Source organism: Amborella trichopoda, chromosome 3, assembly GCF_054954075.1.
Source record: "Amborella trichopoda isolate Santa Cruz 75 chromosome 3, AtrichopodaSantaCruz75HAP2 v2.0, whole genome shotgun sequence".
Taxonomy (NCBI): Eukaryota; Viridiplantae; Streptophyta; class Magnoliopsida; order Amborellales; family Amborellaceae; genus Amborella; species Amborella trichopoda.
The window spans coordinates 15,927,751-15,999,839 of NC_142338.1; the positions used below are offsets into that span (position 1 = coordinate 15,927,751).

The 72,089-nt window shown below is 41.4% G+C and overlaps 3 long non-coding RNA genes across 4 annotated transcripts; 2 read left to right on the top strand and 1 right to left on the bottom strand.

Moving 5' to 3' along the window:
• The first annotated feature begins 5,310 nt into the window (after positions 1-5,310).
• On the top strand, positions 5,311-16,147 carry LOC148782771 (uncharacterized). Its single transcript, XR_016050799.1, has 3 exons — positions 5,311-6,181; positions 6,285-7,284; positions 15,799-16,147. It is a non-coding gene; the product is annotated as an uncharacterized LOC148782771 (long non-coding RNA).
• A 40,324-nt stretch (positions 16,148-56,471) lies between these two features.
• LOC148782772 (uncharacterized) lies at positions 56,472-68,896 on the top strand. Its single transcript, XR_016050802.1, has 2 exons — positions 56,472-56,849; positions 68,268-68,896. It is a non-coding gene; the product is annotated as an uncharacterized LOC148782772 (long non-coding RNA).
• LOC110006962 (uncharacterized) lies at positions 58,839-65,228 on the bottom strand. Of its 2 annotated transcripts, XR_016050800.1 has the most exons (4): positions 64,672-65,228; positions 63,734-64,001; positions 60,376-60,524; positions 58,839-59,358 (listed from the first exon to the last, which is right to left on the bottom strand). It is a non-coding gene; the product is annotated as an uncharacterized LOC110006962 (long non-coding RNA). The 2 variants fall into 2 exon arrangements; XR_016050801.1 differs by lacking the exon at positions 60,376-60,524 and having other exon boundaries at positions 64,672-65,177.
• Positions 68,897-72,089: the final 3,193 nt, after the last annotated feature.

Genomic DNA, 72,089 nt, shown 5'->3' on the forward strand with positions numbered 1-72,089 from the left:
TTATATTTTATTTTTATTTTTTTTGAAATTTCAAGATTATTACATTCTTCCCCCCTTAAAGAAATTTAATCCTCATAAATTTGTGTACCTGATTACTGAAAAAGATAGGGATATTTTTCTCTGATATCGTCTTCTCATTCCCAAGTCAACTCTTCTTTTGAATGGTACTGCCATAATATACGGACCAAATGAATCTCCTTATTACGCAACACTTGCACCCTTCTACCTAGTATCAAAATTGGCTGCTCAATGAAGGATAGGTCCTTCCTGATCGGTAAAAGTTCATATTTCAAGATATGGGATGAGTCGGGCTGATATTTTCGTAGTGAAGATACATGGAAGACATTATGGACATTTGCCAATTCGGGTGGTAAGGCAAGTCTATAAGCGACACCTCCGATTCTTTTCAGGATTTCAAATGGTCCGATGTAATGTGGGCTCGGCTTTCTTTTCTTGCCGAATCTCATAATGCCTTTTATTGGTGAGATTTTTAGGAAAACTCGATCACCTTCTTCAAATTCAAGATCTCTCTTTCGGTTATCGGCATAACTCTTTTGCCGACTCTGAGCTGTCCTGAGCCTTTCACGAATTAATGCTATCTTATTTGAGATTACCTGGACAATTTCTAGCCTCAAAAGCTTTCTTTCACCAACCTCGTCTGAACAGATGGGTGACCTACATTTCCTTCCATACAAGGCTTCATATGGTGCCATCTGAATACTGGCTTGGAAGCTATTATTATAAGCAAACTCAATCAGGGGTAAATGGTCATCTCAGCTTCCTGTAAAGTCAATGACACAGGCCCTCAACATATCTTCCAAAGTTTGGATGGTCCTCTCCGATTGTCCATCAGTTTGGGGGTGAAAGGCAGTACTAAAGGTGAGTCTCGTCCCCATGGCTGACTGTAGCCTAGCCCAAAATTTAGAAGTAAACCGAGTATCCCTGTCTGATATAATACTGACCGAAACTCCATGCAACCGCACTATTTTCTTAATGTACAACTGGGCCAATCGATCCAAAGTGTATGTCGCGCGAATCGGCAGAAAATGAGCAGCTTTGGTCAACCTGTCCACAATGACCCAAATGCTATCATGTCCTGAGTTTGTTCTAGGCAAGCCAGAGACAAAATCTATAGAGATGTGCTCCCACTTCCATTCTGGCATGGGTAAAGGCTGCAACAACCCAGCGGGCCTTTGATGTTCAGCTTTTACTCGCTGGCATGTTAAGCACTTAGACACAAATAGTGCTACCTCTTTTTTCATATTATTCCACCAAAAGGTTTTCTTCAGGTCCTGATACATTTTAATACTTTCGGGATGTATCGTATAACGAGAGTGATGTGCTTCTTTCAATATAGTTTTCTTTACACTCTCATCATTTGAGACACAAATCCGACCTTTAAATCTTAGCAAATCCTCACCACATATAGAGAATTCATCTCTTTTTCCTTGCTTCACCTCTTCTACAATTGTTATAAGCTGAGGGTCTTTCTTTTGTGCCGATCGGATCTGGTGGATTAATTTAGGTTTTGCCTTAATGTTAGCAATCATACTTACCACACCATTAATAGGCGGAACGGGCTTCCAATCTACTATTTTCTCTAACAATCTCATTTCTCGGATCATTAGATGAGCTAAGACTCCCGTAGATTTTCTACTTAGAGCGTCAGCCACAACGTTAGTTTTTTCTGAATGATAATGGATTGTACAATCATAATCTTTTAATAAATCCATCCATCTTATCTGCTGCATATTTAAATCCTTTTGAGAGAAGAGGTATTTCAAGCTCTTATGATCCGTGTATATTTCGAATTGTTCACCATATAGATAATGCCTCCATATTTTCAAAGCGAATACTATTGCAGCTAGCTCCAAGTCATGAATTGGATATTTTTTCTCATATTCTTTCAATTGTCTGGATGCATATGCCACTACTTTTCCCTATTGCATTAATACACAGCCCATGCCTTTATGTGAAGCATCACTATAAATCACAAGTCCCCCACTCCCCTCAGGAATAGCTAAAATAGGTGCTAAAGTTAATCGAACTTTTAGGTATTGAAAACTCTCCTCACATTCACTTCTCTACTCAAACTTGACATTTTTCTATGTCAATCGAGTCAATGGGATTGCGATTCGAGAAAATCCCTCTACAAATTTTCTGTAATATCCTGCCAATCCCAAAAAGCTTCGAACTTCAGTCACATTACTTGGTTGTTTCCAATTAACAACAGCTTCAACCTTTGAAGGATCAACTGATAGACCTTCCTTTGATATGACATGTCCTAAAAATGTCACTTGTTCAAGCAGAAATTCACATTTACTAAGTTTGGCATATAATTTCTTTTCTCTTAATATTTGCAATACCATTCTTACATGCTGCTCATGTTCTTTCTGATTCTTGAAATAAATTAAAATATCATCGATGAATACCACAATAAATTTATCCAAAAAAGGCTTAAAGATCTGATTCATCAAATCCATAAATGCAGCTGGTGCATTGGTTAATCCAAAAGGCATGACTAAAAGTTCATAAGGGCCATACCTTGTTCTGAAAGCTGTATTGGGAACATCTTTACTTTTAATCTTAAGCTGATGGTATCCAGATCTAAGATCAATTTTTTAAAATACTTGTGATCCTTGTAATTGATCAAATAAATCATCAATTCTAGGTAATGGATACTTATTTTTCACTGTCACTTGGTTCAACTGTCTATAATTGATACACAATCTCATGGTCATATCTTTCTTTTTAACAAACATTACCGGAGTACCCCAAGGTGACACACTGAGCCTGATAAAACCTTTATCTAACAATTCTTCCAATTGTTGTTTAAGTTCTTTAAGTTCTATAGGTGCCATTCTGTAAGGTGCCTTAGAAATTGGGACTACCTCTGGCAATAATTCAATAGATAATTCAATTTCCTTGTCAGGAGGTAATCCTAGCAATTCTTCAGGGAAAATGTCGGGAAATTCTCGGATAACCGGAGTGGTATCCAAATTTATTTCTTCCTTCCTATCTTCTTTGATCTAGGCAAGAAAGCCGTGACACCCTTTTCGAATGAAGCGATTAGCTTGAATACAGGAGATTAAATATGATGGGGAGTCTTCTTTGGTACCATTGAAGTAAAATATTGGTTGATTCAGAATACTAAAGGTAACCATTTTCTTGCAACAATCAATACTTGCATGGTATGCAGAACGCCAATCCATGCCTAAGATTGTATCAAAATCTTGAATTTCTAGGAGTATTAAATCAACCAACAGTTCCTTTACTTCTATTTATTACACAGGATTTGTACACTATATTGATGTCACTTGAATTTCCCATCGGTGTGGCTACCTCTAGAATGTATTCTAATTGTTCTGATTCTACCTTTAAGTGGCATGCAAAATGTGGTGACATAAATGAATGAGTAGATCTAGGATCAATCAAAACATGAGCTACTTTTTAGAAGATAATAAGAGTACCATGGATCACTGATTTTGAGGCCTGAGCGTCTTGCTCGGTGATCATAAATACTCTTCCCTTCATCTGAGGATTTTGAGCTATCTCTCCTTGCTTTGGAAGCTGTTGCATCTGTAAGCTAGGACATTGTCTAATCTGGTGTCCCAATTTCCCACATTTAAAACAGGCTCCGGTATTCCAATAACAAGGGCTTGATTCATGGTTTTTCCCACATTTTCTACATGGTTCTATTAGGCTCTGAAGTGGTAAGGGCCTTGGCTTCTTGTTTTCCCTTTCAAACTGTTGTCGATTAGATGATGTGGGTCTAACATGGCTTTTCTGATTTTTCGTCTTTTGGTAATCTTCAAAATCTTTTTCAACAATTTGGGCTCGATCCACTATTTCAGCATAAGTTCTCAATTTTAAGACTGATATTCTGCTTCTAATAGCTGGCCTGAGACTCCTTTCAAATTTTTTCACTTTTCTTGCCTCATCGTTAATCATATGTGGTGCAAACCTGACCAATTCAGTAAACTTGGCCTCGTACTGTGCTACTGTCCGGTTTCCTTAGATTAATTCCAGAAATTCCATTTCTTTTTGGTCTCGAATAAAATATGAGAAATACTTTTCATTAAATGCCTCTAGAAATACTTCCCAAGTCAATTGTTTATTTTCTTTGACCAATACTCCTTTTGTCATTCGCCACCAGTGTTGTGCTTCACCTTCCAACATAAAAACTGCCAAGGCCACTTTCTTATCATCAGAACATTCCATTACCTCGAATATTTTCTCCAATTGCATAATCCATCCCTCGGCTTCCAGTGGGTTTACAGCACCCTTAAAAGAAGGTGGGTTTAATTTCTTAAATTGTTCGATATCACTCATACCATTTCTCGTAACTGACTGCTTGGGTGGATTGTTGTTTTCCATATGGTGTTGCATTAGAGCAACCATATTTTTCAAGACTTTGTGAATTCCTTTCCTATTAGCTTCAGCTATTTTGGATCTTAACTTTGTCCCAGTCTGTACACGCAATAAATGTGATTTTAAGTACATTCTTTTTAAATTTCCTAAGAATCTTAAATATATTGCTTTGATATCATAATTGTCACATCTCAGGAATATCTGTATTGTAAATTCTTGGGGTGTGACATGGGGTGAATAGTTTAAAATATCCAAGTGGTCTGCATGAGATTATTTCAACCTATCAATAATTTCTCCAATCAAGATCGGGGTGTCTACAGGGTGTAGGGGTTAGGTTGCTTTTCCCCTGCTCGTTTCTTTGGAATTTATAAAATATTTCATGGGGCATGGGGCTTTTTAGGTCCTATACCTTTCTTATTTTTCCTTTCTTTCTTTGTTTTTCATTTTTTTTCTTCGTTTTCTTATGTCAACCCTCCCCTTTTTCTTCTCATCCGAGCGTGCAGCATGTGGGGCTGCGAGATGCATGGCGAGCCGTGCACCCCTCGTGCCCTTTTTTTTACCTTCTTTTTTATTTTTTTATTTTTCATCTATCTTGGAGTGTGGCACCATCCATGAAAAACCTCGCACATTGCACTTTGCCCCTTCAACTTGCCTTAAGGATCACCTTTATGACAAATTTTTTAAAATACTACATATTTTCCCTAGGACAACTTGTCTTGGGCGCATACATAAAAATTGCCAAATTGACCCTATTTCAGGGCTGAGGTGGATGTCTTCCCTAGGGTGATCCTAGGAGTGCGTTTTTCCCATTCTCTTTTTTCTTTAATCACATTTTATTTTCTTGAAGGGAATTAGTCCTGGGTTAATTATTGAGTCTATCTTTTTGTTCTGACCATGCTGGAGCCCTTCTAGATTATGGCGTTAATTCTTTTCTTTTCTACCTCTTTTGTGATTTTTTTTCCTTCAAGGCTAAGGGGATGGGCCGAGCTTCTATCTCCAGCTCAGGTTCAGACCTTAGTTAGGCTAGGGTTATGGGAGGTGTGCAGAGTTAGGCCCTTCATCATAGACCACTTCTTACTTACTGATTTCTGTCTTTGATGGAGGTTGGAGAAGAACTCTACCCGTTTCCCCACTGGTGAGATCGTGGGAGTCAGGGGAGACGGTGAGCTTTTCTTGAGCGTCCCCTTGACGAGGGTATTGACCATTGTGAGACTATCGGAGATCTATTAGGAGTAGGACCTCCTGTCCTGAGTAAGAAGAAGCGGAAAGGTTGTATCTATCTTAACCGGTTAGAAAGTGTGTTTGGTGGTGGAGTGGAGGTGAGAGCAATGGCTAAGGCGAGAGGTCGGGGAGGTAGGTCGCAGAGGATACCACCACCTTCTTTTGAGGACCTAGAGGGTGATGATGATGACGAGGATGGGGACGATGGAGAAGCTATCGACGAGGAAGAGAGAGAGAGAGAGAGGAGGAGGATAGCCATTCGGACTCATAGACGACGAGAGCTCGATCTTATAGAGGCTGATGATGAGCTATTCAAGGAGCAGGTAGACATGGAGGCAGATCATGGTCCCATGTTAGTTGTAGAGGTTCAACAGTCGAGGGCTTTTTAATCTTCCCTTTTTGAGACTTCCTTTCAGAGGATGGGTCGAAGGGATGGGGCCGATATATGGTATTTTGGACCATGAGATATCTAGAGTACCTGGAGAGGGTTGCTTGGGCACTAGCGATAATTGCATGGCTCTTTAGGTGTCTAGGTCTGGTCACGACAAGCAAGGTGACCTATTTGGGAGGATGCTCGATCTTCCTCTAGGTATGTATGGCTTAGTCTTGTTTTCTTTTTGTCATTATTATCCCTAACCCTTTCAGATTGAGTTCTTACCTGCTTTTTTACTTTCTTTTTTATTTGGAACCAGGTCTGGGGATGGTAGCACACAGTCGTGCCCCATCCTTTCCCGAGTCAGATAGTGGAGCAGTTTCCCCATATTCATCGGTGGTCACTAGAGCTTTGGGAGATCGACTCTCTTTATCCTCGACCATTTTTTTCCATGTTCTTTGAAAGCATGTTTGAGCAGGAGATCACTCAGTTTTCCCTTTTCCTTTATTTCATTTCATACTTTATTTTAGACATTTTGGGTCATTTGACTGTGCATATTCTTCTTCTAGGTCATATGGGCCATAGTTATAGAGCAGAGAGCTGCTCTATATGAGGAGGCAGCCCCATATTTCTCACTTATGCGCATGTGATTTGCATGGATGTGATCGTGGAGTACCACCCCGAGCGCATACTAAGGCAGTTCGAGCTTCGTGCTGGTACTTTCTACCATACTCCTCTATGAGAGCCCCCCGTTATCAGAGTGAGTAGTCATAATGAGTACTGGTCAGATACAGCGCCATGGAGGGCAGAGTGGGATAAGAGGCAAGAGCTTAGGTTTGCTTTGAGCTAGGAGGATTGTATAGTGCCCTTGGCAGTGTATGAGGAGAAATGCAGGGCACCTTCGAGAGATATAGTATATATCTTTCATCACGCACATGAGATTATGGAGAGGGTGAGGAGAGTTGGTGTCGAGGCTCTTGGTGACCAGGTTAGCATAGAGGTTTCATCTGAGGACTCAACTGAAGCGAATGACCCAGTTCAGAGATCATGCTGTGGCGCTGAGTATGAAGTTGCAGCCCTAGGTCGAGAGTATGACTGTGTCTCTTCAGTGGCTCGATACAGAGAAGGAGTAAGAGAGGGCTCTACTGCGGGTTGAGAGAGACCATGGATAGTCATAAATGGATTTCTTTCGATTTTCTCAAAGTCAGGCCCATGCTTCAGCTGCGGATCGTTCCTACGCGGTTGCCCTTGTTTTAGTGAGTGTGAGTCGTGATGTGGCTAGACTATGGGAGATTCTCATCCAAGTGCGTGGTGAGCAGGTACATTCTTTTTTCCTTCTTTGATTTCCCCTTTTCTTTATCTTCTTCTCTTTGCTTTGTGGTCAACTCTGTTTTCCCTTGCTATGTTCGAGCCCCCACACGTGTGCATGTATGTGTCCATGTGGGTGACCCCGATGTGTTCCCATGAAGATAGGGTGGGCGGTGTAGTGTGGGTTGGATCAGCAAAATTAAAAAATAATTAAGGCTTACCTCGAAGTGTAGCGGTCAAATACACCCGGATGCATCACCCTCTTAGATCCCGGTGCGTGTGTGCGCTTGCAGAAAGCTCCGCGGTCACTCTTGTGCACGCAGTTTGGACTCAATCCCCTTGGTCTCCTTCTGGCTCGATTCCGTCTCTCAAACCGTGCAAACATCGTGGTTCAGGTTCGATGGACTCCACGGTTGCTTCCTTGCTTGGGCAAGTGTGGATGTAGGTTTCGGTTAGTGTTTGGTTAGAATGGGCTTTAAAATAGGTTTGGGTTGGTTCGATCGTGGGTTCAGTGTGGCTCGGGGTTTGGGTCAAGTTGGCTCGATGTGACTTAGGTGTGGTTCGTGGTTTGGGTCAAGTTGGATCGATGTGGATTAGGTGTGGTTTGGGTTTAGGGTGAAGTTGGCTCAATGTGGGTTAGGTGTGGTTTGAGGTTTGGGTGAAGTTGACTCAATGTGGACTAGGTGTGGTTCGGGGTTTGGGTGAAGTTGGCTCGATGTGCGTTAGGCTAAGTTCCTGTGGGTTAGGCTTGCTTAGGTGGGCTAGGCTAGGCTCGTATGGATTAGACTAGCTCAGGTAGGCTAGACTAGGCTCGTGTGGGTTAGACTAGCTTAGTTGGGCTAGGCTAGGCTCGTGTGGGTTAGGCTTGCTGTAGACACCGGGATCCCGATTGAAGAAACTATCGGGATCCCCATTGAAGAAACTATGGAAGACAAAAAATACCTTGAACAAACCACCCCGATACTTGAATCTGTCATACTCACCTTGACCCATATGTAAACTGGCCCCATGAGCCCCTATGTCACTCAGATAAAGCTGAAAGCATTTAAAGTGCAGAGCGAGGCACATCAGGACTCAGGACTACCAAGCTGGGAGTAATTTGGAAGCAAAGAGTTCTGACGCCACTGGGGCAGCTCTCAACTCCAACATAAAGGCGGCATAAAAGACATAAGACACAGAAGCAACCCAAATAGAGAGAGAAGGGCCCGACACCATTGCCAATGGTACCGGCGCTCCTTGGACATGCGCCAGGCCCTAGACAGTCAAAACTGACCTATAGCCTGAACACACAGCCCAATGCCACGTGTCAGTACAAACTAACACATATCAAAAGGTATTGACGTGTCAGATGTCAGTAAGGAATCGATTGTCAACCTCGGATTTGTCGAGCAAATGTCGAATCAGCCGCCGATCGTATGAAGAGCCGAAATGGCCATCTGACACCGTCGTAGCTCAAAAGTGCTCCAAAGGAGCTCAGAATTGCAATCCATTCTGATTGGTCCACCAAATGTACGACAGAACGCCTAGAAGGTAACACAAGATTAATTTTTTTTATTATGAAGCAGCTTCAATTGGCATCAACACCATTGCTAGTCTCCTTGGGTCTTTCACACTCTACTCACAAAATTGTACTTGAGCCAAGTCACCTGATTAAAAACCATTATTATGTTGACCGCATTGAATGGTAATTAATGCGAATCCGGTGCCATTGCCAATGGCGGAAAAGCATGTCCAATGTACGTCAAAAAATGAAGGGCCCAAAATGCACAAAAAATGATCCAATGGTGGTCCTAAGCCTGTTTTACCTATAAATAAGGCATTTGACCTTGAGTTAGAGGCAGAGATATTTATATTAAGCATGTAAGCTCTGTAAGATAGAACCTAGTTGAAACTTGAACTTTGCAACCTGAACCATACTCTATCTCAAAGGCAATCTGGATAACTAAACCTTCTAGATCCCCTTCAACCTTTATTCACTTTCCCTACCAAAATCTGTAGGACCGGAACGGACAATGCAACCATCTATTCTGAATTGACGTCAACTCTGGGTGCTAGGCCTTGGGACCCGGCCTCAAGTATCATTTCCTCCTCTTTTATTGCCATTTATTAGCATTTTTACTCTTATTTTGCATATTTATGTTAATATTTATGAGTAGTTTATAATCTTGTTCTTGCATTTTTTTATATTTTTTGCTAGTTTCATTTATTACTCTCTTTGTTCTCTTTACTACTTTACCAAAGGTTCTTCATTAAATCTCCCCCTCACTTCATTCAATATTGTAAATCTTCTCTTGAACTTTAAGGCTAAGGTGTGTGGGAAGCTGGCTTTGTTGGTAGTCCAAGTGGGAGATGGCCTTGTGGCCCAATTCTTGTCCGGAATGTAATGTGATGGGGCCCTTTTTTTATCAACTTTTCGACACGTTTACACCTGAAACCAAAATGAGGATTGAGTTCCGTACAAGCATATTTGAGTATAAATAGTCTGGTGTCCATCGTGGGGCTCGTCAAGCTTCCCTTACACATTAGCCGTTGAAGTGACCCTCCAAATTACACCATCAACCTGGAGTCCATCTTGGCTCATTTCGAGTGTTTCTTGCTTTGTTTGGGCCCTAAAATGGACAAAAGCCATGGAAATAGTGTCGACGCCATTCCCGATAGCTTCTGCCCATCTCAATAATCTCCATTGTGCTTCTTGGAGCCTCATAAACACATTGCCAGTGGCAACATCGCCATACTTCTGAGACCCCAGAAAGATCCCTCGGCCTTTTAAGGCCCATTTTCGGGCTCCTTTCCTGGGTTCTAAGAAGAAACAGGCTGTCGCCATTGGCACTGGCACTGGCGCCAACAACACTTGTGGTAACCCTATTCTCCCCCGCTCTTTATCTTCCTGCACTATCCGGAGTAGCAGTGGGTCCTGAGCACTACTGTCAACTCCGTTTTCACTAGCTCTAGCCCTCTATCATCTCGGATAGTGTTGTTTTTGCTTGGTAGCATAATTTTATCGATGTCCTAGATCTTTTTGCCTCCTCGGTAATTCTAAAACAGAGGGTCCCTACCCTCTCTCTTTGAACCACGCTTCAAGGGTAACACCCGGCTCCAAGTGCATCCAGCCTGACATAAGCCACGCATTTTGCTTGGATCATGCCTTGGTCGCTTTTTGACCCAAAGCGCACATCATTAGGAACCAACGTGCTTGGCGTTCACTCATTGTTGGGGCATCTAGGCCTTCACTCTCATTGCACTTTGATCAACTTGTTGACTCGAATTGCACGTCGTTCAGTATGAGTAGTACCTCACATTCATTTATTTGTTTGCGTACATTATTGCTTGCTTATCACAATCTTGTCGCGTGTGGTTGTGTTGCATTGCACACTTGCACTTTTGTACCCTCGAGCGCGAATGAAAAATCTCCTTCAAATATAGCTTTACAAAAAACCTGCATACAATGCTAATGCTTCGGCAGGGAGCACCTAGTTCCCGGAGGAAGGGTAGCTGGGATCGTGGGCCCTCAACAGGAGTGCACGCTCTGTATATAACCGGCCTCTAAGAATAACCCCATAATACTTTGGACCCATAATCACTTAAAAGAGTAGTTTGAACTAAAGGTGGGCAAACTCAGTTACCCGATCTCATTTGTAAAAAACATTTACCCCTAGGTAAGAACTCTAAGCCTAGCCTTACCTGCTAGTGGTTTAGAGGTACCCATGTCTTTTTTATTGTTGTTTGCCTAAGTAGAGAGATGTACTTCGACCCAAGTGTGAGCGTATGGGACTCAGATATCGAGTGCACTACCAATTCATACCGAAGGTCAGGTACGTCGACCGGACATCTAATGAGACAACGTGCTGCTGTCTCTTGGGATTATGGGACTCACCCCAGCCTGAGCCCCTCCAAATTACACCATCAACCCAGAGTCCATCTCGGCTCATTTCGAGTGTTTCTTGCTTTGTTTGGGCCTTGAAATGGACAAAAGCCATGGAAATAGTGTCAACGCCATTCCTGATAGGTTCTGCCCATCTCAGTAGTCTCCATTGTGCTTCTTAGAGCCTCATAAACACATTGCCAGTGGCAACATCGCCATACTTCTAAGACCCCAGAAAGATCCCTCGGCCTTTTAGGGCCCATTTCAAGGCTCCTTTCCTGGGTTCTTAGAAGAAACAGGCTGTCGCCATTGGCACTAGCACTGACGCCAACAACACTAGTGCTAACCCTATTTTTCCTCATTCTTTGTCTTCCTGCACTATCCGGGGTAGCAGTGGGTCTTGGGCACTACTGTCAACTCTGTTTTCACTAGCTCTAGCCCTCTATCATCTCGAACATTGTTTTTTTTGCTTGGTAGCATATTTTTATCGTTGTCCTGAATCTTTTTGCCTCCTCGGTAATTCTAAAACAGAGGGTCCCTACCCTCTCGCTTTGAACCACGCTTCAAGGGTTACACCCAGCTCCAAGTGCATGCAGCCTGACATAGGCCACGCATTTTGCTTGGATCGTGCCTTGGTCGCTTTTTGACCCAAAGCGCACATCACTAGGAACCAACGTGCTTGGCATTCACTCATTGTTAGGGCATCTAGGCCTTCACTCTCATTGCACTTCGATCAACTTGTTGACTCGAATTGCATGTCGTTCAGTATGAGTAGTACCTCACATTCATTTATTTGTTTGCGTACATTATTGCTTGCTTATCACAATCTTGTCATGTGAGCTTGTGCTGCTTTACACACTTGTACTTTTGTACCCTCGAGCACGAATGAAAAATCTCCTTCAAATATAGCTTTACGAAAAACCTGCATACAATGCTAATGCTTCTGTAGGAAGCACGTAGTTCCTGGAGGAAGGGTAGCTGGGATCGTGGGCCCTCAACAGGAGTGCACCCTCTGTATATAACCGGCCTCTAAGAATACCCTCATAATACTTTGGACCCATAATCACTTAAAAGAGTAGTTTGAACTAAAGGTGGGCATACCCTGTTACCCTATCTCATTTGTAAAGAACATTTACCCCTAGGTAGGAACTCTAAGCCTAGCCTTACCTGCTAGTGGTTTAGAGGTACCCGTGTCTTTTTTATTGTTGTTTGCCTAAGTAGAGAGATGTACTTCGACCCAAGTGTGAGCGTATGAGACTCATATATCGAGTCCACTACCAATTCATATCGAAGGTCAGGTACGTCGACTGGCCATCTAATGAGACAACGTGCTGCTGTCTCTTGGGATTATGGGACTCACCCCAGCCTGAGCCCCTGATTAGGTCTCCTAATTATCTTTATGGTGACCAACTAAGTTACGGTCTGGATATTAGGGGTTATTAGATTTGTACTGCTAGGACCACCCTTAATAGTTAAGAGGTCAGATCGGGCACAATTCTCCAGCAAGCTATTATGTTGCATCCCAACACCGGATGCAAGACAGGTTTTGTGCCTCCAGTGGAAGTCATATCGATGATCATAGTATAGACGATCCCTAGAACCCACTAGTTCTTCCTTAGCCAAATAGAGAGCATTCCGCCAGGAATAGTGCAACTGAATCATGTAACACATGTAGTAGCTGTAGGGCTTATAGATCACAACTGAGGACCACCTGCCTAACCTGAGGATAGCTGCGGACCTTAGCAAGTCCTAGATCCCTCTAGGGCTGGTCCGTCCATGGTAGGTAGCATCATAGATTCAGATGTGATAGCCCAAGTCATCATCCAAGCCATGGGAAACCCTAGCTTAAGGCATGTAGCAAACCACTCGGCCCAACCTGACCCCAAGAAGGTTCCAAGACGACCCTTTTTGGAGCCATCATATCAATTCTACCATCCCCAGCCTAGAGAAGCTCCACCTGTCCCTATGGCACTGGGTTACCCACTGGTACACCAGCCTACACCTATTTACTTGGCTACTCAACATGCCACTTTGAGGAATTCCCTTGGGTGCACAGAGGCCAAGTATCTATTCTTAGAGGGCTATGTTAAGACTATGAGAGGGGCTCTACAACGACTGGGAGTGGATGATCTCGCCCTCATGGAATCCAATGACAAGTCTTATCTAGAAGGCCTCACCGACCTACCAATAAATTTCTTGCCACCATATTTTCGAAATCGCTGTAATGGAAAAGATGACCCGCAGCTACGTGTGACGAGCTATCTGCTTGTCATACCCACTCTCTGTGACAAGCCGGTCGCCTTAAAAGCCATGTTTGTTCACAGTCTGGCAGGAGACACTATCACATGGTATAATGATTTTGTAAGGGATTACCCTGACTCCTCTTACCGCGAAATGTTTGATAGGCTTGTCACACACCATTGCACCAAGCAGCCCCGTCCGATCTCACTTAGAGAGTTAGTGGCATTCAAACAAGGTCCCGATGAGTTGTTTACTGATTTCTTTGATGGATTCAATGCCATGGCCGTAAGGCACAAGATGTTCCCTATCCGACTCAGCCAAGATCAGTATGATACTAGATCATACTGATCGCCAACCTTGAATACAATACATTCTTCAGCCATGGGAGAGTCCCTTTGACCTTCAACATCATCTCATATAGGATTAGCCTCTATGAGAGGACCAAGTACCAAATGATTGGTATTAAGTTGGTCGAGAATTAGAGAATCAATGAACCCCTAAGGAGAACAACCTGGGTGAAGACACAACGACCCACCAAGAAAATCTAGAGGACCAAAATCCTTATGCTGGTCAAAACCAGCAAAGAAATCAGAGCAGGAGAGATAATAGAAATAAGCCATACAACTGACCAATAAGGCCGCCAAGACATTTCACTCCCTTGAAGTAGGTATTGTTTGAGAACGTCCATAACTACTACAAGATGAAGACTTATCTCTCCCCTCACAAGGACCGCCCCAGTATGAAGTTAAAGATGAAACCGAATGGTGTGAATGGAACTGATACTATCACCACACCACTCAAGACTATACCTCCCTAAACCACCAAGTTGAGAATTTAATAGAGAGGGAGTGAAAAGGTGGTTAAGCATGGTGAGCCCATTAAATAGGCCAATAAAGAAAATGAGAATCTATCTTGACCTGCTATCGAATAACGATCCCCCAATCAAGCATGCCACTTGTGACAGTCATGGATGCTCCAGCAGTCGAAAGGCCATGGTCTCAGTAATTCATGAAGATCCATATCTTTTAGACCCTTTTCTGCTCATCTACCCATGCATAATACCCGCTATCACAAGATTTAAAGTCCTAAGGGAAGTTATCCCTTAGGGCCCCTACCATGACATCAAGAGGCTTAGGCACTCCCCGATAAGGAGCTCGAAGAAGAAACTCACTCCTCCCCTGCTGACGTAGGAGTGATCAGTGTTGAAGGTGACTATCCTGCCAAGAAGGTAATTTAATTGGAAGGAGCCCACGAGGAGGCAAGCAAATGGATTAAAAACAAACCCTCCTACATCCTTGTCGATGGGGTAATCACATGCGTCACAAGGCATGGCTGCCATTGCAAGCCAACTTGGCTCAGGGCCGAAACCCTACAAGAAAGGATAGGGAATCCTACCCCTACACCTCAACCTGCTGCTAACAATCCAATCCCATGCGCTTGACTGACTCAAAAGGGGGCAGCCCCTAGCATTTTGAGTACCATGACCTCCTAAATTATCTAGATAAGATTCCAAAAAATAATTTCACTAACTAATATTTTTACCTTGATAAATGTTTTATAAAATTTTGAAGCTCATTGCGTGTTTCAAATAAATAATAAAATTTTAAAAATTTTTAAAAATTAAAATAAGAAATTTATTTGGGATATGTTTTGTAATTTGGGATATATCTTTTTAAAAATTTTTTAATGATTTTTGGAAATTATTGGAAGTGTTATGGCTATAAAAGTTTCCTCGAATCAATTGAAGCACGCAATGGCTTCACTTGCCAACCAAATTAAATTGGACTTGCAACCAAATTTAAATTTTCTTGCAACTTGATTGGACTTGCAAACTAAATTTTCTTTGAATTTGGATCAACTCATGCACCCATATCAGTGTAGTTATTAAGTGGAATTGCATTACTTGCTCTAAGTCACAAAATAAATCTTAATCATGAGCCTAATGTAAAAAAGTGATACATAGTGATGAATATTCAACAGCAAACAACAACAAAAAGTTCCATACAAAATTTCAAATAAGGGAGGGGTATACACAAAGACCAGCCACAAATGTTTCCTCTGCTTATGTAACAGTACACAATCCTTGGGAAAGGGCTGGGGTTGTGGTGGTAGCATCTCGCATCCTAGTCACCACATTGTGGTTTCTATTCCCAGCACTAACACAACCCCACTAACACCTTCAAAAAGCTAATTTTTAATCTACTTGAAAAAATAAATAGGGGTCTATCTTCCCCACTAAATTACCAAAAAACAAAAGAAACAGTACACGATTGTTACTTCATAGGTATCAAAATTTGACAAAGACGTGCAAAAAACACTAATAAAGCAAATTTATTCAAAATCATCTCTCCACCAAATTGTTGGCATCTTTTTCCAATTCAAAATTAGTTGAAAATTGGCAACTGGGTTTTGTTTTGACCAGGTGATAATGGCTTTTTCACAGTGGGAAAGCCCAAAACTACGATTCAATATATGATTTGCACTTGAAGTTTGACCTGTTTTAGCCATGGGGGAGGTCCATGCTTCGAACCAAAAGGTGGTTTTTGAGGGGCCATGTGTGGGGTTGAAGAATTTGGGGCGTATGAGCCTTGAGGAATCAAAGGTGATGTAGGCCCTGCAATTTTAGCAACAGTTTTTCAGTTCTCGATCAATTTTGTAACAATTGTCTTTGTGGGGAGATTGGGGAGCACAGAGCTGCCTGCTGTTTCAATTATTCAGAATGTGATGGGGTCATGGTAAATCTTAAAAACTTCTAGATTTTCATGTTGTTTTAATGAGTTTTTGTGTATTGACTGAACAATGTAGGAAAAAACTTTCAAATCAAGAACAAAGAAACGAAATGGAAAACATGTTCATTTATGTGAAGAACACCAAATCATCATAAAGAACATAAAAAAATTATAGAAACATATATATGCATAATTTATTAGTGATCCAATAAAAAAAAAAAGACTTTTTAAGTAATTTTAACAAACCTGAGTTTGTAGGAAAAAAGTGTGAGATTAAATTGGTTAAGGCTTGACAATTTGCACCGTTATGTCCTAGGCTCAAGTCCTACAAGGGGTAGGGGCCATCACCCCGCTGACTCAACCAATAACAAAAAACAAAAGACTGAGTTGGTAAAAAAAACTTGCCTCAGCAGGCTGCCGAGGCCCAAGTATTCAATCGAGCTTGTGTCAACTTGGCTGACTTTTGAATCACTATTGCTTAAAACTTGAAGGATAAAAAGGAAACCACTTGTATTCTTTACCCACTTTTAGTTTGATGCTTACCACTTATATTCCCACCTCTGCTTCACTTTAGCTTCAAACCTGTAGAGTTTTGTGGAAGCCCTGATACCGATTGTAATCCGACACAACAACTAAGAGAGAGAAACACCCACTTTTATTATTAAAAGAAAAAAATCCAACATATTTCTAACACTCACCACCAACAACCCCAAATACACTCTTCAAAACTTACACACTCGACTCATTACACCTTTCTCTTACTTACAATACCAACTCAACTTCATGCCTATGCCCACTAGCCTCTTTAAAATGGCCAACCAACCGGTTACATTACATTTTTTACTACTCACGCTCACTCACCCTTTTTATAGATTGTAGTACCGCCATTTCATATGGCTCTTGAAGAGCTTATATGGACCACCACTTAAATTCCTTCTTCTCTGAGGACCAAAAGTCGGCTTCTACCTAACCGCCTCTTTTGATTAGGTTATTCTGGAGAGAGCGAGAAGGAACAAGAGAGAGAAAAAGAATTGGGAAGGAGCAACACGCGAGAAGGAACAAGAGAGAGAAAAAGAATTGGGAAGGAGCAACACGTGTTGCTTTCTACCATTCTCCCCTTAACTCTGAGTTGCTCCGAACTTCATTTTAGCCTTTCCTTTCTCCTTATTTTCTTGTTTTTCTTGGGGACATCAATCTCTTTTCACATTACAACATGCCATTCAACAACTCCCTTTTCCTCATCAAACGAAGCTGGTTCTTTCACTTTAAAATTGTTGGATGTATCACACCGCACAAGTGACATTTCTTTTTCATAGACTGCTTCTAGGTACTCTAGATTTGGTTTATGAGTCTGTGAAAACCTTTGCAGCACTTTGTTTTCCTCACCTTCTTTAATACATTTCGGTTGTGATGGTTGCAACTCCTTCAGTGTAAGAGTAACCTGCGACTCACTTTTCGCATCATCACCTAACATTATGGGTTACAACTGCTGTTGCTGAACACCATTAACAGAACCATCACGAACACTATTTCTTGTGACTTCATCTTTTACTCGATCAGTGATGTCATTTCAGACATCACTTGCGGACCCTGCAAACAAATGCTTGTCCATTTGTTGTCCATGCATGATCATGTTATCTTTAATCTTCACATTCTCGAACATTTTAAAATTATCTAAAATATAATGCATGTCCTCTCCTGTATGAGCTCGACTTCATCTACCTCAAACGTGGTAAGAGCAAAAGATTTCTCTCCCTCATGGTGAACTTCAATTGAGGTTGTGTCCATGACCTATGCAAACCCATCTTGTGCCACCCAGTCATTGTCATTGTCCTGCAACTTTAGTTGTGCATCGTCATCCACAAGTTCCTCGGATCGCTCCAATCGTCTTAGCTCGACTGATTGATCACCAAGTAACTGCTCTATTGTAAGACTTCTTGCATCGTCTATCGATAATCAGCCAATTCCAAACTCATTGTTATACGTAATTTTTGATGTACTTACATCTCCCACATGAATAAGGACAAGCCCGGTAACTACTTGGTCCTGCTAGTACTCAAAACACTGACAGATCAACGTTGTGCCTTGAAATAAGTCTCGAATCAGGCGACCTAAGAGGAATGCTATCGTGTCAACGAAATATATTACAACTATAGCCCTGTGCTAGTGGCTTCAGAATAGTACTAGACCGCCGCCATCGCACTCAGAATATCGAAAAACCCTAAAGGACCAAATTTGGGCTCAATCGAACCACCAAAAAGGGGTCTACGCCCATACGGCCTCAAGATGTGTAGGGTTTACACTAACGGTGCTCCTTCACTGAACCAGTCCCAAGCACAGAGACAGCAACATCGCATCTCGAGATGGTCTTCAAAGAACCCACAGTACCTTCACCTAGAACCAAAAGAAGTTCAGACTTCGACATGTTCTACATCACGCCAGTCCAGTCATTTTGACCTAGGGCATGCACTGTGGCACAACCCAAAGTCAAACTTACTTTAGAAAGAAGGTGATCAGAAAACCAGAAAAATCAAGGTTTTAACAAGAAAACATCTCGAACCTCGTGAAGCACAGCTTGAAATCCGTGCATGGGATCATTTGTGGGGACGAGTTCAATGCAACCACTTCGTGAAGAACTGCAAACTGGTATAACTATTGTACATGATCCAAGGCCCGATAAGTATAAATCCCCAGCTTACTGGAAAAGAAAGCCCGCTCAGTCATCGGAATCCCTTTTCTCTGTGACCTCCCAAATTAGGAAATGCCGCAAACGAAGACCAAAACATACCAAACTTGGTGAAAACGACTGTCACAGTCTCCTCTTTCATATCCAAGAAAAACGAAGACTCAAAGCATCACAGGTCGAATGACATTAGTAACCGAAGTTCACCAATCTGACAGGACTTCCACCACGTAGGAAAAGGCTAAAGGGCATCAAAATGCTCAAGATCGAACAAGAACTGAGGATATAACAACTAATCGACTAAACCATCACTACAAGTCCACGAAAAAACTTCCAAGATGTGGCAATGGCGAGAGGACCTAGAAGCAGGGATGGTTTCGTCATTAGCGTAAAAGGCCTTAGGGGTATTTGGGTCATTGCACCTAATTTCAAGATTTTATTTTAATTTCTTTAATTGTAATTAAGCTTTGTTTTTGATGGTTCATCCCTGTTGGTGAATCTTCTATATAAGCAAGCTTAAGTCACTTGTAAAAGGGCGGATTATTGAGCATCATTCATCGCTAAAACAAAGGCATAACGTTTGTTTTCATTCGTCTTTTGCTTCTGAACCCTTAATCCCATCGAGAGGAGAGAGAAACTTTTCCAGAGCGAGAAAATACCCCTGAGTGCGCGGTCACATCCTTATTGGAGCGAGAAATTATCTTCGCCCGCACATGCACATTCTCTTTTTCTCTCAAGCCGGGTCATCCGGTGCCCTCTCTCTCTCTCTCTCTTCTCCTCTACATGTCGTCTGCCTCAGGCAGCAGTCCACAACCTCTAGGGATGCATGGTCACGAGCGAGGCCACGAGCACCAATCCTCGGGTTCTCTCGCACCCTTCTAAGCCAGCCAGCCAGCCCCCCTCCAAGAGGGAACCGCGTGAAAGGGGGATAATCGAGCCCCATTGTAATTGCACGAGAGAGAGAGTGAGAGAGAGAGAGAGAGAGAGAGAGAGAGAGAGAGAGAGAGGAGAGACCTTTTGACCTGAAGAAAGTCCCCATCTAACCACGCTGGCAGACAGTAAGAGGGCTTTGTGATTGTTCCAAGAGGGCGAACCGTCGGGTATGTCCCAACCGCAAACGACGAGGCAAGGGCGCAAACGCACCTCCCCCGCGGTAAAATCTCTCTCGTTGTTGGTTCCTATCTGTGCACAAGAGAGCCTGCACGCCCACAGGTGCCCAGCACCTATGGATCCCCATGGTTGTTTGAGAGAGGGTCTTCCACCGCGCGTGCGCCACACCCGCCCACGTGAGGACCATGCCCCGACCAACTGGTGACTCCACTGTGGACACGTCACCTTATCGTTGGCTCGGATTTGTTTTCAGGGACCAAGCTCCTCTCTTTCTCTCTAAAATTGCAATGGGATCCCATTATCCCTCTGTCCAGATTAGGGATTTCTACATCCCCATATTTGTGACTTTACCTGTAGCGGGAGGATCACCTGATCCTACCTCCCCCACACCCTACTCAAGCGGCCTGTCTTGCTTTCCAAGTCCAACCTTGGAAAGCTCGGGGCTTGGGCACTCAAGCCCCTCGCCCCTCCTCCTCCGACATCAATGGGAAATCCCTTGATGTCAATCGCATGGGTGGGGCTTCCACTACCCCATCGCATAAGCACCTTGTTACTGGCAGGCATCCCGCCAGTCATAAACACCAACGTGGTCATCGCGCCACTGCTCCTCTTCACTCGATGGGCCCCCCAACTGGGCCACCGCCTCTGCGGGTAACCAAAAGGTAACCCCGCCTATGTCGCACAGGGACGTCGTCATCGCTGGCATGTCCCTGCACACACTACACTCTGGCAGTTTCTACACCAGCCCCTACGACCTGTCCATCGCCATGCACACCTACACTTACTTGATGAGTCGGCATATATAATAGCCCACCCCGCTCTCCTCAACTGCTTCCCGCTCTCCTCAACTGCTTCGGGTTTCTTCCGACTCCGACGCAACACACGTGGTCCTGAGACCACCCATCTCATGCATGATGGCTCTACAGCTTGGGGCAGCCCAAAGGCTGCGTTCAAACGAGCACACGAATTTCGAGATAATCGAAAGTCTCATGAACAAATACACTTGCATGCTAGAGGCCCTAAGGCCTCCCAAACTAAACGGGTAGGTATTGCCAACAGTCAACCCCCTGCTTCATGAGGCGTCGGACCTAGAACAGCCCCAAACACACTGTGGATCATGCACACACATGCAGGTCCAGGGATGTTGTTGGAGAAAAAGGGTAACAGGCATATGTCGTTCCTCCAACTGCCCCAAAGTCACTCGCTAAGTGGCACTCGAAGAAGTTCCCTTCGAGTACCATCCTCTCTACCCCTCCTTTCATGCATGCACGAGTCAATCGGGGGGGCAAAGCTCGAGATAGGAGGACTCCTACTGCGATGACCACTTAGTCTCCTCCTCCTTCGAACAGCCCTCAGCCACCAAGGCCACCTGTGAACTCCCTCCTTTAGAGGCATCACACTTTGCCCGAATTGATTAGCTTTGCTCACGCGTCCATTTAGCAGGCCTGTCAAGAAGAAGACTAGAATCGTTTCCAATTCTGGGGGAAGACTTATCGAAGCTTGCGACTCAAACAAGCAAAGGGGATGGAGGTGCCACCGCTCCAAAGAAAAGTAGAGTCTTATGTCTCAGCAGACCTACGGAAGCCAAATCGGTTCCTGCCATTTCAAGATGCGAAGGAACCCGAGGTAAACAACGTTGTTCTTTCCAATGTCGTCAGGTCTAGGAAGGTGAGCCCACTTCACTCGACCTCCAGCCCCAAGGCCGTCAAGAGCCAGTAGCTGAGATATGGCCCTTAGGCCATCCTGCACCCATTCGGGTCAAGCCATGGCCCCAAGGCCTACGAGCGTCAAGCTTGACGCCAGCCCGGCCCTGAGGCTGCCCAAAGCCTGTGCTCACACGCACCTTAAAGCAATCTCAGGATCAAGCGGGGCAATCCCAGCCTTTGTTGGTATGGATGCCGGATCGAGGCACGAAGAGGACCAGGGTCACCCTACCTGTCGAACTACCTGACTCTGATGAGCAAGTCGAGGTAATGGTGGTGAGCCATGACGAGGAAGACCTTGAAAACCCAATGGTTTGCTTTGAGAATGTATTAAATAACATTCTTGACAGACTCAAAGGGCTGGAAGATACCCTTCCTGTGGTGTCTTCCCATAAGGAGGCAAACTCTCCTCTCGAGCCGCCATATGGATAAGAGGAAAGACCCCAACTTCCCCCTCTTGCCTAGCCCTCCAAATCCCCCTATCTCTCTTGAGGACCAGCCTAACGTAGCCTCCCAAGCTACGCCATCGATGTTCACAATGCAACAGATGATCAATAAAAGCATCCCAAACTTATAAGCGTCGAAAACACAAGAAAGAGTTTCATACCAGAAGCCTTATTCGCCTTTTATTGATAAAATCCCCTTCCCTATTGGGTACCAAAAAGGGAGATTGCCGGTGTTTGATGGCACGGGTTCGCCTCAGTAGCACGTGGCCCATTTCATACCTGCATGCCAAGAGTCCACCTCGGAACCCAAACTGCTGCTCCGACAGTTTGTAGAAACTCTCATCGGGCCCGCTTTCAAGTGGTATGCCCACCTGCTATCCCACTCAGTCCACTCCTGGTGAGAGATAGAGCAGCTGTTCTATAAACAATTCTACGAAGCAGAGCTGGATGTTCAAGCCATATGGCTCCTCATAATTGCTCAAAATCCAGACGAGTCAGTGAGCCAATATATCCAGAGGTGGAGAGATCTTGCTATGTGCTAGAGAGCGTGGTTGAGGTTGTACAAACATGTGTAAGGAACAGGAGAAAAGAAATCTCCTTACATGTTGAAGCCTCCAACCCCACCGCTTTCTCTAAAATGATTATTAAAGCAGCTAAGATCGAAAGTCTGCTGAGACATCATGGAGGAGATCAAGCCCAAACCTCAGGTGGAGGTCAAGCCCGAGGCAATAGGTCTAACCCCTGCATTAACCAACAAAATAATCTAATCAGCGCGGCGGTCACGACCACCTCTCAACTTGTATCTAATGTGGCTCCTCTACCAACATTAGATACCTCTCGGGGGCTGCAATAAAAAAATCAAGGGGGGACACAGCAGTAGCCGCCTCAAAAACAAAATTAACAAAGTGCACTCCCCCCCCCACCCCATGGAACTATTTTCCAACCGAAGAGTTCTAGTGGAGACTAAATCAGCAGTATAGCTTCAACAAGGAATGGGTACCTCTAAGGATGCTGATTGAGCAGGATATGGTGGTCCTTCCTGCCATCAAAAGGCTTGACCAAGTGAAGCTCGTGAACCACCCCAGCTACTGTGCCTATCACCAGACACTAGGCCATCCGATACAGGACTGCATTCAATTGAAAGAATATCTTGAGGCCTTAATCCAAAAAGGGCAAATCAACCCGGAAGACCTCAAGAAGGCTTTCGAAACTCTAAAAGCATCCCATATGGTCACAGTCTAGGAGGAGTTGGCGGACGATGCCCCTGCCCCAAGACTATCTCCGCACCTGTTTCCTGCCCTCTTCGACGTAATGGTACAACACAAGATGATAGCTCTGTGCACACCTAAGAAACGAAGTCATACTGTCGAAAGAAATCAGGACTCTTGATGTCATTATCATCAACTAAAAGGGCACGATTTGACCTACTATTTTGGACTCCGATCCATCTTGAAAGGGTATCTACAAAGCGGTAGGATAGTCCTAACAAACAGATGGTCTCCACCTCCGGGGGAAGCTCACAAAGCTAAAGTCCCACAGCAGAGCGAGGTCGAGCAGGCTGGAGATCCTGTCTCTAGTACCTCGAAAGCGCCCACTGCCTATGCCCCTACTATGCACCATGGGAAGTATATCATGGGCATGACAAAATAAAAAGCATCAGAAGGGAGGTTGCTTTCCAAGCAGATATGACACTCGCACGCCAAACTAAAGAGTCTCATCCGTCCGACAAAAAAGCGAAAAAACAAAAGAGCCTAGCAGTGCAAGGTCGCAATTTCGAATCCCCTCGTCACCCTGTGGAGGCGCGGTCCACTCTCCCCTTCCTACCTTGCATGACTTCATCCGAAGGAAAATTCTCTTTGCTAAAGGAGGTCAATACATTACCCCATGAGGGTGAGAAACCTTTAAAGCATGCCCTGCTCGTAGTCTCGAGGCAAGACTTTAAGCTAGCCTCCCTATAGTCATGTTGATATGACGTTAAAACTACCTCCTAAAAAAAAATAAATAAAAAAAATACAAACATCTTGAACGAAAACCTAGCGGGCATTCACGACAATCATGAAGGAGTTCAAATGCCTTCCTAGTAGGCCTTTGGGTTCATCCCCTCATTTACTTTCTCAATAAAGGCGAGGGACAAAGCTTGAGGTAGGAGCGCGGAAAGCAAAACATCAATGGACTGTGCATAGAGTCAGAAACAAAAGAAAAAAGATAGCCATCCTATTCACATAAGAGCAGGTTATAAAATTTTGGCAGGCTTTTAAATCCTGCATACAAAAAATAAAACCTTGAAAAATGGTCAGGGCCTCACGCATCTTCACCTTCAGTTCCTGCACACCCTTCAGTGCACCCCGTACCTGCTCCTCACCGTGGGCGATGTTCTGGGTGATTGACTCAGACAAAACAGTCACCGCCCTCACTTCAGAGCTCAACCGCTCCAATCTGTGAGAATTCACGGCCATCACCTCCCGATACTACTGTCGGCGGTCCTTCGAATCGGCCACATGGGCTTGCAACCAAGCGATCTCATCTTCCTCGTTTAAAATCTCTTGAGATATCTGTGCCTCTTCCTTCATGAGGCAGGCTTGACTTGAAGCAATCCACTTCTTCTTTGCTTCGTGACCCTCCACGACAGCCTGCTGGTTGACCAACTTCACCTGCAGAGAGGCTAGGTCTACCTCATAAGCCGCCCGCACAGTAGTTCACATGAGATGGCCTAAGCACCCCAACTCCGGAAACTTTGTAGCAACTCTTCTAGTTGACCAAAGGTCCCCTCATCGTCATACACGACCTTTAATCTGGCAGGCACATTCTCTTTCTCTCTCAAGCCGGGTCACATCCCGTGCCCTCTCTCTCTTCTCTTATACATGTCGTTTAACCCATGCAGCAGTCCGCACCCGCTAGGGACGTAGGGTCATGAGCGAACCCGCGAGCGCCAATCCCAGGGTTCTCTTGCACCCTTCTAAGTCAGCTAGCTAATCCCCCTCTAAGCGGGAATCGCCGTGAAAGGGGGATGATCGAGCCCCATTGCAGTTGCACGAGAGAGAGCGAGAGAGGAGAAACCTTTTGACCTGAAGAAAGTCCCAGTCCAAACCGTGCTGGCAGACAGTCGGAGGATTTCGTGGTTGTTCTAAGAGGGTAAACCACCCGGACGTGTCCCATGAACCCTAAACGGCTAGGCAAGGGCACAAACGCACCTCCCCCACTGTAAAATCTCTCTCGTTGTTAGTTCCTATCCGCGCACAGGAGAGCCTGCACGCCCGCGCACCCACAGGTGCTCAGCATGCGTGGATCCCCACAGTTGTTCTAGAGAGGGTCTTCCACCCCGTGCACGTGCCACACCCGCCCAAGCAAGGATCGACGCGAAGACCAAACCCTGACCACTCGTTAGTTCGGTGTCTTCATCTATTGCAAAAGATGCCTTAGCATCCCATTCTTCCTCTCGAATTGGTGACTTATCGTAGCCATTGCATTTTCTTCAGCTGGCCTCCTTTTCTTTGACTAGCAGTCACGAGCAATGTGGTCGTTTTTGCCACAGTTCTTGCACTCGATGTCTCGTCGAGATCTCCACAGTTGCTAGTTTGCATCGGTATTGCCTTGTCTAGCTTCCCCTGGTTGGATGCCCTCTCTCCTTCGGCTCGTCTCAACAGTCACTTCTGCCTTCTTCCATGCGAAGAACACCTCCTCTTCATCTATATCGGCCATCTGTTTGGCCAACGTCTTGGTTCACCAGCAAACTTTCTAATTCCAGAAGAGTCGGTTGTGTATGCCATTCTCTGATGGCTGTCATGAATCGATTGTATCCGGGTCTCAAACCTCTGATGATGATACGTTTCATTCTGGTATCGCTAATATGAGATTCCGGATCAAGTTTTAATATCTCATGAAAGAGATATTTCACCTTTGTAAGTACTGGTTAATCGTCATAGTCCCTTGTGACATTGATCCAAGCTCGTTTTTTAGGAACTGCAATCAATAATCATTCGTCTTGGCAAATAGTGTTACCAACGCATCCCAAGCTTCATTCGGTGTGGTGGCCTCTCGAATGTGGTCCAACAATTGCTTTTCAACGGTTATCTTTAACATGAATATGGCCTTCCCAGCCTTTATGCATGATTGTCGTAGTGCCTCGACATTCTCTCTCGCGGGTGGTATGGTTTCAATGCTGCCGCCGACCTCCCAGAGATCCTGTCCTTGTAGGTATGATTCCATGTACGACCGTCAGTCGTCATAGTTGTAGTGGTTCAACTTCTCGACGCCTTCAGATGCATGCGCTAGGTCCGCCATCGTGATTGGTGTGATCGTACATCAATCCCAACACCTAGAAGCTCTGTCCCTGAATGATTGGCTTCACAATATCTGCTCATGTACAACGTGATTGGTGTGTTTGCACTTCGATCTCAACACCTAAATGCTCAGTCCCTAACTGATTGGGTTCACAGCATCTAACTGCTCATTTACAATAACACTTAACAAAACCTGCTCTAATACCAATTGTAGAGTTTTGTTGAAGCTCTGATACCAATTATAAAAATCCGACACAACTAAGAGAGAGAAACATCCGCTTTCATTACTAAAAGAAAAAATTACAAGGTATTTCTAACACTCAACCACCAACCACCCCAAATACACCCCCTTCAAAACTTACACACTCAACTCATTACACCTTCTCTCACTCACAACATCAACTCAACTTCATGCCTATGCCCACCAGCCGCTTTCAAATGGCCAACCAATCAATTACATCATATTTTTTTCTACTCACGCTCCCTCATCCTTTTTATAGATTGTAGTACCGCCATTTCATATGGCTCTTGAACAGCTTAGATGGACCACCTCCTAAATTCCTTCTTTTAAGGAACAAAAGTCGGTTTCTACCTAACTAACTGTCAACCAGTAGCAAATCCTTCTGCGCATCTCACAATAAGCTTAGCTTCTCATTTGTTTTCTATTTGCTTTTTCATATTTGAAAATTAACTATAAGGATCATAGATATCTCCAACATAAAAATGCAGGGGATCTCGAATATTAATGGGCAATTAGCGCCTAACAATATCAGCAACACTTCCAGTAATCTCAGACTTAATATCATTATGGCATGCACCAACATTCTTGTTCCCCTTTGAAAAGTAGACTTCGTTAAATCAATAGAGAATTTTGTGGGGCCAAAAGGCATGGCAGTGCTTCCAAACCCGTGACAGGCCTAGGAGAGAAATTTGTGGGGCCAAAGGGCATGGCAGTGTTACCAAACCAGTCACAGGCCTAGGAGATAAAATATAGTTATCTTTCCATCTCGCTCGTTCACCTACCAGCAACAGTTCCTTGAGCGAACGAGCCATACCGATTATTGTAAGGAGGGGGAGCAGAGCACTACGATTGGTGGCAGTGCAGCGGCTCTTGGTCAATAGTTGCCTCTTCGTTAGACTCTTTGGCTCGCTCAGTGCTTACACACTTATCTTGCTGACTCAATCGTTGTTTTGTTGTTTTATGTTTTAAGCTCCACTCATTGGTATAACCTTTGCCACTTCAAATTCAAAAGGGAGATAGCTGGATGTTGGCTCTGTGATCGACATGTGGATTTACGAACCAGTGGTTTTCTGTGCTTGAAGGGCACAGGGGCTCCCCTTCCTTGAAGGTCCATAAACTCATCTTTTGCAGTTGCTTGAAGCCTTGAACCCAAAAAAAACCCAAATATCAATTTCCCAAGAAAAAAACATTGCTTCAAAACACTGAAATGACAAAAACCCAATGCTCCAAAAATTCCAAAAAAAATATTTTTAAAAAAAATTCGGGCTGCAGTGTCTTGGAAAAACTGAGACGATGCCCTAATCTGTAAAAATTGAGTACCAAATCTCGAATTTTCGTTGAAATAAACTTCAATCATCTGATTAACTTTATGATCTATAAAAGCCCCAGATTTTAATTAAGAAGAAAGAACAAAACGAGGCCACAATCTGTAATTTGGCGGATGTTTTTGAAACTGTGAAGAACATAAAAAAAAAAGGCGAAAACAATTTGATTTTCAGTGTGTTTTTTGTTGAAAATCGGTCGTTTTATACTAAATAATCAATTATTTCAATCCATAATTGACTGAAAATTTGAAAAAGGCTGAAAAAGTAGGAAAAATCGAGTCAAATGGAATCAAACAAAAAATCACGGGTTATGCTATAAACAACGGGCCACTGTGCAAATGAGGGGCCCTTGTTACATAATTTTCGTTATTTGCGATATTACAATGTTTTTTAAAAAGGGAAAAGTTTATAATAGAGCCCTGGCTTAAAATAATCAAATTTGAGCCTACCTCAAAAAATTTATTAGAAGAGGTTGTTTTGATGTCTAACTATCATCAAATTGATCATCTCAACATCAAGATGCATTGATATGCGAAAAAATGGATTTCAAGTTTTGAAAACAATGTATTTTGTAATATATTTTTTGATCGTTAATTTTCAAAATTTTCAAGTTCTCATATATTTGTCATTCTACACTATTTTTGAAGCTTTAAACTTTATAAATGAAGATGAAAATGTATTTTAAATCTATCACAAATATTTCCAGTATTGAAACCACATTTCTCGATACGATTTGAAAGTAGGCTCTAATTTGATTGTTTAGAGCCTAGGCTCTATACAAATTGCACCCTTTTAAAAAATTGGTCTGGTTAGGAGAAAAATCGGCCGGTTCGTGTACTTTCCAGTTGTTTTGGTCCGAAATTTTTTTGGTGGTGTAAGTCCTACCACTAGTACCCCAAAACTGGGCCTAAAAGGAATCAAGAGGTTCCCAGTTCCATTCGAACTGGTTGGTTCCAGTTGGAACCGACTATTTTTTCTTACGCTGGATGTCGCTCATTAAACTAAAACTAGGTGGGTGAAGTGGAGATGTTCAACCAGAATTTTATGTGATCGCTGCATTTCATTGAAGCTAAAGGGCAAGTTCTATAAGATAGTTATAAGATCATCTTTGCTTTATGTTGGGTGGTCAAGAATACTCATAATAGTGTAACTGAGATGATGAAGTTTAGTTGGATGAGTGGCAAGACAAGAAGGGATAGAATTCGAAATCAATACATTTAGGAGAATTTAGGTGTGCAACCAATAAGTGATAAGATGAGATAAAGTAGATTTAAGTGGGCTGACCATTTGCAGCGTCGAAGTAGTAAAACACCTGTTAGGAGGTGCAAGTTAGTTCAAGTGGAAGGCTAAAAAACGACATGAGATACGCCCAAAAGAATATGATCGGAAGTAATAAGAAAAGATATAGGGACTTATGGCCTCATGAGGGTTAAGATTTGTGTAGCTAGCCCCAAATAGTTGGAAAAATGTTCCGATGATAATGATCAAGGTTCAAAACATCGACTCGGCCAAGGTACTCGGGCCCTGGCCAAGGCGATGCAATCGGTCGAGTCCGAATTCCTCGGCCGAGTCAAGTTCCTTTTTTTTTTTTTTTTTAAACAAAAAATCACGTAAAACAATACGTTGTATATAAACATAAAACAGTACGTTGTATATAAAAATTTGCTGCTTCTTGAGCAAATAAACATTTAAGTTGTATATAAAAATGGAGGCATCATTACAATTACAAATGGGTTAGTACTCGTGGTCTTTTACCTCCAAATGGGTTCAGTTCCACTTCTATGGTCTACTATTAGTGCATTAAGTTTCTTTTTTTTTTTTTCTTCCATAACTCTCTCAAAAAATATATATTTTTACTCTATATTTCTTAATGGCTTGGATTTATATTTTAACACTATTTTTATTAATGGTTTGGCTTTATTTTGGAGTTCTTTTTTCCATAACTCTCTTAAAAAATATATTTTCTAACTTTATATTTATTAATGACTTGGATTTATTTTGGAGTACTTTTTTCATAACTCTTTCTTAAAAAAATCTTATGTCTGGTGAGACTATTAGAGGTCTTGTGTTTGATTGGAGGGGCGATATTTTATTTCAATATCTTAAAATAATAATAATAATCAGAATATTATTGTTGATAAATTATAAAAAAAATATTAGATTTTATACAGTCAATAAATCAATCGATATTGAAGTAAACAAACACAAAGCAATGGGTTTTCAAGTTATTTCAATATCTTAATAATGATGATGATGATGATGATGATGATATGATGATGATCATGATCATGATATGATGATGATGATGGTGATGATGATATGATGATGATGATGATGATGATAATAATCAGAATATTATTGTTGATAAATTAAAGAAAAATATTAGATTTTACACAGTTCATCAATATTACTTCTATGATGTAATAAATCCAGGGTGTGGTTTCTATAATGTTGCAACCTTAAACAATCCAATTAAGGTGCACCTCCAAATTTTATTATAACATATAATTTTGGTGTAAAAATTTCTTAAGATTATTTGAAAATTTATTTGTATATCGAATTATAAAATTTTAAACTCTAAAAATGGTTAAAATCAAGAAGATATATAAACATATGGAAATCATGAAAATGGACGGTCTAGATATTGTGTTGCAAGATACACTATTTTTGGAAGTCAAAATAATTTTTTTCTTCATATTCATACATCTTGATGTCGAGATGATCAATTAGAGAGTTTTTCAATATTAAAACAACTTTTTCCAATACATTTTTTAGGTGCATCTGTAATTCTACATTTTAAGGTTGCAACCTTATATAGACTTTTTTCATAAATCAATCAATATTGAAGCAAAAAACCACAATGCAATATAGGGGTTTTTAAGTTATTTCAACATCTTAAAAAATTAATAATAATCAGAACATTATTGCTGATAAATTAGAAAAAAATATTAGATTTTACATTTTTTTGATTGTTCATCTATATTAGCTCTATGTTGCACGAAATCAATATATTGGAGCAAAAAAACAACGAATTTGTATAGGGCTTCTGAAGATGATTTCAAATTCTTCAAATAAACTAAAAATCATAAAACACTATGGAGTAATAAGAGAGAAATAATCGTTACCTCTTTGATGCATGAAATCAGTCAATAATGGCAAATGAAAACAATCTATATAGGGCTCTTGAAGCTGATTTTAAAAGCTTAAAAAAAACCAAAAATCTTTTGATTTTGTGTAGAAATAAGCATGAACAATGGAGTTTGGCGGAAAAAAGAAAAATCGCAGATAGAAACCTAAAACCGTAAATTTAGGGTGATTAAACTTGATAGACACGAGAATTAGTGGAGGGCTTTTGTAGATAACTTCCATATAATAAAAAATAACCCACAATCAATCAAATGAAGAGATTGGTGGATTTTTTTTAGATGGGTGAAGAACCCTAAAAACTCCATAATTTTGTGATAAATTGTTGTTCGATTTGGGTTTTGATGTACCCAAATATTATCATAAAGATAATATTTATGTTAAAAACATCGAAAAGTTCCAAAACTCGATCAAAATCACTCACAAATTTCAGATTTTTCAGTTTACAAAAGTTTTCTATTATGAAAACGAGTTTTATCCACCAATAGGGCAAAATCAGACGAGTTTCATGTTTTTTGGATCGAGTCTTTCAATTTTTCAGCGATTCTTATTCACCCAATAGACTAGCAGCTACTGTATCATAGACTCGGGCCCTCATCCTCGGCAGTGGGGCGAGACTAAGTCGACTCTTCCGAGTTCGAAAACTATGATAATGATGATACACCTTGAGCAAGATCTCCATACAGTCCATCAAATATAAGCCATGGCCCTCTCTTTTGATACAAGAAAAGGGCTAAACCTCCTCCATATTTTCTTAAACTTGAGCAATAGGCTTATTATGGCTTAGATTAAATTTCCAGGAGGCTTCATGTTGATCTAAGAAAAGGTCGGTGGCCAAGTTATCATTTGGCACATGGTGAACCTGGAGATGCAACATCTGACATCCAAAGTTCATGAAATTTGGATGACAAATTCATAGTACCTTAAGATGAGTACTTGTAACGTTTCACTCCATTCCAATATCATTTGGTAGTGTAGGGATCTCGAGAACCGCTTAATTTGCGAACTGGAAATCCCAAATACCGGGATCCCACCCAAGATCGTGTACTTAATCGGCCAAATGTGAAGTAGATGAATACAACTATAAATCGAGTACGAGAAATAAAGCAAACATAAAATGCACACCACTACAACACACGATTTACGTTGTTGACCTCGTAAGGCTATATCCACCATTTCGGCAACTAGAAATCCACTATCACAATGAAGATTACAGTTTTGGTTTTCAAGAGATAATACTTATCTCTAAACATCGGTAAAAGACCATCACTGATCTTCCCTTTAAACCTGCTCTCCAAACCTAGCAACACCGTCGATCAACATCCTCTTTCTCACTACAATACCGCTATCGGAAAGATAACCTTGAGAGCAACATAGAGATTTTCCCTCTTTAGAAGTAAAAGTTAACCAACCCAAAACTCATGAGAATACCGCCTCTCTTTCGGAGGCCATGTCACTCTCTCTTAGGGACCTATCTCCATATTGGAGATCCATTCCCATAATCCCCAAAGGGGTGACTTTCAAAAGATGAGTATTATGTCATTCACTCTCTTATAAAGATATTACTTTCTTGCTTCTAAAAAAATTCAATTTTCTATTATCATAATACCCTAATCTTTAGAAGAAAATATGGGTATGGTGATTTAGTTATCACCAAACCCAACAGGTAGGGCCTCATATTGGCCCATCACTAGGCCTTCTTGGCAAAGTACGATTCATGAAGAGGTATCAGATCTCATCCAAATGTTGTCAAATTTGGTTGACAGCCTTATTATGCCACATGAACCAGATTTCCAATGTTTCATCTGATTCAAAGATCATTTGATGTATTCATAATGATTGGCCATCAAAGCATTTCTGATGACTTCTTATCAACCCTGTTGAAAGTATCAAATCATTAGTTGGAGGAGCATTGCGACGAGATTTTGAGGAGTATCAATCCTGCTGCTCATGAGTTATCAACCAGGTGCATCATGCTTAGTCTTAACCAACTAGCACGACATATGGCCACGTTTGGCAGCCAATGAATATCCTTGAAAATAATTGTTGAAATTAAATTTGGGCATATGATGCTCCAAAATGCACCAAGGATGACTAAGGTGAAGTATTTCAGCACTATGAAATCTAGGTTTTAGGCCTGGTTTGGTATGGAAAGGTGGGTAGCTATGGTCCCAATGGTTAGGTGTGTGGGTGGTATATAGAAACTCCCTAGCCAAAGTCGGTCTATAGCTTGCCACCTATTGATGTTTGCCCCATTGAACATATCATGTTGAAGTAGTTATTGGTTCATATGTCCAGTGCGCAAGAACGTGACCAAATCGTCTTGCGGGGCAGCACGCGCTGGAGCATTGAACCTCAAGCTCTTGTATTGCCCGTCCTACCCCATAAGACGATATGAGAGAGCTGGTGAGGTGGGATGTGATAGTGGATACAAAGACAGACGAGAAATAAGGTAAAATGGCCATCTTCAACAAGTCACTTATTAAAAACCAAACTAAGTGAATAAGTTACAATTTTTTAAATAACAATTACAACCATTTATATCCTCGTATAACCAACGTAAATAAACTCAAATACCAACCTTTTATGGGGCAATTACATATAAAGCAATACTAACTTATGAATTACACTTTCATAGCACAAATTACATAAATTATGTCCCAAAGCTTAAATACATTAAGCAACTAATCTAAACAAAATTCTAAGGGATAAAATCAACTAAACAGAGAATTAGAATACCAAATTAAAACATGGAAGCCATGTTTTGAATCTCTTGTATCGGGGCCACACAATTGGGCCCTATAAGGACTTAATTTTGCCCCCTCGGATTGTACAAAAGTGGTTCAATCTCACAAGAGTGTCTAATCCAAATGGAAAGAAATTACACACCTTACAATCACTTTTTAAGATCTCAACACACTGACATTATCATCTAAAATAGAATGCAAAATGTTTGAATCGAATCAGATAAAGAACAAGAGAGTTATGGCCAAACTACACGCAGTGCTCCCTCAGACCACCAAAACAGTCTTGTATGGAAAGATTATGAACCCCCATAGGTAAAAATATGATGAAAATGTTTTGGAAATTGAGTGACACTCTAAAATTAAATTATTTGATGGATTTGAAGCAAAGTAATCAATGGATACTATGCATGATCATGGATTCTCATGCATATAGGCTATAACTCATGAAAGACCACACGATGAATAAACATGATGAAAAAGATGATCCAATGGGGATTCTAAGATCAATGAAACTTGTATAAATTCAAAACTCTAGCAACTATAGGTGCCAAGAATATGATCTTATGAGAAAAATAGTTTACCTTGATAAATGCACTCTATGGACTTAAGCATAAGAAATGAGGACCACCATTAAGATCACCATTAATGGAACTCTAAAAGCACTCTCTCTTCAATTTTCTCTCACAAAACCTTAGAAGAAGGAGAGGAGCAACAATTTTTCAAAATGGTTCAAGAATTGAGATATTTAGGGTTTGAGATCTCATGATGTGCTTTTATAATATGGGTGTAACCTTGGACTCGATCAACACCCTTGATGCACTAATCCAAAGGCACATGAGAGGCTAATGTACCTAGCCACCCATCCCCATCCAACCACTAGGATGAAGGGATCAGATTTCACACCATTATCACTCACCCTAACCCTAAGTTATGCTGCTTTACCATTGTGTCCTTAGCCCATGTTTTTGTTCCAATTGTATCCAATATGGCCTTACAAAAATGCTTTTAGTTTTTTTAATAATATATTAGAATAGATAACCACAAAGGCTAAAGGGAAAATAAGTAATTGGTAAAGCTCACACTTGTGGAGATATTCTACTTTATCAAAGCCAATCACTTCGTAGATCTAAAATTTCGAACCAATCAATTTAAAGATAATGTCCCCTTCACATATGTGTGTGAAGATATTTTTCAACTCAAATTTGAAAATACATTTTCTCTTTAATATCAAATAAATAAATTAATAAAACTTTACATATGCCATGCATGAAGGGGGCTTTAATTTATAAAATTATATAACAAGACACCACAATGCAACCTTTTATAAAACACACAACCAAATGTCAATCTAGTCCCTCGCCTAGGGATCAGCACCTAGCTGGGCGGTGATCCTAGAGTGAAGTGTGGGGTACCACGTGACAGCCCTATGGCCACTCGTATGCCACATAGCATTACTAGGTCAGGACTAAAGTAGAATTTGAGGCAATGAATTTGAAAACCCTCATTTTTTTTAACAAATAAAATTCTGAAAAATTATCTATAATTCACAATAAATATTTTAAATTATTTTTGAGCAATCATTAGTTTTTTTTTTTCATTATAAAATTGGACAAAAGATATCAGAGTACTCCATTAGGCTAGTCTCGAATGATGTTCCGTCGAGTCTCAAATCGACTTAATAAACATATGTTCCACAATCTAAATCGGAGACACATAATTGGCCATATCAAAACCACTGAGCCAGAACTTTTCATCATTTAGCTCTCAATGTATTACAAGTGTACCCCTGTGGGATATAATCTAACTCAATTACAGGGGTCCTGTTAAAGCACATGTGTACTGGCTCTTCCAAACTCGGATAATGTATTTGGGAGAGTGACTTCTTGTATGAAATGAAAATGCACATCCCATACGATGGTCTCGTGTCAGGAGACGGACTTATGTCCCATAAGTTTTGACCATTCCATATAAGGCAAATACTCAATCAGTACTCGGGTTATATTTTTCTTGTTTGGATTCTCCAAGCCTTGGCCGCTTGCAGCTAAACATGAGGCTAACCTATAAAATCCTGATTAGGAAGTGACCCTCACCCCTCCTTGAGAAATTTTTTTCTCTACACGTGAACTCTCGATGCCTCATGCGTATTTGAGGTAAAAGAATATGGGCTCCATTTCACAAGACGTCAAGATTTCAATCTTTCAATCGCTCCCATTGAATGAGAGACTACTGGAATTTAGGTCTTGATAGGCCATATTTCCAACAGGATGGGCCGGCCTAGAGCACACTTCAGTGCACAGTGTGGTGTGGGTGTCTACCTCCCACTGGCACCTGCCCGTGATGTGTGCTAGGCCCTGACACCTTCGCATGGCCTCGGCACGAGCCACATAGTGCACCGCGGAATCCATCTAGGCACAACGCCGCGAGGACCACATGGAAGCCCGAGCTAGTGCATCGGATTAGATGCCTTAACCTCATGTTTATCCCCTCAGAAATCTTGGGTCCAATTGATTTTTGGGACTTAAGTATATAGTGAGACAGTTTACCTTTGGTTCAAGATGGTCACAATTAATCATGACCGTTGGATGTAAAATTGGGTGGCTGCATTTATTTTATTGCTCAAGCTCAAAGTTTAAAAGAAATTTTTTCCCATTTTGCGACATATCCAAGCTATCAAATTTCACATTTGAAGGTTGTAAATGGTCTCATTGTACACGACACTAATCAGTGTCCTAGACTTCAACATAAGGAAAAAGTTTATAATATAGAACTAAGGATGCCCGTCAAAAATCCATCGGAAAGGTAGTTTTAATGTTGAAAAACCTTTTGATTGATCATCTCAACATCGAGATGTATGACTATAAAAAATAAAAAGATTTTAAGTCTTATAAATAGTGCAGTTTACAACAAAGTATCTACACCTTCCATTTTGAAGATTTTCATATATTTGTAGATTTACTTGATTTTAACCATTTTTTAAATTTAAAATTTTATAATTAGATATAAAAATAGATTTTGAGATAGTCTTAAGAACATTTTACATCAAAATTATATACCATGATAAAATTTGAAGGTGCACCTTACCGCTACACCTACGGATGCATCCATGTGCCAACTGCACCCTCATTTTGATTTTTTCCCCCCTATAAATAACTATTGTCCTTGACTTCAATCTAATCAATAGAAAATTAGTTCGATGATTTTCTTTCCTTAAATGCTTCATCTATGTCAACCACTGTCAAATCTCGAAATTGAGTAACTAACCACAATCAAAGTACGATTCTAATGGAGAACATGAGTTCAATCAAAGAAAAGGAGTTAGAAGAAACATGGATGTTGAATCAAATCTTAACTATCGCAAGACTGTGAAGTTCTCAGTTCTACAACTTCAATTCGTGGTGTCAAGATAGTCAACTCTGTGACAAATGCTAAGAGTCATTTCTTGGCTTTTAAGTTTAAGATTTGTTCTTAAATTATTTTGGTTGTGCTTCATAGTGATTGAGAGGCACACCAATTAACTTTCTTGAAATGCCCTCTTCTCAAGAAAATCATGATGCAAGAGAGTCGTGATAAGTGTACCAAATGATGCTACTGAATCATGTGACACTTGTTCAAGTTTTGAAAAAATTACGTACGGACATATTTCCAACTCTTTATTACGGTTTGAGGAAATTGTTTTTGTAAAAATTACGGAGGAGACCACTGGTCTGATGCCTCAATTTTGCGCTCCCCCCCCAGATCTAGATGATCAGATGACATGTGTCCCTGGTTCAAAAGACCCGGGACTTGAGACCGCTCTCTTGGGAACGTTGTTCACAAAACAAGTGAAGGTGCCCAACTGGTGAGAGGGGAATTTTATTCGTGAGGTGGGGACCAACTTCACCTGGTTCCATGACTTACTCGGGCTAACTCATGTAGGCGCCCTCTTAGATCACGACGGAAAGCCCCCTAATTGCTTCAGCTGGTTCAGAATTGTCTCCCTTGACCTGTAATCTCCTTGTTTTCTGCAAAGCATTAACATGGTTAATTTGCAAGATAAGTGGGCCGAGGGAACCACCCTTGTCTTGAGGGGAACATGCATAGAGGTGCACATTCAAATGGCAGAGAAGATGAGAAGTTACGGGGGAGAAAAGAGAATAGGACTTGACAAGGGAACGAGACTTGCATGATAGCTGGACTAGTATAGTAACCTACTCGGAGTGGTAGCAATATGGGCACGGTAACTCAGACCGACACGACGGCAATACTACTCTAAACTAAGGCCGATATGACTATCCTAATCTGGTGTGGCAGCAAGACGGACATGGTACTTTTGACCAGCATAACGACAACACTGCTCGACAGTCAGACCGCTATGACAATGCTAGACTGAATTTGTTTTTTAGTCAAGCGAGAAGAGAAGAAAAGAGAAGAGAAGAGAACGAAGAGATGACGCAAGGCGGGAGAATAAAAAGGTCCCGACGACGTTAGGCATCTCCGCCCATAGCCGTGGAGTAACAGTGTCGTGGCCCTTAGACGACGCTGGACACTGCTACTCGCAGCGGAGGAGTGAGTAGTGAACTGCAGACGGTGTTAGCCATCGCCGTCAGCGGCACGAGAAGGCAGTAGTCACCCTTCACAGGCGGTGATAGGCGTCGCCGTCTGCGACAGACAGATGGCACAACTGTGGGACTGCGGACTACGGTGAGCATCATTGTCAGTGATAGACGCGAAGCGCAAGTGAAACCCCTGCAGACGACGATACACTTCGTCATCTGCGATAGACACAGGGCGCAAAAGAGGGCCTGCAGATGGCGGTATGCAGCATCGTCTGCGATAGACATGGAGCACAGATGAGACCTTTGCAAGCGGCAGTAGGCATAGTCGTCTGTGATAGAGCGAAGCACGAGTGAGACCCCCGCAGACGGTGATAGGCATTGCCGTTTGCACTTGCGCAAGACACCGAAGACACGCCTGTGGATGGCGATGAGCAGCGCTGTCTGCCCGTGATAAGAAAGAGAGATAGTCCGCTGTCGATAATGCATCGTCACACGTGGCACCAATCCTGGAATCGAAACAGGAGCCCAACCCAATGCTTGAGCACGGCCCGGCTCACCATGTGCTCCTTCAGACGGCGTTACGCATGACTAATGTCGTGCGTGAACTATGTTGAGGGAAAGAGAGGAACGAGGAGAGAAGGAAAGAGAAGTTTGTGCATGGCGCTGCCATCGCCATGCACGACCTGCAAAGTCACAGGATGAGAAAGAGAGAATAGGGAGAAGAAAGAAAGAGGGAGAAGAAAGAAAGAGGCATGCACGAAACTACCACTGCCATGCATGGCCTATGAGAAAGACTCAGCAGAGAAGAAGAAGACAGAAGAAGAAGAAGAAAGAAGAAGAGAGAGAAGAAGAGGGAGAGAGAGAAAATACCTTGAAGATAAGAGGGTACCACACTAAACTTTCTCTCTCCTCTCTCTCTCTAAGACGTGCTCAAGAGAACGCAAGAAGAAATCCTTAATTTTTTATTGATCACGAGTTGAATCCTTGTACAATGATTTCATGAGTCTAAAAGCAACCCCTTCTCAATGAGAGGTAGCGTCTATTTATAGACTAGGACTAAAACGTTGGTGGATTACTCAAAACTAACCCTAATTGATGAGAATTAAGGGTTATTTGAATTTAAAAAAAAAAAAAAAGGATACAAAATGACTGATTTGCCTCTGCTTAACAATTGGAAAAATTTCACAACAATCTTTGCTGAGAACTAAGGACATTCTTGATTCTTCTCGGACGATCCATTGACGATCCGGCATCCGAATGAACAAAAGATGATTGCTATTGTGTAGGGATCGATGCTATGATCATTTTGATATCAATTTTAAGCCATGAATCACACTTCAAAGGCATGATCACATAATTTGAAATTTGAATAGATCTTGAAAACTTTTGATTGATATTGCATCTTCATCTTGATGTTTTTCTTCGTTGAATTGCATTGAGCATGTCACCACGATCGCGTTGCAACAAACGGGACACGATTTGGTGCCCAAACGAAGATTTGACAATCTTGGACTTTGGCCGAAATTTGCGATTTAAGCTGTCAAAATCTGCAATGACATCAACTTGATCTTGTGAGAAATTCAATCGTTCATCACGCGTGGGGTTCGGACCAGTGATAGCCACGGACCTTACGCACGCAATGCAACTAGTTTCACGTCGATCGGGCCCACGGGCATTGTGATATGGCCGCTCAAGTGACTGGAGGTACTGCTAGAAATATGCAACGTGCAGCTTCGAATCACGAACTTCCCTCTAGGTTTTCTCCCAGTTCGGTCATCGTCACTGGACGTACCACATATCAAAATACTTGTTTCGACGAGATGAACACGCTTCAACAAGTTTGAGTGTGATGCAATCTCAGAAGAGGGAGATATAGATGTCTCAAGTACACTATTCGTGACTGCACTTTAATGGAGTTTAGTTGCAGGGTCGCCACCCGAGAATAGTGTGCGACTTCTCCTGTTTTAATATTTTGCCCATAATTGCTTCCTGAAGTGTCTGTTTAAGCTGAAATTTGACCCTTTGGGGTTTTCAACCGTGCCGGATCCATTGGCGATGGTTCCATAGCCATTTGATACTCTGAAAGTGGGGTTTCAGTTATAGAGGTCCATTTTAAGGTGCTAGATATTGATTATGCCGAAATTGTTTCTTCGTCTGCACTGCCTTAGATATGTCGAAATGTGACAAAACTTGGTAGGAGGCTTTTAGGAGTCTTTATGAAGATCGTTGACTAGTTTTGGAGCCATTCTAAGACTGTTTAAATTTCCATTGTTTGTCAAGCTTTCTTTTATTCCGTATCGGGGACCCATGGTGCTGAAAAATGTCTTCAAACAATATGCCCTGCCAAATATTGTGCTTTGAGAGAAGCGAGAAGGACAACATTTAGAAAATTTCCTTTGTCTTTATTTCTTTTTTTCTTCCTAGCCACAGGACCACGTAAACGCCGAGGAGATTCACACAATGTTGTAACTAGAATGCTTAGACGTTTAGATGAAATGTACAGGTCCATCCATGGAGACTTTAAGGGAGAAGAAACTTTGAGGGATCTTGTCGCGGTCTTCACCCTCACAGGACCGTAGGCGTTAGTTTTTAATGTCTTCACCCTATCAAACAAGTTTGCGACATGGAGAGATTGGTATTGACATTCCTCCACCTATCGAACAGTACCCCAGAGGGCCATTTTGTCTTTTTGAGGGATCTTGTGGTGATCGTTCTCACCCTAGGGTCCCTTTTTTATTTTGTAGGATCTTTTGTTCATTGTCCTCACCCTCAAGGTCTCTTCTTGATTTTGAGGGATCTTTTGTTCATCGTCCTCACCCTCAAAGACTCTTCTTGTTCTTGGAGGGATCTTTCGGTCATTGTCCTCACCCTAGGGACTCCTTTTTATTCTGAAGGATATTTTGTTCATCATCCTCACCCTCAAGAACTTTTCTTGTTTTTGGAGGGATCTTTTGGTCATCGTCCTCACCTTAGGGACTATTTTTTATTTTGAGGGATCTTTTGTTCATCGTCCTCACCCTCAAGGACTTTTTTTGTTTTTGGAGGGATCTTTTGGTCATCGTGCTCACCCTAGGGATTTTTTTATTTTGAGGGATCTTTTGTTCATCATCCTCACCCTCAAGGACTCTTTTTGTTTTTGGAGGGATCTTTCGGTCATCATCCTCACCCTAAAGGACTCTTTTTGTTTTTGGAGGGATCTTTCGGTCATTGTCCTCACCCTCAAGGACTCTTTTTGTTTTTAAAGGGATCTTTCGGTTATCATCTTCATCCTCAAGGACTATTTTTGTTTTTAAAGGGATCTCTCGGTCATCATCCTCACCTTCAAGGACTCTTTTTGTTTTTGGAGGGATCTTTCGATCATCGTCCTCACCCTCAAGGACTCTTCTTGATTTTGAGGGATCTTTTATTCATCGTCCTCACCGTCGAGGACTCTTTTTGATTTTGAGGGATCTTTTCTTCATCTTTTGAGGGATCTTTTGTTCATCGTTCTCCCTGAGGCATGACCTTAAACACGCGTGTATGTGAGCATGTATGTGAGCGTATGTGAGCGCATGTTTAAGGTCATGCCTTCGGGACCTGTGCAAAGCAGTTTATCGTCATGTAGTCAGGACGTGCACTATGGTTTAAGGTCATATAGCTTGGACCGTGGTTATGCAGTTTAAAGTCATGCAACTAGGACCATGTAGTTCAAGGTTGTGCAATTAGACCTCCACTACATTTAAGGTCATATAGTTTGGATCATGGTGCTAGGCCTTTTAACGTCTTGCGACCAGAATGCGCATTATAGTTTTTGGTTATATAGTTCGGACCATGGCTGTGCAGTTTAAAGTCATGCAGTTTGGACCATGCAGTTTAAGGTCGTGCAACTAGACCTCCGCGACAGTTTAAGGACATATATTTTGGACCATGCCGTTTAGGGTCGTGCATCTAAACCATGGCTGTGCAGTTTAAGGTCATGCAACATGAACTATTGTGTGGGTCGCCGTGTAAGTAAAGCTCTATGGGGGGATAGAGACAGTGGCTCGGTGAGAAGCAGACCCACTAGGGATTAATGGGGTAATATGACTCCACGGGGATAATGAGCAATGGTATGCATGTAACTCCGCTGAGAATGATAGGCTAAAGCACAAATGCAACCCCCCTGGGGATAGTGATGGAATACACCTGGTGAAGAGGGACATGCATTATAGTTTTAAGGTCTTGTAGCTCGGACCATGGCTATGCAGTTTAAAGTCATGCGGCTAGGACCATGCAGTTTAAGGTCATGCAACTAGACGTCTACTACAGTTTAGGGTCACATAGTTTGTCATGCACCTAGACCATAATGGTAAGGGAATGTGATCCGATGGGGAATAGAGCCGTAACTAGAGACTTGACTCCCTGAGGATATGATGGCTGTGGTGCAGGGGATAGACTTCCTGGGGATGCAGAACGGTGGTCATGTCGTAATATCTGGGTGTAGCTCCACTGGAATAGAGAGAGAAATCCACAGATGGAGTGCCATAGCACGTGCGCAGCGTTAGGTTTTGAATGACGCACGCGGCGTTAGGCCTAGATGATGTGCACACGGTGTTAGGCCTGTGGATGATGCGCACAATGTTAGATTTTGGTGACGTCCGCAGCGTTGAGATAGCAACAGACAGCAGCAAGTTCATGAGGCACAGGCGGCAATGACTTGCATTTGAGCTTCGAGCTTGACCCGCCCCGACCTGGACCTATCGCCTTCTAAAAGCGAGGACTGGAGCGCCATTTCAAGCTTGTGAAGGGTACTTTGTGTAACCCTTGTCTACAAAGGGTGTAAAACCCCATTTTTCTATTTTACCTTAAAGTAAAACTGTGAGAGGTTTAGAGAGCGAGAGCTTCCATTGAGAGATTTTCGACAAGAGTTTCCGGCCAAAACTCACAGTGTATAGGCATTCAGGAGCTTTTTGGCAAACTTTCAGTAAGTCGTAAACCTTCACAGAGTGCTTGCCAACGTTTTCAGAGAGTGCTAAGGCCTCTCGAACAAGGAACAACGGCTTCACAAGGATTCATTGAGACTTTTTCAGTGAAGAACAACAGCCATTGAAGCTATCGTGAGAGAAACAGTGGTGCCATCGGGTTGCGACACCATTTTCGGTGTGCACAAGGACTCCTTGGTGGACTTCTGGCAATCTTGTGGTTACCGGCAAGGAAAGAGAAGGAACAATAGTGGGCTCATAAAAAACACAATGACATTCCGACGAGTTTTTTTTTAGGGATTGGAGGGGCGAGAAGAAGGGAAATCGAGAGGTTGTAGGGAGATTTCTGCTGAGATTCCAGTGGTTTCCTGGTTTTCCTGGCCGTCGGTAAGGAGAGGGAAAGAACAGAAAGAGTTTCCCAGTGGATAGAGGAGAGTTTCTAGTGGAAAGAAGAAATGCCCATAAGAATCCAAAGAGTAGCAAAGATCGCAGCCTTCGGGCTGTGGAGAATCGAGGGAAGGTGGACTGTCACCGGGGAGCGGCAGTTGGGGAAACCGAATAGGCGCAAAGCATTAAATTCCCCCTGGGAATTGGGGATGGTGGGAACCGGGGCACCATAAGGGCATGCACGGCATTAAAGTCACATGCAGTTCTACCTTCGCACGTCGCTTAGCTCCGCGCGGTGACAGCCATGTTTGGTAGTATGCTATTTGTGGCGTTGGTTTGCTCGCAGTAATGGTAGCACGCAGCGTTTAGCTACTTGCGGCAGTGGTCACCTGCAGCGTTGGGCCATACGCGGCGATGATCACGTGCGGCATTGAGTTGTGTGCGGCAATGATTACGGACGATGATGCCTTGTGTGAGCCAAGAGTGATGGCAAATGAGAAGGCCCGGCGGCTTTAGTCTGTTGGAAGCCAAGTCCTCCAGCACAATAGTGGAGTCCATGTTGTCTTGAGGAAGGGCATCCATTAAAGGCCAACTCCTTGTGGGGGAAGTTCGCTTTGTATGTTTGATAGACTCTATCAGAGTACTTCTTCCCTCTCCTGGAAACTAGCCATACTTCATCAGATGAATTGAAGCTGACTTGAAAATGATTGGTCCTTCTCAGAAGCAAGAGCAACACTTCATCGTGAGCATCCTCTTTTCCTCTGAAGCAAGAGCAACTGTTGATACCATATCTGTAACCTCCCTGATAATGGGTTTTTTCTTTTTCCATTTATTTCTTTTTACTGCATGCACTGCATTTTAAGAGCACATCAGGGATAATACTTCTTTAGGTATTGCCCATTAATAGGGGGTATTGCCTCTTCTCCATCAGAGTTTGCCAATATATAAGCCTCATTTGGTGTGACCTTTTTTACTATGAGGGGACCTTCCCACTTGGGTTCGAATTTTCCTTTGTGGCGTCCATGCATGACAATTGGTCCCTTGACTGCTAAGACTAGATCTCGACGAGCAAATGAGCAAACCTTGACAGACTTATCAAAAGCTCTCTTCATTCTCCCCTGATTGAGCTCAAGGTTTTGCTGGGCTTCTAGCCTCTTTTCATCAAGCACATCTAACTCCTGATAACGGAGCTTGACCCTCTCATCTTCTGTCAGTCCCTGATGTATAGCGATATAGAGTGAGGGTATTTTAACTTCGAGGGGTAACACTGCCTCACCTCCGTAAACCAGGGAATAAGGAGTAGAGGTTGTAGCATTCTGAGTGGTGGTGCGATAGGCCCACAGAGATTCAGGCAGCCTTTCATGCCAATTCTTCTTTGACTTTGAAACTGACTTCCAGAGCACCCCGCACATAGTTTTATTGAACACCTCAGCTGAACCATTAGCTCGAGGGTGGTACATGGTCAAGTACTTCAACTCAAAACCGAACTAGTTAAGTAGGTGATCAATGTGATGGATTCTGAACTGAGGTCCATTATCAGAGATTATTCGGTCCAAAACCCTTAACCGGTATATGATGTGGTGACGCACAAAGTTGGCCATAGTGGCCCCTAGAACCTGCTTGAGAGGGATTGCTTCAGCCTACTTGGAAAAGTAATCTGTCGCTGCTAGGATGAAGGCATGACCCATGGCAGAAGGAGGGTCGACGGGTCCTGCAATGTCCATACCCCATTAGGAAAAGGTCCATGATCCTACTGTAGGATGGAGAGGCACCGGGGGCTGATGAATGAGGCTTGGGTACATTTGGCACACCTGGCATCTTTTAGCATATTTTTGGACATCAGCCACCATTGAAGGCCAATAATACTTGAGTCTATGTATGCGCTCATAGAGCTTAGGGCCGGATTGATGCAGCCCACAAATACCCGAATGCACTTATTCCAGTACTTTATTTGCTTCTCGTGTATCAATGCATATGAGGAGAATTCCATCAAATGATCGGCAAAAGAGAACATCTCCATCGAGAAGGGTGTACTTGGTAGACATCCTTCGTATACCGTTGCGTTTCAACCGTTCCTCAAGCAACCTTCCATGCTTTATGCAGTTCATGATAGGTTCCCTCCAGTCATCCACTAGTTCAACCTCTACACATATCGGGTGGAAGAATTTCGGCTCTTGCTTGTCAGCCTTGGATTCTTTACCTCGAGACACTTCCTGCTCTACCTTAATGACATCCTTGGCTGCAAGGAGTGCTCCGAATGGATAAGGCGGACATATAGGGAAAACGTCTCTCTCATCATCTGCACCAACTTTGGTTCTTAAGTCAACATGTGTCCATTCTGTTACCTAGATAGGTGTGGGCCCTGGTGAAGACAGTTGAATGGTGGCCCTGAGCTTTGCGAGCGTATCGGCTTGCGAGTTTAGCCTTCTAAGGATAGGACTTAGGGAGAAATCATCGAACTTGGACATATAAGATTTGGCTGTGCCATGATAAGGCTTGAGAGTATCTTTCCTTATGTCATAAATCCCCTTAAGCTGCCGTATGACCAACTCAGAGTCGCTGCAGATGTTCAGCTGCTACAGGTCTAACTCCTAGGCGATCTCCAATCCGATTATGAGGGCTTGGTATTCAGCCTCATTATGAGAAAATGCTTTTGCGGGTGAGAAGGATAGAGGAATCATTCCACCATCGAGAGTCAGGAACACGACTCCGGCACCCCCTCTATCAGACTGGAATGCTCCGTCGAAGTACATCTCCCACAGCTGAGTTAGTACCGTACAGAAAACTTCTCCATTCAGGAGATCACTTGATAGGGAAGATTCCAAAGGGACTAAGTGAGCCGCGAGAAAGTCTGCTAAGGCTTGACCTTTGATGGCCTTTTGTGGTATATACGTGATGTCGAACTCCATCAGCAATAATGCCCACTTGGCCAAGCGTCCTGATATGCATGGCTGGGTCATAAGGAACTTGACCGGGTCCGCTTTTGAGATTAGCATGACTTTGTGGCCGAGCAAGTAATGACAGAGCTTCTCTACTGCAAAGGTTAACGCTACGCACATCTTCTCGATGGGAAGGTAATTCTTCTCGACCCCTTGCATCCTACGGCTGATATAATAGAGTGTTGTTTCTTTTCCCACATCATTGGTCTGTGCTAGAAGTGTCCCAAGTGACTCATCAAGAGCGGTCACGTATAGGATGAGAGGCCTTCCTAACACCGGCATAGAGAGTACTTGAGGATTCAACAAGGACTACTTCATATCATCGAGTGAAGCTTAGCAAGCCTCATCCCATATGAAGGGAGTGTCCTTCTTCAACAGGTGTGAAACGGGCATGCATCATCCTGAGACGTTCGAGATGAACCTTTGAATGTAAGCCAACTACCCTTGGAGAGACCAAAGCTCACGTAGGGTTGTAGGCAGTGGCATGCCCTTGATCGCCTTGATTTTGACAGGCTCAATCTCTAGCCCACGATACCTCACGATGAACCCTAAGAACTTTCTTGAGCGTACTCCGAAGGCGTATTTCAAGGGGTTCATCTTGAGTTGGTGATACTGAAGCCTCTCAAATACCTTTTTAAGGTCCTTTATGTGAGCGTCCTTTGTTTCAGACTTCACCACCAAGTCATCCACATAGTACTCGACCTTCTTGTGCATCATGTCCTTGAAGATGGTTGTCATGGTTCATTGGTTCATGGCACCGGCATTCTTTAACCTAAAAGGCATCACAGTATAAGAAAAGACACCTTTTGGGGTCAAGAATGCAGTGGCCTTTTCATCCTCTGGTGCCATCCTGATCTGATTATAACCAGAATATCCATCCATGAAGGAGAAGATCTGGCAATGAGCTATGGAATCAACAAGCATCTCAGTGAACGACAGGGGAAAGTCATCCTTGGGGCAGGCGGTGTTTAAGTCACAAAAGTCAATACAAACTCTGATTTGGCGATTTTTCTTCTTGACTGGGACAACATTTTCTAACCATCTTGGGTATTCGACTTCACATATGAATCCAGCTTGCCTGACCTTATTCACCTCAGCATCGATTTGCATCTCGAGGTCGGGTTTAAACCTTCTTGATTTTTGCTTTATGGGTTTGATGGACATATCAATGTCGAGACGATGGATAGCGATTTGAGGGTCTAGACCGGGCATCTCAAGATAATGTTAGGCGAAGACGTCCTGGTTTGCTCAAAGGAAGGAAATATAACTTTCTTTCTCCTCTGGAGATATTTTTACCGAGATAAAAGTTGGCCTTGGGTCGACCTCATCCCCTAAGTTTATCTCTTCGAGCTCGTCATCTGTGGCATGACAACCTTCTTCCCACTCTTGCAGAGCTTCTTGCACCCTTCGTCAGGGGGTTCGAGATGCTTCTTATCAATCTCGAGTGCAAAGACCCATGATCTTGATATTTTGGCTTCCAGGAGGGTCCCAGGGTGGGAGACGATTTCCGGTCCCTGGCTAGACCAGGTAATGAAAGGATCAACTTCGAACGTGGAGTCCATGGCATCATGATTGAGGTCACTCGATACTGCCCCGAGCTGGGTGGTGCTTCATGAACTTGAACCATGTGACAGGCCTAGTGGGAATAGGAGCTCAGACTTGGCTTGGGTTGCCAGGGCATCGACAACGGTCAAGAATCCAGCCGCCTGGGCCAGCATCTTTCTTAAGCGCTTCCGGTGCGACCTGCTGATGTTGGTGCCTTCGAGCTCTTTATTTAGAGCTTCGAAGTTTGGACATTCCTGAGCTGTACCTGAGAAAGAGATAGAAGAGGAGGAAGGAGATGAAGAAGAAGCAGAGTTAGAGTGTTTTGGGCGGCTTTTTACGTCATCACCAGTATTGGACGTGTACAAGGGGTATTTTAGGTCTTGCCCCGGCTCTGACCGTTGGGAGATGATTTTAATGTCGTCACCCATATTGGATGAGTCCCAAGCAGTTGATGACTTAGGGACGTCCACCTGATTGGACGAAGGGATCAGGCGAGTTGCGCCTGGGATGAAGTCCTCTAAGGTTGGTAGTGGAGGAAGGGGCTTGAGAAATTCTTCCTCAACAGGTGGCTGAGGAATGTGGTTCTTTCGGTGAGCTGACCTAGGTGCTTGTCTCCTTCTGAATCCCTTAGGAGGTATTTGGTCCGTCCTGTCGGGCTAATGAGTAGCCCAAGCTTCACGGACTACCTCACGCTTTAGAGATTTGAGCCTACTTCGTCCATGGTATACTTCCCAAGGCTGAGAAGTCGAGGGCTCTGAAGGGTTTAGGGTATGCTCGTAGGGGATTTGTAGTAGAATTTCTTCTTGGATAGGAGTGATGTCTTGAAAACGTTCTGGGAGAACAACACAAACAATGTGGCCTTTCTGTACCTTCTCCACGACTACATCTTTGAACCCAGAACATTCCCTCAGCTCATGGCCCCATACCTGGTGATATGGGCACCAAAGATTTTCCATACCCTGGGCAAGACGCCTAGGTTGCTTGGCGGGTTTGAGAGTGACAAGACCCTGTTGGAGCATCGCCTCGAAGAGGACCTGTAGAGGGTCTAGTGCACTTCCCTGGGCTTGTGTCGGCATGACTTCTTGCACTAGTGGAGCAGGGACTTGAGGGAGTCCTTCTGGGTTACCATGAACTTCTTCGTGCTGCTGCATCTTCTTTGCTAAGAGCCTATGGAAGCCAGTGCATTCGCTCAGGTAATGGCCTCATATCAGATGATGCGGACACCAGAGGTTCTCAGCTCCTAGAGGCAGAAACTTGGCCACCTTGTCGGCTTCAGTGTGATGAGACCTTCTTCGAGCATTATAGAGAATACTGCATGGAGGACAGTAGGTGCCTCATCATCCTCTTGGATTGTCACTATGTGGGAAGCCTCAGTTGCCCCGAATGCTTTATTTAGCTCTTCGAGCTTTATCTGGCCCTTGTTTAATAAGGGCTTCGATAATGTCTTTCAGCGTATATCACTCTTGAGTGGGGTAGCCTGCTCTCCTGTGATATGCGCAGTATCTCTCGTGTGTCTCCTGTCCAGCTTACTCTGAGAATTTGACCTCCGGCAGTTGGATCATGTTTTGCTCTAGTTGTAACCGAAGCAACGCAGAAACCCACTCTTTCTCGAAGGGGTACACCTTATTCTGTTATTGGATCCAGTAGTCACTTTGATTTATATTTTTAGGGGGCAGGACCTTGTTATAGGACTGATGCTGCTTGCCTCCAGCCTGAGGTGTTGTATGTGCCTTGATTGTGACTACACCTTTGGAAAGGTCCAAGGTTTGAGGGGCGACTTTCTTAGTGTCAGTCATGATGACAGCCACACTAATCACCCCTTTTTGTTGGTTGCCTAGATTATTAGAGCGAGAATTGCATTGCCCTGGTTGTTTTTCGAGCTAGAGGGCTGCTGGTGAGATCCACCATGGTGCTCCGACAGACCTTCTATACCAACCGCTTTAGACAGATGAGCTCTGACATGAAGGGTGGATTGGCGGCCTCAACATGCAGGGCAATCTCGGGTAGCATATTTCATATACAAGTTTGAACTGTTTTTCTTTCAGTCATGGGAGTGACATGATAGGTTGCGAACTCTCTCCATCGGGCGATGAACTTATCGACTGGATCACTAGGCTCTTGAGTCAGAGTGAGGAGCTCGATGGTTTCCACATTTCTCTGGACTTCATAGAAGTGCTGATAAAACAATCGCTCTATTTCCTACCATGTATGTACCGAGCTTGGAGGTAGCCGAGCATACCACTAGAAGGTTGGCCCTTCGAGAATCTAGACAAATTAACAGAGGAGGAGTCGCCCGTCAACTGCCGTCTCTCGACAAGCTGCTTGGAAGTGAGCGATATACTGGTGTGGGGATGTAGTACCATTGAACAAGGGGAGCTTCCCTTTGCGATGGTTTGGGGGAAACGACACCTGGTCAATATACGAGGGGTACGACTTTTGGTTAAGGGACGCCCCTTGCATGCCCGGGATCTTACTCTTGAGACAGTGGGTCACCATGGCATCTACATCGGCTTGCAAAACTGTGCGGGGAGCAGAGCTATCTTGGGAGGCCGGTGGAGGAGTTTACCTGGGAACTGTGTCCTCTCTAGGTGGGGAGTTGACCTCATGGTGAGAAGAAGGGGGATCTGGAGGCCTCCAGGCAATCCATCTTTTCAAGAATAGACTGCATCATCACCTTGAACCTGTTCATCCGATCTTCTTGGGCGTCACTTGGCTCGTTGATCACCATGACGCTGACCATTTCTTATGGACGGTCAGAGCCAGGTGGAGTAGTGGACTGCAGGGGTTGGCGAGTCGTACATGGCAAGTCGGTCTGTAGGGGCTCAGCATGCCCCAACTGGACTCGAGTCTTGTACACCGACCATGTGAGGACCTGTTCTTGACGGTCTTGGGATCGAGATTTCTTGGCAGCTCAGTCTTTTCCTGTGACAGTAACCACCGAGCAATGTTCTTGGACTTCTTGCTCAGTTTCTGGAATCCAAAGAGGGAAGATAAGATTGTGAGGCAGGAGGTCATCAAAAGCGGTAACCTCATCTGCCTTAGAGGCCTTTCTAGTCAAGAGCTACAAGCCTCTCTTCTGCTTGATCTTGAGGCTGTAATAGACTTTACTCAAGAATTGAGCTTGAGATCTAGACTGCCCTGTATTTCTTGAGCATGCGAGGGCTGTGTCCATCAACTGGAGCAGAGAGTGAGGTCCAAAGATAAAGGGAAATCTGGGTTGTTTCCCTGGAGGCTGTAGTCTTCAATCTGCCATCAGGCTTTTGCCCTGAGTTCCCTTGTGAGGTTCGGGTGCATGGCTGACATGAGGCGGCTGACTCAAGATGATACTCTTAGGGAAAACCTTTGAGTACTGTTTGCCTAGCACAGGAAGAGTGACAGAAGAAGGAACTGGCTTGCAACTCCGCCTAAGTTGGGATCGAGGAGGAACCTGTGAAGCTGGTGCCTGTGCACATTTGGAGGCAGCCATCCGGGTGACTTGGGGGTCAGCCCGGGCTCGATCAGTTGGTTCGACCTTAGGAGGCCGAGACATACGAGCTCGTGTCTCTGAGGGATTGAGTAGGAGCTTATCTCTCACAAGGTGAAGCTGTGTGTGCTGAGAGGGAGGTCGAAGTGGTCAACCCCGCGTGCTCGAGTTGGCGCAGAACTGGCGTTGCCCCGAGTTGCGGGATGCAAATGCATGGCGCGTGCAGGGTTCGACCGGAGAAGACCTAGCCTTGGACGCGAGCTCAAGGCAACATGACAGCTGCCCCGAAGTGTGGCTCGAGTGGACAGACCACGAGCTTTTAAGTGTGTGCGAGAGGTGGAGGCCCTAAGATCTCGTCCTCGGTGTGTCGAGCCTCTAAGCATAGAGGTTGGGGGTGGTGAAGGAATAAGGGGAGTGACCATGCGGTGACCCTCAAGAGCGATGACAACCAGCTTGCCTTTCATGAAAGCGAACAGGGCAGCCTTTCGGCATACCTTAGCAATGTGACTGGCAAGGGACTTGCCAGTAGCAGGGTGCGTGCTGTGGGTGGTAGCAAACGTGCTACCCATGCGAAGGGCCTTGGTCGATGATCCACCAGGACTAGAAAGTGGGGAGTTAGGGACCTTCAAATCCCTTATAACACCAATCCAGGAAAGAACCTGGGAATCATACTGTGAGTCCTAACCCAAAAGGAGTGTAGGGAACGAGGCTTGAGAAGCTCCCTTCCCAGGACAGTCATGAGCGAGAGGATGAGAAAATGCCCAACTCGGATGAACGGGTTGAATAACCCAGATGCCATGGAATGTAGTGCAGAAAATAAAAGGTGATGCCGATCAAGCAAGAGCGAACCGACAAAGGGGTAGTAAGTCCCCAGTGGAGTCACCAAATTGGTCGGACGCCTCGATCTCGCCCCCTCGAATCTAGATGATCGAGTGACATGTGTCTCGGGTTCGGAAGACTTGGGACCAAAGACCGCTCTCTTGAGGACCTTGTTCACAGAACAAGGGCAGGTGCCCAATTAATGAGAGAGGAATTTTATTCGTGAGGTGGGGACCAACCTCACCTGGGTCCGTGACTTAATCAGGCTGACTTACGCGATGCCTTCTTAGATCACGGCAGAAAGCCCCCAGCTGCTTCAGCTGGTTCAGAATCGCCTCGTTTGATCGGTAATCTCCTTGTTTTCTGCAAAGCACTAACATGGTTAATTTGTAAGACAACTGGGCCGAGGGACCCACCCTTATCTTGGGGGGAACATGCATAGAGGTGGACATTCAGATGACAGAGAAGATGAGAAGTTATGATGATGAAGAAGAAGATTTGAATAAGGGGGAGAAAAGAGAAGAGGAATTGATAAGAGACGACACTAGCATCATAGCAGGACTAGTACAGTAACCGACTCGGAGTGGTAGCAAGATGGGCACAGTAACTCAGACCGGTACGACGACAATACTACTCGAAACTAAGGCCGATATGCTATTTTAATCTGGTGTGACAACAAGACGAACAAGACGATAATACTGCTCGATAACCAGACCGCTATGACTGTGCTAGACTGAGTCTGTCCTTTAGTCAAGCCAGAAGAGAAGAAAAGAGAAGAGAAGAGAACGAAGAGCAGATGCGAGGTGGAGGAGTAAAAAGGTCCCAACGGCATTAGGCATCGCCGCTCACAACCGTGGAGTAACAGTGTTGTGGCCCCTAGACGGCATTAGACACTGCTGCTCGCGGAGGAGGGGTGAGTAGTGAACTGTAGGCGGCGTTGGCCATCGCTGTCGACGGCACGAGAAGGTAGCAATGACCCTTCACGGGCGGCGATAGGCATCGTCGTCTGCGACAGATAGATAGCGTAAAAGTGGGCCTGTCGACGGCGGTGAGCATCGTTGTCAGCGATAGACGCGAAGCACGAGTGAAACCCCATGGGAGGCGATAAGCATTGTCGTATGCGATAGGCACATGGTGCAAAAGAGGACCTACGGACGGCGGTACACATCGCCGTCTGCGCTAGACATAGAGCACGGATGAGACCTTCGCGGGCAGCGATAGGCATCGTCGTCTGTGGTAGCCGCGAAGCGTGAGTGAGAACCTCGCGGGCCGCGGTAGGCACCACCGTCTGCGCTTGTGTAGGACACCGAAGACACGCTTGCGAACGACGATGAGCAGCGTCGTCTACTACTCGTGATAAGAAAGAGAGATAGTCTGCGGTCGGCAATGCATCGTCGTGCGTGACACCAATCCTGGAACTGAAACAGGAGCCCGACCCGCTGCTTGAGCACTACCCGGCTCACCATGTGTACTCCTTCGGACGGTGTTACACGTGACTAACGCCGTGTGTGAACTATATTGAGGGAAAGAGACGAACGAAGAGAGAAAAAAAGAGAAGTTCGTACATGGCACTGCCATCACTATGCACGACTTGCAAAGTCACAGAATGAGGAAGAGAGAATAGGTAGACAAAAGAAAGATGGAGAAGAAAGAAAGAGGCATACACGGCATTGCCACTGCCGTGCATAGCCTCTGAGAAAGACTCAATAGAGAAGAAGAAGACAGACGAAGAAGAAGAAAGAAGAAGAGAGAGAAGAAGGGGGAGAGAGAGGAAATACCTTGAAGATATGAAAGGTACCACACTAAACTTTCTCTCTCCTCTCTCTCTAAGACGTGCTCAAGAGAACTCAAGAAGAAAGCCTTAATTTTTTTATTGATCACGAGTTGAATCCTTGTACAATGATTTTGTGAGTCCAAAACCAATCCCTTCTCAATGAGAGGTAGCGTCTATTTATAGACTAAGACTAAAATGTGGGTGGATTATCCAAAACTAACCCTAATTGATGACAATTAAGGTTTATTTGAATTAAAAAATAAGAAAATAAGGTACAAAATGGCTGATTTGCCCCTGCTTAAGAATTGACAAAATTTCAAAATAGTCCTTGCTAAGAACTAGGGATGTTCTTGATTCTCCTTGGATAATCCATTGACAATCCAGCATCCAAATGAACAAAATATGATTGTCATTGTGTGGGGCCCGATGCTACGATCATTTTGATATCAATTTTAAGCCATGAATCTCACTTTAAAGGCATGATCACATAACTTAAAATTTGAATAGATTTTGAAAACTTTTGATTGATAGTGCGCCTTCATCTTAACGTTTTTCTTCGATTCTTAGCTGAATTGCACTGAGCATGTCGCCATGATTGTGTTGCAACAAACGTGGCGCGATTTGGTACCTGAACGAAGATTTAACAATCTTGGACTTTGGCCAAAATTTGGGATTCCAATTGTTGGAATTTGCAGTGAGTTCAACTTGATATTATGCAAAATTCCACCGTTCATCACCAGCGGGGTTCGGACCAGTGATACTACGAACCTTACGTCCGCGATGCAAATGGTTTCACATCGATTGGGCTCGCGGACGCTGTGATATGGATGCTCAAGTGACTGGAGGTACTGCTAGAAATATTTAATGTGCAGTTTCGAATCATAAACTTCTCTCTAGCTTTTCTCCTGTTTCGGTCATTGTCACGGGACGTACTACATATCAAAACGCTCATTTCGACGAGACGAACATGCTCCAACAAGTTTGAGCATGATCCGAACTTGGATGAAGGAGATATGGATGTCGCAAGTTCACTGTTCGTAACTATGTTTTAATGGAGTTTAATTGCAGGGTGGCCGCACGAGAATAGTGTGCGGCTCCTTCTATTTTAATGTTTTGCCCATTACTTCTTCCTAGAGTGTCTGTTTAAGTTGAAATTTGACTTCTAAGGGTTTTCAACCATGTCAGATCTAATGACAGTGGTCCTACAGTCATTTGATGCTCCAAAAATATGGTTTCAGTTATAAGGGTCTATTTTAAGGTGCTAGAGGTTGATTATGTCGAAATTGTTTCTTCGTCTCCACTGCCTTAGACATGTCGAAATACGATAAAACTTGGCAGAAGGCTTTTAGAAGTCGTTTTGAAGATATTTGACTAGTTTTTTATCCTTTCTGATACTGTAAAATTTTTCCACTATTTGTCAAGCTTTATTGATCAGCTTCTCTTTTATTCCGCCTAAGGGACCCATGGCGCTGAAAAATGTCTTCAAATAACCACACCATAACTTTATTTGTCCTGGAATTTCCTATCTATCCAACATTTCTAACACTTGATACGTGGGAAGCAGCGCAAGAGCAAGTTTTTGTTTTTCTCTTACTCAAGGCCTGTGCGATATTAGGAGCACTTAACAACTCCTATTCGGTATTTCTAATGTTGAACAACTCAACTTCTTATCCTGTCAAACATTAGAAACACTGGACATATTAGAATTAATTATTATTAGTTAAATTCTTACAATTAATTATTATAATAGAATTTAATTAGTCTAACATAATTTAAAATAATAAAATATTTTCTATTATAAAATATTTAATATATATAAATATTGTGAAATATTTAATAAAATTTTGATATTTAATTAAAATTTTAATTATATTTTTTGAATTATACTCTACTAATTTTTATTTTACTACTTTAAAAATTAGAATAATATATATATATATATATAAAAGTAATGATCTTATGAGATCCTCTCACATGAATAAGACCCCAAATGATTACCATCAAATAAAAGTAATGATCTTATGAGATCCTCTCACATGAATAAGACCCCAAATGATTACCATCAAATTTGACATATATATAGGTAATGATCTTATAAGATCCTCCTACACCCATGTGAGTAGGACCTCAAAGGATCATCATCAAATTTAACACATATCTAACACATCTCTAAAAGAAAAAATGTCAATGCCCTATGCAGCCTCGTGTATTGAGAACCATATGCCGACGGCTGAGATTTGCCCGACTTTGGTGGATAAAAAGGGACGGCATAAATTCAAACCGATACGTTTTCTATTAAATAAGAAGTCTCCTGACATTTGACAGAGAGATTTATGGAAATGGCAGAGCCTTCCATAAATTCATCTCTCTCTCTCTACACGAAACTCATCTCGTCAGGCGTCTCTCTCCTCAGTTCTTTTATCTCTCATGCAGCAGCCCTAGCTCTCCCCTCACAGTTCTCTCTCTCGCGCAGAAGCCCTTTATCTCTTCTCACAGATCTTTCTGTTGCTCATACAGAAGCCCTCCCTCTCTCCTCTCACTCTCTCTATCACTCTCCTTCACGCAGAAGCAGCAGTAGCAGCGCCCTCTCCATCATCGTAGAAGCAGTAGCAGCAGAGCCCTATCTCACTAACACAGAGAGCTTTCATTATATTCTGAACTAGGTATGGGAAGCTCCTTTTTTATTTTTTTTATATTCTCTATTTCATAACCATTCGTTGATGTATGCGTAGCTGCTGTATTTCTTTTCTTAAGTTTTTTTTTTTTAAAGAATTTGTGAATTACGAAATTACAAAAAAAAAGAAAATGTGAAGCCTGAATTTGCAGTACTTCATGTTGATTCTCCCCATGTTGATGTACCATGTTTCTATGGTATTCATACTTCGATGCGAATTTGCTTTTTTTCTTGATTTTGTGGGCTGTATATGTATAAAAAGGTTGGGTTATACACTGTGGTTGTTAACAATTATTGGTTGTGACCCATAACCTAATTGTCTATTGGAGGTTTGAATACTATTTGAAGCCATGCTATGATTTCCGCTTGTTTGCTTGTTGTCTTATGTCATGAACAAGGGTTCATTGATTCAAATTGACTAGGTTTTTGCCCCTTCCTGCTGAACTAAAAGGCAAACCTTTATGTCTGCCATTTACTTCAAGTGGGTAAAGATTAATTGTAGTCGACTCCAATAGACCCATTCCTGCGAACTAACCTCCCCCTGTTTTATTTTTTTGTTCTAAAATATGGAATGCAATTAAGTTTGCAAATGGAGTTTTGAGATTGGAAATGGCACGTATAAGGCCTAAAAGGTGGCACCATATATGTGTTATGCATTGTGTTGTGCTTGTTGTTATCGGGATGTTCACAATTTAGGGAGAAATTTGGGGAGATCTAGAAAGTCATTTTCATCAGTGGCATTTTACTGGTGCACTAGGAGTGATTTTATTGTACTTGGCTACATATTTAATTGATATAAAGGTTTGGATACATATATTTATATAGCTTGTATTTTTATATGGTGTGTCATCTCTCACTTGTCTAAATGTAGCCAATATGGGTGACACCATCGAGCTTATGAAGCATGTTCCTTATCTTGCAACCCCTCCTAGGAAAATCACATAAATGCAAGATAGAGAACATGGCTCATCAAGCAAAGGCCATGAAATTGAAGAAGTAGAAATGATGTTTGCTTCAAAGGATGATGCAATTTCCTACTATAATGGTTATGCATTGTCTAAAAGTTTTGGTATCCGTAAAAGCATTACCTATAATAAAAGCATTACCTATAATAAGAAAGGTCAAAGGATTGATAGAGAACTTAATTGCTTTAAGGAACGGTTTAGCCGAACTTAATTGCTTTAAGGAATGGTTTTGCCAAGAAACAGATGGGGTCAGTGGAAAGGTTCAACCTCAGTCAAGATGTGGGTGTGTAGCCAAGTTGGGCCTCAATAGAAAAACAAACAACAAGTGAGTTGTGACTAGGTTTATTAATGATCACAATCATGATCTAGTTTCTTCAAGAAAAGCTCATCTAATTCGCTCCCACCGAACATTGTCGAACGCCCTCGCATACAAATACTTTTTTGTAATGAGCCTCGTATACAAATACTAGTGTTGCATGGGATTCTCTTAGTTATGCCCTTTTATGCTTATGAGCCTCCAACAAGTGGCTCTCTGTCTCTCAATGCTGGTTGTGCGCAAGTGGTTTGTTTTACTTGTTTTTTAAAACTTGGCCAAGAAAAACCAGTGGGAAACCCCAATTAGTAGAGCCTTTCTTTCAAGAGCCTTAAAAATATTTTTGAATTTTTTGGTTTGAACGTTAGTTATGAAATGAAAATTTAGAGATTACTAAGAGTAGTCAAAATGTTCTAAACACTTGTTCAATTCATGTACTCTGCAAGATTGAGGGGATAATGGCACTGAGATGGTGCTTTCAGGAGTATTCTTGAATATATGGACACATCATTTATTGTCCCATTCTTTGGCCTTATTAGTTTTGGCTTGCTTTTGGAAATGCTTTGGGAATGGACTATGTGGACGTGTGATCTCATTGCCTCATAATGTGTTTTATTTGGAAAGGGCTGGTATCTTGTTTTCCTATTGTATGGTATGTATTATTGAGCTATTGAAGTTGAAATACAATAACTCAAGTCAATTAATAAGCCACCCACTTCTTTAAATGTAAACGTAATAGAAGTTCCAATTCAAGCCATTACAGGACTGTTCCTACCTCATATCAACAACAATAATTGTTTCAAGAGTTGCAAGACCAACTCTTAGTCATATCAAACACTTTTCAATAAAAGTAAAACAAAAACAAACGCATTCGTTACACACAAGAAAAATAGAAATTGTTGCAGATGCCATAAGGCATCAACAGTTTGTTGTTGAATGATCGGTTCAGGCTTGAACATAAGATGCTCTTGTGATACTTGTGACTGATTTCTTTGTTGTACATTACAATGCTTGAAGTTGACATTGTAGTTCATCCCTTTCATATAATCATAGCACCATTGAAAAAAAGTGCAGTTCATATACCGATAGTACATTCTTCCAGGGTTGGATGGGGAGCTTGATGTACATAAGGTACATGGTATGTCACACCGAGGACAAGTGAGCCGTGGATATCCTCCGGCTTTTGTAGAAGTTGATGACTTCATAGCTGGTTCAAATGTCTAGACCGGTATCCCAATTTCATAGAGGAAACAAAGTATATTCATTGCACATTAACGTATATCCATTTCATAAACCATATAACAACACAAAGTAGCGGTTTACTCATAATACTCACTCACAATTAAGGAGAAATTCAAAAAGATTTAAAGTTTAACACAATTAAAAGGAATTTAGATTTACAAGCAGCTAAGATACATGATGATGCATCATAGAAACGAAAATTACCACCCAAGGAACCCACAATTCAAAGTTCAGATAGGGACTCCATTGGTAAAATTAGTGCTTTGGCCGTTAAGAGAGTTTTCATCATCCTTACCTGTCTGTACATTGTGTTGTCTCCCTGAATAAACAAGGCCTTGAAACGACGGGACAGATATCTCAATACTACATAAAGTTGATTATGGTTCTATGCAAATTTGTGCCATCTACGGAAGTGAAACCAACTCAGTGGATGCTAAGTCAGTTCATCCTCCACTCTTCATCCTTATAGCTTGGTGTTTGGTTTCAAGTTTCACAGAATTCCGATAATATCTCGAGAGTCATTATATGAATCAATAACTTTGAAATGATAACATATAGAGCTCTCCTAATCTTTCTTATTAATAGGCTTTTGAAGGTCCCTACCAGATAAATCAACCAGTGCACTTAGAAAGGATCAAATATTCGCTTAATGCATACCAATGTTAAGTTTAATGAGTATTTCAAAATAATATAAGAATGAGGAGTTGTAAGAGAAATGGGAGCGAAGTACATAAAAATGCATTTTCCTTTCATGCGTTGATCAATAGGATGGGATCATTTGCAATGGATAAAAAAAAAAAAGTCTGCAGCTAGCACACATTACCGTAATGGTGATGAAATAAAGGATCTCAATAAAACCCAAAATGCAAAACTCATACGGAACCCTAAGAAACGCACCAATGAAATCATTATCACAGTAAAAGCTCAAAAATCAAAAGAGAGCACAACAAATAGATCATCAAAATAAACCCTAAAAAAAATAGAGCTTCCTATACCTAGTTGAGAATATAATAGAAGCCCTATATTTGAGCGAGAGAGCGCTCTGCTGCTGCTGCTTCTGCGACGATGGAGAGGGCTCTGCTACTGCTGCTTCTGCTTCTGCATGAGGGAGAGTGATGGAGAGAGCGTGAGGCAGGGAGGGCTCCTGCGTGAGAGATAGAGAGGGGTGAGCGAGGGCTGTTGCGTGAGAGATAAAGATATCTCTCTCTCGTGGGTCTTTCTCTCTCTCTTGGGTTTGGTTTTCTTCCTAAAACCTGACAGCCGCTTGCTCTCTCTCTCTGCCTCTCACTACTCGCTAAGAAATAGCCGCTCGCTCTCTCTCTCTCTCTCTGCCTCTCCCTGCACGTAGAGAAACAACCGCTCGCTCTCGCTCTCTACCTCTCGCAGCTTGCTGATAAACAACCACTCGCTCTCTCTCTCTCTCTCTGCCTCTGACTGATCGCTAAGAAAACCCCCCCCCCCCCCCCCCCGTCTTCTCTCTCCAAAGGCTGCTCATCTTCCTTGTGCCTCTCTGCAGCCCACCCCATCTCTAAAGTACTATCTCTCTCTATTTGACTCAAATATGTAGTATCTTACAAAGCACCCATTGCTCCAATGGAGCTCTAACAAACCACAGATTTTCTGTAGCCCCACCTCTTCCTTGTCTTTTCGAACATGAGCACACCTCTGAAACTGAGGATCTGAAACTGAGGATTGTGACCAATCATCTCACTATGACATTGTAAATACGAAATATAAAAAAATGATTATATGAGAAAAAACAAGCTTGGGAGTCACATTCCCTATAAATTGTTAGCTTGACGTTGTAGAAGTTTTCTTAGAAAATATTTTTGTAAGATAAATATTTTCACTTATATATTTATTGTGTATCTAACTATAAATATTTCTTACTTGGGGAAATCTCTTCTCTTAAATTTTCTTATTGTTATTGTTATATCTAACAGAGCACATTGGAAGTTTTCTTATTGTTATGTTTATTGTGTATATAACTATAAATATTGTGTGTATTTCATTTGTTAAAAATACACCATATCATTCCCTTTTTATATGTTCTTTTAAATTCCCATGGCTTCCAACCAGTTTTCAAATACCCATATCAATGATTCTATTTTCTCGTCAAATATGAGTGCAAATCCAAATTAAGTTGTACTAAAATGGTGATTTGCACCAAGTATAGGTGCAAAAGGCATATCAAACGTATTTGTCTTATATGTAGTATCAAAGGTAACCATGTCTGAAAAGCACTGATAGGAAACTCTAGATGTAGAATCTACCCATAAGATATTGTAAATGTTATCATCATCATTTAACATCAATCTATAGAAAAATGATGGGTTCGATTGGTTCTTTTTATAGAGCCATTGCAAAATTAAATTGCCATCTTCTCCTCTAAGTTTCTTTTAGCGCTTGCTAGTACATTTTAGATGTCCTTTTGTGTACAAGGGATACTGTTGATCCCTCCAGCCTGCTCTTTGAATATGTTTAGGCGTAACCATTGTTGAGCTCATTGAATGTATCAATGACTTTGTAGCACTCAACAATGATCGGTGTGTGCGAATTAGATAAGCTTTTCTTGAACTAACTAGATCGTGATTATGATTTTTAACGACGTTAGTCACTTTCCACTCTCCGTCTTCTTGACTACTTATGCACATCTTAACCTTGTACCTACACCTTAACTCAGGGTAAACCTTTCCACTTGTATTAGGTTTTTCTTGTTTAAACCCTTCTTTCGAGCAAATATAAACCTTATCAATCCGTTTAGCTTTCTTGTTATGAGTACTCCCCAGACGAATACCTAAATCTTTGGTCAATGCATAAGACTTAAAGAATTCATATGCATCATCCTTTGATCCAAACATCATTCCTACATATGGTTCTTCTATTTATTAACCTATATTTGGTGAGCCACAACCACCATCAGGGATTTCATCAATGCTGTCTACATTTGGGCATGTGTTAGATGTCACACCGACTGAATTCGTGGGATCCATATCAGTTTTTTGACTTATCCAACGTTAAAATGCAAGCTAAAAAAATACATGTATTCAAACTTTCATCTTAAGAATACCAATCATATTTTTCTCAACCCACTTTGCCACAAAAATTGTAACAAATGGAAACTGCATACTTGTAATATAAACTCAATGCAGCAGGGGCGAAAAAACTCAATGGCAAAAAAACATGCTGCAAAAAAGCAAAAAGGGCAAGAAAATGGGGAGAAAGACAATTGAAAAAATAAATAAATTCCTATACATGGTTCTTCTATTTTTTGGCCCATGTTTGGTGAGCCACAACCACCATCCGGGATTTCATCAATGCTGCCTACATTTGGGCATGTGCTAGATGTCACACCGATTGAATCCGTGGGATCCATCTCAGGTTTTTGACTTACGCAACGTCAAATTACAAACTAAAAAAATGCACGTATTCAAACCTTCATCTTAAGAATACCAATCATAATTTTCTCAACCCACCTTGCCACATGCAAAAATTGTAACAAATGAAAACTACATGCTTGTAATATAAATTCAATGCAGTAGGGGCAAAAAATCCCAATGGCAAAAAAAAAAAATGCAGCAAAAAAGCAGAAAGGGAAAGAAAATGGGGGAGAAAAACACAATTGAAAAAATAAATAAATTTTTGCAACATATGTATTTTAATTTCCAGGAGTAAGTGATTCATTATAGGGTGCATTAGATGCCACATGAAGATATTGGACTTAGACACAACATATGATATATCAAAATGTATAAAAATAAACATAACAGAGCTCAGGAATTTTGTAGTATGTCTTGCTTACGACATAATTCTTAGTAGATACATAAACCAACTTCCTTATGCTTAACATCAAATTTATTCAACATCATGAATATCTCTTTCTTTTTGGGTCAACAACCATGTCTGGTTGCAACATATCAAAAACTTTTAAAGCGTCTTTTGTACACTACTAAATTTTGCATACACATCAATCAAAATATTAGCCACAAAGGCTATGAAATTGCAAGCAAACTTAACCACATGGACAATAACCCACTTCCTTTGCCCTAGTACCCTTATACTTGCACACCCATTAAAAAACAATCAAGTAAATAAAATGGGTAGGTCCAAACCAGCTATTTGCATCTCCAAAAATTATCTAAGGCAATCTAGTCATCTCTAAAAAAAAAACCAAACTGCAACGTCTGACTGATTGATTTCAGAAAAACCAGTAATCAACATGGTCCCTTAAAGGCGTCTTATTTCATGCTTTTTGGCATCAGATAAAGATCCCATTTTGCATAGAATTTAGTTTATCGATAAAAGATCAGATTTTAACTTTGAAATTCAGAAAGTATGAGTGGAACAATCTACCTTCCTTCCATTAACACAATTGAGTGCGTCTCTTGAGAAATTTGGAGTTGGTGTCAGCATCAATGGGCATTCGGATTCAATTATAGATAGCTAAAGGTCACAACCTCTGAAACGAGTTGGTCTTTGAACATGTTATGTCTCTAGGTCTATGAACTCCCCTTGAGCAAAATGTCAATCTGGTTTACTTGGATGGCATGGGCAAGTTTGATGCGTTATTGGAAGCTCGAGCAGGTGTAGGAATGAGCTATAATTGGCAGCAAGCAGTTCCCTAGTTGCAGAGCATCTCTTACAATAAGCATACAGAAGATATGGGAATTTAAAAGAACATAAAAAAAGGGGAATGATACTGTCTATTTTTTATCTTGCCTTTTAATCTCAAGATTGGTTTTCGATCAGATGATAACTGGCTAAAATCACAAGACTGTAATGTAACAGAGGATCATTCCCCAAGTAAGAAATACACACAATATTTATAGTTAGATACAACAATAAATATATTAGTGAAAATATTTATCTTACAAATATATTTTCTAGGAAAACTTCCACAACAGATATTTATTTGCTCAAGTCCTATCATATAAAAGTATTGCATAATAATATACCAAAGTCATTTATTTGATCAATATATTGTAATTCTAAATAGAAGTTATTACTAAATTTGAGCAGAGAAAACAAATTGCTAATGTGAAACAATTTGCCAATATGAAACTGAATTACCATGAAAGCAATTTACAGGGAACATGTAATCATTTTCTTATGTTTGGTAAGTTACAATGTCATAATGAGATGATTGCTCACAATCCTCTGTTTTAGAGGTGCCCATGTTCAAAGAGACACTGCAGAAAATTAGGGCTCTGTGATTGGTTAGAGCTCCATTGGAGCAATGAGGGTTTTGCAAGATACTACATATCCGAGTCAAATATAGAGAGAGAGAGTACCTTTAGAGATGGGGTGGCCTACAAAGAGGGAAGACAAGGGTTTTTTCTCAGCGAGCCATTGGAGAAGGAAGACGATGGGTTTTTCTCAGCGAGCCTTTGGACAGGGAAGAGGAGGGGTTTTCTCAGCGAACAGCGAGAGATAGAGAGAGAGAGAGATAAAGAGAGAGAGCAGAGAGACAAAGCGAGCGGTTGTTTCTCAGTGAGAGGTAGAGAGAGAGAGAGCGAGCAGTTGCTTCTTAGCAAGAGGCAAAGACAGAGAGCAAAGGGTTGTTTCTCAGCGAGCAGCAAGCGACTGTTTGGTTTTAGGAAGAAAACCAATCCAGGACAGCGAGAGAAAGAAGGTGAGAGAGAAAAACCTAGGAGAGGGAGAACGTATTCACCTAGAACAGAAAGAGAGAATAGGATGTGTCAGATGCCATGTACCGATGCGTCAGTACGCATGTACCTAGTGGTCAGCGCACCTTTAAAAAAGCGCTCTTTTGAATGACAAAGCTAGACTTCTCCAAAGCGATCCAGACTGACATTTTATAAAGTTTTGATCATAGCCGTTGGGGTACCTGAATGGAGTGCGTAAGTGGGTTAAACCCATATATATATATATATATATATATATATATATATATATATATATATATATATATATATATATATATATATATATAGCGAGAGAGTGAAAAGTATAGTACGAGACCATTTGCCTTTGGTATAAGGTGGTAACATTAATCTTGACCATTAGATGTGAAATTGGGTGGTTGTAATTATTCTATTGACCAAGTTCAAACTACAAAAGAAATTTTTTCAAATTTTGTGACACATCCAAGCTATCAAATTTTACATCGGGTGGTTGTAAGTAATTGTGATCACCTTGAATCAAAAGTAAACGGTCTCATTGTATACAATCCCATATATATATATATATATATATATATATATATATATATATAAACCAAAAATAGAATAGAAATTTTGAAATAGAAAAAAAAAATAAAGAAGTAAAATATCAAATAAAAGATAAAGGCAAGTCTATTTTAAAGGCAAGTCTATTTTACTTAAATTAATTAGAAATTTAAAAAAAGAAAAGAAAAAGAAATAAAGAAGTAAAATATCAAATAAAAGATAAAGGAAAGTCTATTGAAAAGTAAAATATATTTCAAGAACATAAATAAATAAAATTGATTAAATTACATAAATTCTACTATACTAACGGATGAAGTTTTTATAAGGCCTAAGCTTTATGAAAACAAAATAAAGCCTCACCTTAATTCCTCGTCCAAAAAGCACCTTCGGCATCGAAAATCTCCCTAATGACCCAAAAATCATTTTACACCGAGAATTAAAATTTGAAACTCAAAAAATGGTATGGATTTTGCAGATCTTTGAATACTTAATTTTAAGGCGAAATGGACGGTCTAGATAATTTTTTACAATATACACTATTTTTAGATTTTGAAATTCTAATTTCTTTTCACAACCATAATGTTCAAGCCGAGATGATCGATTTAGAGGTTTTCCAATATCTGTTGAGTTATGAGTTGAGGCTTTATTTATTTTGATAGGGTTGCAGCCCTATCAAAATACTTTTCTATACTAAATATATAATAAAAATTTAAATAATAACAATTACATACGACAAGTTCGGTTTATAATGCCAGACAACTTAGGAAGTTTGGATGTCAGATAGAGGCTTTGGCTTATAGAAATGTGCAAAAAGTTGTAGGATTTCCCGTCAGTTTTGTGTTAAAAAGTTGGACAAATGGGCAATTCTACAAAAGCAAAAGGGGTTGCCGGGTGGGGGCTTTCTGCGTGTAATTTTTCCAAAATAATTACATGTACTATATAATAAAGAAAAAATATCTTTTTATCTTTTATTTATATTTTTCATGAGATTCAAGAATTGAAAATATTACTTTAGTATAAGGTCTCCATCTTTTTTATATTCTAACCCTTGGATCTTTTTTACTATGAATTTTTTATCCAAAAAAAATACTAAAATGACATCATCTCAAAACTCTTTTTTTTTAGGTTAATTTCACCATCTATTTATCAAAACCACCATCTTTTTCTCTCTCAAATCACTATCTCTTTCTCTCTCTCTCAAATTAATGTCTCTCTCTATTTCAACACTCCATCTGTCTTTCTCTGATATCCAAAATTCTAAAGAAGTTCCGCTCTCTATATCGTCTCTCTTTCCTCTCTCTCTAAAAATTATTTAGCCCCTTTTGCAGCTCCAATATACCACAAATTCTCTCTAAAAAACACCCACCGATCTGGAGCCCTATTGCCTTATAGCCCCAACCCACTGATCATTTGGAGGTCACAAAATTGAGCCTCAAACATGGTATATTCATTCTCTTTCTCAAATACCCAAACTGATGCAGGAAGTTTCCCTCTCTACATTGTCTCTTTCTCTCTCTCAAAACACTACAATGTCTCCATCTAACCCTTTTTGCAATCCAACCTACAATAAATTCTCTCTCAAAAGCCTAAGCCTTGTTACCCTGTTGCATCCCCAACCAACCGATCATTTGGAGGTAACAAAATCAAGCATGAGGTACCAATAATTTTTTTTTTGGACTTCAGATTAATGAACTTCGCTTTTTAATACAATAAATGGAGTCAAATGGTTTCAAAATCTAATGCCTTTTTTTTGTATTCCTTTAGGTTGGTGCTACGTTTTGGTTTGAAAAGAACTCGTGTTTTAGACCTATTCTTTTGTTATGTATTCTCTTTTTTTTTATTATTATTATTAACAATCGGACTTTGTTTAGCAATCGTTGGAGTAGGTTTTTCTGAGATCATGTTTGGAGCTGAATTTTGTGATAAATTATGGAAGAGAATGAGGATATGGTATGAATTTCGGATTGAAATTTTGTTTGCAATTATGTTTGTAAAAAATGGGTTGATAACATCATATTGACCAAAAAATGACTATTAACAACTGTAAAAACATTTATGTGTGCTTATTGATGAAAAATGACTATTAAACAATTGTAAAACATGTTCTGTGTATTTATTTCCATCTTAACATTCCTAGAGAATAATTTATTTAGAAACATGGTATATTCATTCACTTAGTATATGGGCCTGAAATCTTATGCTTATATAAACTAGTTGCTCACGCAAATGAAAATTGGCTGCCCTTGTCATTTGATATATATGTTAATCTTATTGGCAGATTATTGTTTATATGTGTACTTATCTTAATTCAGTTGTATATTAAGGATTAGTTTAGATGCTTGGTAACGTTATTTGTTACTCATGATTGGGGGTTGTTCCTGAATAACCGTAGAGCACCACCAATGTTTAAATTTCACATTGTGCTGATTTTTAGAAAACTAAAGCATTATTTTTTTCTTTAAGCAAGAAAGATAAATTTCAATCGTAGGAGGTGCTTTAAAACCAGATTTTAAAACAACGATGTTTTATCAACGTCTCTAAGTAGGAGCCATATTTGTCCCTTGGTTGTGATAACTACAATTTTGTAAAAGAAAGTGAATAATTTGGGAAATTATTAGTGGCAATTAGTAGTCACAATTAATTTAGAATAGTTTTCTGCAGATTGAAGTAATAGTTGAACCTCATCATCTTTTATGCAGTAGTGAACATGGATGAAGAAATGTTCTTGTCAATATATGAAGGTGAACTTCGCAGTAGCTTTAATGGTAGTATGTTGGGGGCGATTCATATACTTTTTCAGTTCATCCATAAACGAAGTTGGATGAGATAAAAGAAGATGTAGCAAACCAATTCTCCATAGAGTCATCTAGAGTGTCATTTAAGTACATCATCCCGAGTAACAAGCGACGCCTTGCTACCGGTACGGCCAGTCTCATACTTTGATATGCCTTTGCAAAGAGAGTCATCATCTTATGAGCCAAAAATACTACCTCCACGCACGAAAAGTCCTCCTGGACGTCTCAGGAAGAAACGTATTGAGTCATAAGAGGTGGAAATGAGGCCTCTTCACTATAGTAGGTGTGGCTAGCATCAGCATAATAGAGCTACATGCAAGGCGGCTCTTCAATGAGAGGTCAATAGAATTTTTAGTAGCAAATAAATGTATGTTGCTGATTTCGATTATACTCACTATGTGTAATGCGCCTTCGTCTCTTTCATGTGTAATGTTATGAAACAAACAAATGCTTGTTGTTTTGGGGATTTAGAAACAAATATATGTGTTGATTTTCAGTTGCAAACAAATGTATGCTGCTGATTTTTCACTTAAGTTCATTATGTGTAATGCACCATCATCTCTGTCATATGTAATGTTATGGTACAAACAAATGCTAGTTGCTGATTCGTGATTGTTTACACTAATGTGGTGGTTTGTATTGATTGCACGAATAAAATGCAAGTGAGAAAGAAGCTACGACGATTTCATTTGGACTTAAACGTAGTTGATTATCGATGAAAAACAAGGAATTGTTGTGAAAGAAATTGTTTTGAACTTTAGAGATGTTGGAACCTGTCGGCATATTGATGGCTTAATTTGTATGACCTCCATTTTTTTTTCACAATTACTCTTGTTGTTGCGCGCTTTACTTTATGTATGTCTGCTTTCTTTACCATGTGGTGTTTAGCATTTCATTGCTTTGTGTGCTTCACTTGAAATATGGAAGAGGAATCAATGGTGAGATGAGAACTTCCAACATAATCTTCACAACCCAGAAACCATCAATAAAAAGATCGACCTATTAAGAGAAGGCATATGACTTCATGAAAAAACCTCAATCATAATCAAGTACAAAATTTTATATTTGATATGTTCTTATTAACCACATCTTAAAACTATAAATATATAAACTCAGAAACATATAAAATGTTTTGAGAGCAGAATATTTTGGTCTAGCCCTTTTTACTAGATGACATCTATAATCTTTCATGAATTATTCACAAGGTGAATTGCATAATTTTATCATTCAAGGACTAACATCCAAATAACTTGGATGATTGAATGGGTTTCATGTGTATTTATCATGCCTTGTAAGATAAATATCAAGGAATTTAAAAATGACATATTGAACATTATAAACAAGAAATAACCAAAACATAAACGCAACTCAACGAATCCAGAAAAATAAAGAGAAAATTACCATGGCTCAAAAGGAACAAAAACTCCGCATATTGGGTTAAAAATGGGATTTCAGAATTCAAAAAATATTTCACAATACCCATTAACACGACTATACCCAATATTGTCGTGGTATTTGGTCATTCGAATTCCTTAGAAACACAACATTGAATTGATGGAGTTTATTATCTCAATAAAAGAATCAAGATATAGCGTACTACATTCATGAATTAGAACATAGATTGGAAAATCCATAGAGAGAGAGAAATGAGAGGTTTTCCAAACTAAAACTAAATAAACCAGCATCACAGACGTGCATATGTGCAACCATACACAGAGACGATTGTGCAAGTGAAGTACAATAACATCCTTAAGCAAAAAAAGATTGCAACCAGTTCTTCCAATGGACTTGTGGCATAAAACTCAATCGATGCCAGTGACTAAACTAAAAGATTTCTGATATTTCTTTGGAGTTTAATTCTAGAGATTAAAAAAAAAGAATTAAGCACTTACTGCAACAGCATGCCCTCCTCCCTGAATTGAAAGCCCACCACCAACATATCTGATGCCTACTGCCATACTCCTCTGTGATTTTGAAAAGGAAAATTCAAATGCGAATTGGAATTTAGATCCATCAATAATAACACTCGGATTGGGGCTTTGTGATTTGGGTATTTGAGTTGAAACCTTTTTGAAATGGAGTTCAGCAGGCAGAAGGAAATAATCCACGGATGTAGGTGTTTGAGGCTCGATTTTGTGACCTACAAATTTTTGGTGGATTGGGGCTGCAACAGGCCGATATATGGGTTTTTTAAAAGAAAATTTGTGGTACATTGGGGCTGAAAAATGGGCTAGATTGAGACATGGTGTTTTTAGAGGGAGAAAGAGGAAAGACATACTATGTAGAGAGGGGAACGTCTCTCCAAAATTAGGTATCAGAGAGAGATGGAGTTTGGAGTGAGAGAGACGGTGATTTGAGAGAGAGATGATGTTTTAAGATATGGACGCTGAATTAACATAAAATAAAAGAGCGTTAAGATGGTGTTATTTTAGTATTGTTTCGGATAAAAATACATTATCAAAAAGGTTAAGGGGATTGAAAGATAAAAACCTTATGTTACAAGTAATATTTTCAATCTTTAAGTATCATTACGGAGATATTTTTTTCATAATGAAAAGGTTGAAAGAGTGCCATGTATAATTGTTCCTAAAGTTTTCTTTGAATCCCACGAAGCTTCTAGGGATTAAAGAGATCCTTTTTATTTCCCACGGAATAAAGAGATCCTTTTTATTTCCCACAAGTTGTTTTTCTCATGATTTCAAATCATTTCTCTAAAATTTATTGACAAAGGAGGGAGAAAATTCTGAATCTTGTTATCCACTGCTAATTTCCACAAGGATTTGCAAACCGAAAACAAATATCTATGTGGTTTCCCTCTTTTGAAAAATTCTACAACCATTTAGAATGAAAAAAGAACAAGATATTTACATAGAATAATCATCCATCATCAACTATTAGGTGAGGGTTTCGGTGAAACTACAAGCACGAGGACACGAATGTTGAGATGTTAACACATCAAGTGACAACTTACCTAGGCGAAAAACGAGATAGATGAACTGGTTGAGCTTCAAAATCTATACCTTAGAAAAAAACCGTAGAACAAAGTCTAATTGTGACCAAGAAGTTTGGGCTGCAATTTGTTAAGAAAACGTTTCAACATTGATTCCAAAGTTTTGAGAAAAAGTGAAAATACTGAAGCAAACTCCAACTATAACTACCAAAACCAGTTTTCCAGGATATCTCCTTTTATTTAAAAACAACACGGATTTGGATATCGGGAATCGACGGGGCCGAACCGTTTCCCGTTAATTAGTAGGAAATTTTCTAGTTCCCCTCATGAAATGGCCTGCTCTAACCAATTTCATGAAAAAACCAGTCAAAGCTAGCCACACCTTTTATGTTTTTTTTCAATTTTTATAACTTTTTAATGATTGGTTATTTAATCTAGATAGCCGATCCTCGAACCAGATAAATCCAGAGACGAGATATGGATTAGCGATCTGTTTTTTAAAACCTCAATCTAAACTGTAACCTATAGGCTATAGATTAAAGAGATCACCACATGAACCGTGTACGTAGATTATTAAAATAAACACCCCGTATACAAAAGAAAAATTATGGGAACCCAAAAAGCAAATGTATATAAGGAGTCCGTCTACTTTTAATACAAGCAAGTCACAATTATCATTGACTGATAGATTTGAAATCCAGTGGCCGAGGATGTGCCATTGTTTGAGTACGAAATCCAAAATAAAATTTCTAAAATTACATACTTTTATCTATTGA